Genomic DNA, 60,948 nt, shown 5'->3' on the forward strand with positions numbered 1-60,948 from the left:
CCATCGGCAATTTGATGCTTTTTTTATCTGACAAAAGTATTGATCATAGTCTGCCCTACCACACTGAAGTTCGCTGGTTGAGCAGAGGAGCCGTCCTCAAACGTTTCTTTGAAATCGGTCAGTTCATGAAAGAAAAAGGGAAACCAGTGGCTGAGCTGGATGACCCCGAGTGTGTTCGTGTCCTTGCTTTTATTGTGGATGTAACCGAGCACTTAAACATGCTCAACGCTAAGATTCAAGGCCTCAACAAAGTCATTACTGAATATTAGGAATGCATTCACGCATTTCGTATGAAACTAGATCTGTGGGTGATACAGCTGTCCCAAGTTAACCCAGCTCATTTCCCCTCTTGTGCACACGGCTCACGACAAAGACAGCATGGACAGATACAAAGAAAACATACAGGGACTGCATAGTGAATTTCAGAATGGCTTCCAGGTCTTCAATGAACTCTTTCGCCCACCGTTTACTGTGTAAACGCCATTTATCAGATGGACCACAGGAACTCCAAATGGAACTAATCGAGCTGCAGTGCAACACACCACTGAAGGAGAAATTTTCAACAGTCGGTGTAGATTTATTCTACCAACACCTAGGACTGACGTTCCCTAAAATGACAGCTTTTGCCTCCAAACTCCTTAGCATGTTCGGGACTACATATCTGTGTGAGCAGGCTTTCTCCATAATGTACGTTAACAAGTCCAACCTGCTCTCTCGAATCACACACAGACATCTAAACGACATTATGAAAATAGCAACTGTCCAAAAAAACTGGTCACCGATGTTGATAGACTGGTTGAAGAAAAGAGATGTCAGGGAGCAGAAATGCAAAATGCCTATGTTTCATGACATCAAACTCCATTATGCGTATTAGTTAATACATTACAAATGCTTTTTTTTTTCTTTTCCTTAGCTAACTGACTGTATTCATTACTAGTGTTGAAAATATTTGATGTTCATATGCAAAGGAAAGGCCATTATTTGGACATCATTTCTTCATAAGGTATAACTGTGTTAATGTTCAGAGGACTTATTAAAGTAGTTAAATGCAGTTTTAAACTTAAGAGCAGGGTAGTTTTCTAGATCTCTTGTAAATTGTATTGTACAGTTCATATCAATGTAATTGTCAATATACACTAAGGTTTAACAAAAGGGAATTCGGCCCTCACAAGGGGACATTTCTTCCTATCCGGCCCTCGTCCCAAAATGAGTTTGACACCCCTGGTCTTACTCACTGTTACGCATGACTAAGGGAATTTGGCCTATGTGTTACCTCATACTTATACATGGAAGTCATGGTTGAACAATCTCATGTTCCTAGTCACCCAGGTGTACTTAAAAAAATACTTCAAATATATTTTTCTCATATGGATTCACAGGGGTGCCAAGAATTGTTGCACACCTAAATTTAACAAAGATATATATTTTTTTGCTAAACCTGTGTTGTGATTGCAATTGTTTGATATCCATGAGAGCAGAGTATTTTTGTGAATCCTTTGAACAAAAGATCAAAAGGTTAAACAATAAAGACAATTTCTCACAGCCTTCTTTGCTCATATTTACCAAGGGTGCCAATATTAGCGGAGTGCACTGTACACGCATATACAATAGGGTGAATTATTGTGCCTCCAGGACTATGGTACGATGTATAATAAAAGGCCAATGAACACTGGACTATGTAAAGTGCAACAAGTATAAAACAACAGTTGACACTGAAACAACTAAACACAGAACACAGCGCAGGTTATTGGGTTTTGAGTCACACCAGTATGATTAAACGATTTGGTAGAAATTCCCTTTGAAGAACCGTGTCCCTTCCGTATAGGGAAAGACTCTGTTTTCAGTGTAGTGTTGCATGTAGTTCAAGGTTCATATGTACAAAGTAACTAAGAATATCGATTAGTGATTTGCGCATCGATAAAGACCGCACGTTGTATTGATTAGGACTCGAAAGATAACACTTTGTCCTAGATAGGAAGGTCTTAGTTTTATACATACACAAAATGTTTTTAAAAACCTATTTTTTTTCAACCTTTTAACCACCATTTGATGAGGAAAACAATTAAAACACACGTTCGATCAAATACCTAAACCTTTGCATTTAAGGACTTCTTCCAAATCCACTCCACTACAAAAAACAAGTAAAAATATCTTAAATATGGGCAAATGTATCGAATATTTCGTATTATGAGATTATCATAAAACAAATATAATGTTATTTAACTTGTTGCTAGATACTCAGTCATTTCAAGCTTGAAATTCTAGAACGTCGTTCAATAATCTTGTATTTGGGTTATTTTCGTCGTATAATAGGAGGACACTGGATATAAAAAGTCTACACACCCCTGTTTAAAATGGCAGGTTCTTGTGATGTAAAATAAATAAATAAATAAATAAATAAAAAATAACTAAGGTAAAATCATGTCAGAACTTTTTCCAGCCTCAGTGTGAAATTACAGCTGATATAAATTAAGTGAAAAACAATCCGAAACATTTTAGGCAAAAGTAGTGGGGGGACTTCCAGTAACCTAGTTGCAAAAATGTTCTTGCAAAAACATTATAGATCTGTCAGATTGTGAGCCCACTTCAGGTCACCGCACAGATCTTTAGTTGGATTCAGGCCGGGTTCTGGCCGGGCCATTCAAAAACATTGATCTTCTTTTGATTAAGCCGTTCCTTTGTTGATTTGGATGTGTGCTTCGGGTCAATGTTATGCTGAAAGTTGAAATTCCTTTTCATCATCAGCTTACTAGCAGATACCTAAAGGTTTTGCACAATAATCGACTGGTATTCGTAGTTCTGGATGAAGAAAAGCAGCCGTAAAGCATGATGCCGCCACCACCATGCTTCAGCATGGGTATGTTGTTCTTTTGGTGATTATGGAATTATTATAACTTTTGGAATTGATCTCATCAGACCATAACACATTTTGCCACATGGTTTGCGGTGATTTAGTTGAGCTTGGATGTTTTTTTATGAGAAAGGGCTTCTGTCTAGCCACCCCACCGCCTAGCTCAGACATATGAAGAATACGAGAGATTGTTGTGACATGCAGGGAGTAAACAGTTCTTGTCAGATATTCCTGCAGCTCCTTTAATGTTTTCGTAGGTCTCTTGGCAGCCTCCCTGGTAAGTTTTTATCTTGTCCATTTTGTAAATTTTGGAAGGACGTCCTGTTTTTGGTGATGTCACCGTGGTGCTCCATTTTCTCTCTTTGTTGATGATGGCTTTCACGTTGTTCCGTGGTACATCTAATGAATTGTAAATTCTTTAATACCCCTCTGACCGATATCTTTCAACAAGTGAGATACCGTACATTCTTTGTAAGCTCTTTGCAGACCAGGGTTTCAGCAATGAGATGAAATCAAGCATATCTGAAGAATCAGAAACAGCTGGTCTTTATTTGGGGTTTCTCGGAATAATTTCATTCATGACAGCTGTATGATAATGACTTACGAACATGAGATTGAATGTGATTGGTTCATTCTGAACACAGTCACATCCCCAATTATAAAAGGATGTGCACACTTATACAGCCTGGTTATTGTACGTTTTTTTATTTCTCCTATTTTCCCTAAAATGTTTGATTGTTCTTCACTTAATTTAAATAAGCTGTAATGTCACATTGAGACTGGAAAAAGTTCTGACATGATTTATCTTGAGTTTTGTTTTGTTTGTTACATCAGAAAAGACTTTTTAAAGCCACTGTAGACTCTATTTAAGATATTTTCACTTGCTAAGATGTCTTTTTTTCCTGTAGTGCTCAGATTCCAATGGGACTCTAAATGACGGCTTAATTCAATGCAAGTATCACATTTTGGTGAACCAGTTACTAAAAGACCGAAAGCCAGTAAGTCTGTATTTGTTGATATTATAGAGTATTTGTATCAACTGTAAATGCAAAAGTTGCTCTGTGTTACGAGTGCACAATTCGCGTTATCCAGACCACCTTTTTCCAGTTAGATCTAGATTAAATTTTTCCAATAAATGAAAAACAAACATTTCTCAGTTCCCTCAGTACACCCTTGTTACTTAGATCGTCTAATTCGAGAGTATTTAATTTATACCCATTTTTTGAAGATTAACCAAAAATATTAACACAGACTACTCAAAAACATTTGACTGGCAGTGTACATCCTCGTCAATCACTTCAAAATGGCCGCAGTGCTTTCCTTAGCTCCATAAAGCAAATCTTTAGAATGTATTTAGCTGAGGATAAGATTTGAGACTTCACAATACATGTAAACTGGCTTGGGTTGCTCCGGGTTCTCCAGTTTCCATGCCGGTTGCTGGATTAGCTTCTCTAAATTGCCTCTATGAGAGAATGAGCGTGTGAATGTGTGTATGGTGCCCTGTGATCCTCCTATTCAGGGAATATTCCTGCCTTACCCCTGGGGTTCCCAGGATAAGTCACTGTAATGTAAAGCAGACCAGTGTATTTGATTGAGTATAAACAAGCGTGTACAATGAGCACAGTCGGGTGTACCGCGGTACAAAGTAACGCATTACTGTATTCGAATGAGTTTTCCGGATAACGCAGTAATGTATCGCATTACATTTAAAATTGATGTAATTTGATTACAGTTACTGATGTCAATAAAATTACGTTACTTGCGTTACAAATTTACTGTTAAGAAAACAATATTAAGTAAAATGTATTTTGAAATAAATCACGTTTTGCCCTGAAGATTTTTTCTTCAGCCCTGAATAATTCTCCACTCGGAGCGGTTTGTCACTACGTAACCGAACATCAGTAGAAGACGACGGCGGTGCTGTAGTTTTATATCTTCAGTGAAAGGAGGCGAGAACAATCAGACGGGGTTTACAGGAAAATATGTGGAAACACTCGTGTCTTATTGGCGGATAGCTCTCAATTCTGTCAAACGCTAGCTCACAGTCCTCACATGTGAGGAAAAATGGATATACGCCGATTTTTTTTTTTAACCAGTAAAGGTGTTGAAGCAGAAACAGTAACATCCTCTGACACTGAGCAGGAAAACAAGGTGTGTAAATATCTACATGAGTTCCAGTTTACGTGAACATGATATGAGCAGAGCATAAGGAAAGATGATGTACTCTGCATGGCACTGTAGCAGCTAAACCCATAGCTTAACTGTTCCTCCCATTGGCTAGCGACACCAAACTAGCCTAGTTAGAACAGTTTATATTTCATCAGTCTGGTAGTCCTACAAACAGTAACAACCCCCGAGGCAAGTTTTATGATAAATCCAACTTCTTCTGATCAGGTCACACATTGCGCGCTAACATTACTGAAAGAACTACGAGTTTCACTTTGTAGTGTATTTTTGTAGGTTTGATAGGTTTTGAAAGGAATTAGTGATCTGATTGTTTTTTACATGTTATCCGATTACAATTTTAACGTAGTCATTAGTAATCTGTAGTGGATTCCTTTTTTTTTTTTTTTTTTTGAATAACTTACCCAACACTGACAATGAGACCTTGCTACTGTTTAGCACCTCAGTGCAATCCCAGTCTATATTTAGATCTGTTTGTCATGTTAATCATACATATAAATGCACAAAGGATGCAAATTATATGAAACTTCTAATCAGAGGATTTTGCAGCTCGACACCTCTTTAAAAAAAAAACAAACAAAAAAAACCCCCCTAAACCGAACAAGTTAACTTCAAATACAAATTAAAAATGGAAGGTTTTACAGGGGGCATGGAGGCTTAGTGATTAGCATGTTTGCATCGCACCTTCAGGGCTGGGGGTTGGAATCCTGTCTCTCCCCGTGCATCGGCGGTTTCCTCCGGGTACTCTAGTTTCCTTCCCCAGTCCAAAGGCATGCGTTGTAGGCTGATGGGCATTCGTGTCATTGTACCCTGTGATGGATTGGCACCCCATCCAGGGTGTCCCCCAGCTTGTACCCTAAATTCCCTGTGATACGCTCCAGGCTCCCTACATCCCTGTGTAGGATAAACAGTATGGAAAGATTGGAGATTTTACAACCTATCCACGCCCTTTTCCGAGTTACGACACATCCGAGTTCCAAAAATTTTAACCCGGGTGAGAACCGAAGCTCAAACTGTCAGCTCTTACGCTCCCTCCCTCACCAACAGCTCGCGTCCACTCTGGTGTCTTTTCCTGACACAACTAACACGCCTCTACAACTAAATACAAATTCTTCCACAAAATTCACTACATTTATTTTTTTCTGCCTATCTTCAAATGAATAACTTACAACATCTGCTGGGATTGTATTCTGCATTGCACCTTATATAACAGAGCGGTTAAATAAACATGGCAGTGCATGGCAGTTTATATGGGATGTGATGAAAAATAGACTTCTTAAGCAGGTCCTATAGAATGATGAAGACCACTGGATGGCAGCAGAGGGCCAAACATACTGTAATCATGGCCATGTTGTCTTTTAGGTGTTTAGTGATGAGTGATTCTACCTGGCTAGTTAGTATAGAATGAGGTAGAGACGATAAATAACTCATTAAACGATGATCGTTTTCTAAAGTGCGTCCATGTCTCTAACTAGACCGGTATAGAGAAGCAAATGGGAAGCAGAATATTCCATGCAGAATGATGGAACTCTGAAAAGTAGCTAAAGCCTTTCAGATTAGCAGGGCAAGCTGATGCTACTTGACGTTACAGATGATCTTAAATTTTTTATGGTCAGTCATAGTGCAGAAATACTACAGCGCTCTCTGTCTTACTCTCTGAGTGACTGTGCATGTACATGTCTATAAGGGTGAGTTCTATTTTGCTAAGGTTCCTTATTCCCCATATACATCTCCATCCATCCATCTTCTATACCGCTTTATCCTTTTCAGGGTCACGGGGAAACCTGGAGCCTATCCCAGGGAGCATCGGGCACAAGGCGGGGTACACCCTGGACAGGATCCCTATATATAAAAAATATATATATTAAAAAAAAAAAAAAAAAAATGTGTGGCTCAATGTGTCTGAGTGTTTGAATGCGAGTGTGTATTAGCATTACAGCTCTCGGTGTTGTTCTGATTATTGCAACCGTTAGTTCCTTTAACAACTCTATACATCAGTTATGTGTACCAGCACAATTCCACAACTCTCATACAACTATATTTGACATTTCTTCAGTCCTCTTAACAAAACTGAATCTTAAGTAACGTAAAGTAATTAGTCTTAGGTGCACCGTAACCAGACCGTAGGTGGATTACACTCTAAGACACTCCACGGCTTTTCAGAAGGATTAAGGTCACAGCTTTGAGGGCTGGCTACTCAAGGACATTTACTTGTGTTGACATGCTGCTTGGGCTTTAGCGAGGTTCTTAAGGTCACTGCTGTGATAATCAAGTTTCGGAGAGGTGGGAAGTACTTTAGTACTGCACTTAAGTCTGCTTTTTAAGGATCTTGAGCTTTACTTCACCGAATACATTTGACACTACATTTTCAGAGCATTTCTCTATATAGTGTGTCTATCATGTACATTCATGGAATTTAACTCCAAATTAATCTTCAGTTCAACTGAAGTGACAGCAAGAAAGGGATCCAATACGTCTCCCTGTAATCTACCTCATACTGCGTACTCGTTGTAGCTTGTATCTTGACCGTTAGCTTCGGCATCGAACTACTCGATCGTTATCCTGCTTATTTAGTTAGCCCTCGCTGATGTTTTCTCATGTTCCTTGGTGAAAGACGCAGCAATTTACAGTCATTAACTAAAATCAGCGTTTCATTTAAGGCAGATGTTTTCTTTTTGTTTTTTTGTTTTTTTACTCAAGTAAAGAATTTTGGAATTTTTACAATGGCAGTTACTCGTGTGTGAACCAAGGTGTCCATGTACTGTATTATTCAGTGCCTTCTAATCTCCAGTCCTTCTGCAAGTGTCTCAAACAAACATCTGCATAGAGAGAGACGCAGCTGTGACAACTTGACTGGTTTTCAACCAGTGGATCATGACCCATAAAATGCAGGAGTGGGGGGGGGGGGGAATTTTATAAACTGCTAAATATTATTTTTGGGGGAGGGGGACAACAACAGATAGATCATCTATAAGCTGTTTGGGTTCAAAATTGGATTAGTCTGCTAGCTATGGTTGAATGATGGAATGGATCAAATCTTGGAATTAAAGACAGGTACAGCTGATTTGGTAGTATCTTATGATGATATACAAGTGTAAATCTTTCACCACATGGCTCTAGAATACTGCCTCACATCCCTCATGACTCACATGATTTCTTTTTTCATACATCATCTTTAGATCGTATCCACAAGCAGAACGCCATGCCAACAAGTCTGGTCCTTCCAGACATTTGACCTTGCTGTTCGTTGACCCCGTTTACATCAATTCCCAAATATAACCAGTTCATCTGCTGGTTACAATGAAAATTCCATATAAATCTTACAAACAAACATTCAACCACACGTCCTTGAGAGATCATGCTAATGGATGGACGGACAATCCAAAAATATAATGGCTCCAAGACCTTGATGCATAATAAAACATTTTTTCGTAAAGGATCTCAGGCAATACCATGAAGACACTGTTTTCTCCCGATATTAACAGTTGTTCTCAAGTCACACCACCACCTACATGAGTGGTCGCCAACCACTCTTCCCGGACGTCTACCTTCCTGCGGGTTTCATCTCCATCCAAGATCTAACATAACTATTTTAGTTGATCAAGAACTTAAGGCAATGATTAGATGGTCAGTTGGGCACGATTATGGTTGGAACTGAAGACTTCAGGAACATTGGTCACCAACCTTGTTCCTGGAGATCTCCGACCTGCATATTTAGGCGGGGGTGTCCAATCTTATCCGGATAGGGCCGGTATGAGTGCAGGATTTTAATCCAACCAAGCAGAAGCCATACCTGGCAGTCGATTGAAAGTCAAGATCAAATGATTAAACAAGTGGAATCAGGTGTGGCTCGTGGAAAACCTACAGCCACAGTGGCCCTTTGCAGATAAGATTGGACATCCATGTGTTAAGGGGGCAAAAGCACCTGCTGTATTGAGCCTGTGAAAAAAAAAAGTGTGTCCTAATAGATTTCTGCACTACAAACGGTCACTCACTTGCTCACACATAGAACAACGACAAGTATAAACGATTGCATTCGCTCTCTGCGTGAAAATATAAAACTCACCAATTTTCTTTATTTTCTATAGGATGTACACCAGTTGAGAATGGTTAAGAGCACACACGAAGGCTAACGTATGACAGATCGCATCACAGATGACAGAGTTCTGAAATAAAAAGTTCTGAATTACAAATCGATAAAAATAGCATTTAAACTCTAAACATTTGTAATGCAAATAGCAACATGTACAGATGCTTGTGCCACTTTATCAACTGTATGTGGTTGCTAATAACGTTTTCATCTGTACATGAGAATTTGTACAAAGTAAGAGCTCGATCATTTAATAATAGATAGAAGATAAAATAATAGTACATAATATGTACAATATTAAATGAAGCCATCGAGCAGGGGTGCGGACTAAAGGACACTTTGCAATGGTTCTGTTTCATCAAGAGACAAAGCCTCCAGAGATGTTCATTTAAAGCCGTTTAATGCTGAAAACAAGCTCCGGTTTGCAGAGGAAAGGATGACACACACTGTAGCAGTGCTCTAATGCACTACTTACTCCTTGTAGAGCACTAGTATATGGATAGTGGAAAAGAAAAAGAAAAAAAGAAAAGAAAAGAAATGCATTGGCCTTTAGAAACAGCTGAAGTTTGGAACAAATTATTGGTGACTGCTATTCTTTGACAATTAAAAAGACTGATCACTGTAGTCCTATATACAAACTTGCACATTCAAATCGAACAAGCTAATGCAAGCAAAAAGAACAAACAAACAAAAAAAAATACTTTCAATCATTTTGAACAATTCCCAAAGATATACAAGACCCCCAGAATGTTATGAGCCTCTCTTCAGCACATAATGGAAGTTCAAACAATGGCCCAGGTCTTTAACCTAACAAAAGAGATGAAATTACAAAAAAACAAAAAAATAAACCACACCAAAGCCTTTTGTCCTCTTTGGACACAATATGGACCATACTAGGTAAATGTGGCCTAATCTCTATTGTTCATTAGGTTACTCCACCATCCCGAGTCACACGGTGACTCCTTCAGCCGTTTGATAAGCCGTCTAATTAAACCCACAGTGCATGTTTTTAATCAAAGGTCACTGGATATGACCATCATCTTCTCCATCATCTAATCTGGAGGTATTTCTGTAACAGCGTATTGGTTGTAAATTAGAACACTTTGTGGCTTTTAGATCTTACATAAGCTTACAGCACTGTCAAACTTTCAGCATTTCGCCAACGTTGTCTACCAACTAAAAGGCACTCGATTTAAAGGCTTTGTTTTACTTTTTGTTGTGACAAACTGGTGCGTCTACATATCCATAAACGACCAGTCAGCGGATACGAACTAAACAAGAAACGCGCACAGCTTGTTCAAAGTCCGTTAGAGTAAACTCTAAAAGGACGTCACGAGACCCCTTTAATCTCGGCCTAAGGAAACGGATAATGCTAAAAACCATCCAAAATAGACTGCTGTTTGGAATGAAGTCCTAGGTGCATTCTCACCATGAGGGCAGCTCCAGGCAGTTCTTCCACCAAAAGTAACTCCTTGAAACAGCCATCACGGTCGATGAAACATGGACGCAAAAGCATCAAATCATTTACCATTGTTTGAACATCCACACAGTCTGGGTGAACTTATAGCCAGGTGTACTGAATAGCATCTAAAAAATATATTACAACAAAATAAATTGGCACAAGACCTAATTTCTACAGAGGAATATTTTCCTTTAGATATTCATAAAGGTTAGGAGCTTCCAAAAGTCTGGCAAGCTTATTTTAAAATTAAAATATATACCATAAATCTGCTCCTTTTGCCAAACAAACAGTGACACTTGGCTGACAGTCCCCATTGCTGGACCAGAGAACACATAAAACAAACAAATCACACATAAACGGACATGAACTACCAGTCTGAGGCACAAAGCTGGAGGCAATAGCAGCTATGTCCTAGCATTGAGGAAAAACAAAAGGTTAGAGATGTATACACATTTTCACCCAAAATCCGCACTCTCCCGTCTTCATGTGGGGCGAGAGGCTTTTGCTCAATTAAAACACAATGGTCAGCAGTCGCACCGCAAGTGCTCCTGTGCTGAAAATGACCCTAGCACCTACTATTTTAATGACAATGGTAAGTGATGAGGAGGGGGAAGTCAGTGCAGATGCATGTGACAAGAAAGGGAGAGATTTGTGGGGGGAAGGGGGGGGGACCACACAAAAACAAAACAGTACACCTGAGAAGGTCTAAAAATAAAAACTCCAGCGTAGGGGCACTGGCCGAGAGAGGGTCACTGTGGCTCTATATAGGAGCAGAGCTAAAAGTGTGTCCAGGTTTCCGGGTCACACCAGGCCATCCTGTGCTGCTGCCTCTGCTGCTGTGCACTGGGCGTGCTGTTCTCGGCCTCTGAGCTGCTCTGCTCCTTTAGTGGCCATCACGGGTGGTTATCATGTCCTCTGCACGTCGGTGAGTTTCCAGAGCCTTTACTGTGGACATGTCATGAGGAAGCTCCGATTTGCGACGCATTAACGGTCGCTCTTTCCGCTGCTCCCTCTGAATCTACAACACAAACATAAGCAGGCTGGTTTTAGTAACAAAAGAAGTGGGTTATCGGTCTGTAATGGTTAAGTGTGACATCACTACTTAATGGTATAATACGTCAAGTGTATTAACTACTAACTCCAGAGAACACTGAATGATGTCGCGAAAGCTGTGCTGAAAAACTTGACTAATGTTTGAACATGCGGGTTTACATTTCAAATTAAAAAGTCAAGCTTTTTTTTTAAACTATGCCCAAGATTTCTTTGTTTGCGATTGCCATCTTGTTAAACAGCAGCAAACATTAGGCTGGGCAATTTAATGTTACTAGGAAATAAGTAAAAACAAACATTAAAAATATTAAAATACTTCCAGACTACTGACTGACAAAGCAGTTAAAAACTGCTAATAACAATAATAAATCCACATCAGAGAGGAATGATCTCTAGGATTTATGATGTTATTCTGGCACTAGGTAGTGTAACAAAATTAGGAATGCGTGGGAAACGGAGTTAGGAGTACAGATAAGTGAGGAGTGTTGGGAACGTGCTATAGGGAGGATACAGTCTACCACTTCTTGTGCTCGTCTTGGACTTATACAGTTTAAAGTTTTAAACAGAGTCCATCTGTCCAAGTCGAGACTTTCTGTGATGTCTTCTACGTCAGGATACAAGTGTGATAAATGCCATGGCTCTCCCTGCCATCTTGGCCATATATTTTTCTTTTGCCCTGATCTCCATGGTTTTTGGTCTGGTTTTTTTACCATCATGTCCACTATTCTTAGGGTAGATTTAAAGCCTTGTCCATTGATTGCTGTATTTGGGATTCCTGATGACTCAGTTCCATTGAGCTCAATACAAAAGGATGTTATTGCTTTCACATCCCTTATAGCAAGACGTTCCCTACTGTTGCACTGGAGGTCTGCTAAATACCCATCTATCTCCCAGTGGCTAAAGGACGTGATGTTTTTTTTTAAAACTCGAGAAAATAAGGTATACGATGAAGGGTTGTACGGACAAGTTTTTTTTAATAAATGGCATCCTTTTATCGTATACTTTATGGAGTTACAGACAGTTCCCACTTAAATTTTTGTGCCTGTTGTTGGGTCTTATAATATCTATATAACCAGCAATAGTTATTGGGTAGCCATGATGAGCCGGGGGGGCGGGGGCGGGTTTACTTTTAATTTTGTTTTCCTTTGTTAGTATAAAATGAAAAAAAAACCTGTGACTGTTTACTGCTGTGTGTTGATCAATTTGTTTTTGTTTTTTTCTTCTCAATGGAATATCTGGGAAAGGGAGGGGAGGAGAGAAGAAAAAAGGTATGTTCAGCAGACATGTTTGGTAGACGTGCTCAGCAGAAATGTTCAGCAGAAATGTTTAGTTCAGCGGAAATGTCCAGCAGAAATGTTCAGCAGAAATGTTCAGCAGAAATGTTCAGCAGAAATGTTCAGCAGAAATGTTTAGTTCAGCAGAAATGTTCAGAAGAAATGTTCAGTTCAGCAGAAATGTACAGCAGAAATGTTCAATAAAAATGAAACTGGAAAAAACAATAATAAAAAACGTTATATATTTACAGTGCATCCGGAAAGTATTCACAGCGCTTCAATTTTCCCACCTTCTGTTATGTTCCAAAATGAATTAAATTCATTATTTTCCTCAAAATTCTACAAACAATACCCATAATGACAACGTGAAAGAAGTTTGTTTGAAATCTTTGCAAATTTATTAAAAATAAAAAAAAACAAAGGTACATGTACATAAGTATTCACAGCCTTTGCTCAATACTTTGTTAAGCACCTTTGGATGGGGAGCATCAGTGCACAGCCATTTTCAAATCTCTCCAGAGATGCTCAAGTCTGGGCTCTGGCTGGGCCACTCAAGGACATTCACAGAGTTGTCCTGTAGCCACTCCTTTGTTATCTTGGCTGTGTGCTTATGGTCGTTGTCCTGTTGGAAGATGAACCGTCGCCCCAGTCTGAGGTCCAGAGCGCTCTGGAGCAGGTTTTCATCAAGGATGTCTCTGTACATTGCTGCATTCATCTTTCCCTCGATCCTGACTAGTCTCCCAGTTCCTGCCGCTGAAAAACATCCCCACAGTATGATGCTGCCACCACCATGCTTCACTGTAGGGATGGTTTTGACCAGGTGATGACTGGTGCCTGGTTTCCTCCAGACATGACGCTTGCCATTCAGGCCAAAGAGTTCAATCTGTGGTCTGAGAGTCCTTCAGGTGCCTTTTGGCAATTTCCAGGTGGGCTGTCATGTGCCTTTTACTGAGGAGTGGCTTCCGTCTGGCCACTCTACCATTCAGGCCTGATTGATGGGAGTTCTGAAGAGATGGTTGTTCTTCTGGAAGGTTCTCCTCTCTCCACAAAGACATGCTGGAGCTCTGTCAGAGTGACCATCAGGTTTTTGGTCACCTCCCTGATTAAGGCCCTTCTCCCCCGATCGCTCAGTTTGGCCTGGTGGCCAGCGCTAGGAAGAGTCCTGGTGGTTCCAGACTTCTTCCATTTACAATTGATGGAGGCCACTGTGCTCATTGGGACCTTCAATGCTGCAGAAATGTTTCCGTACCCTTCCCCAGATCTGTGCGTCGATACAATCCTGTCTCGGAGGTCTACAGACAGTTCCTTGGACTTCATGGCTTGGTTTGTGCTCTGATATGCATTGTTAACTGTGGGACCTTATATAGACAGGTGTGTGCCTTTCCAAATCATGTCCAATCAACTGAATTTACCACAGGTGGATTCCAATCAAATTGTAGAAACATCTCAAGGATGATCAGTGGAAACAGGATGCACCTGAGCTCAATTTTGAGTGTCATGGCAAAGGCTGTGAATACTTATGTACATGTGCGTTTTTTTATTTTTAATAAATTTGCAAAGATTTCAAACAAACGTCTTTCACGTGGTCATTATGGGGTATTGTTTGTAGAATTTTGAGAAAAATAATGAATTTAATCCATTTTGGAATAAGACCGTAACGTAACAAAATGTGGGAAAAGTGAAGCGCTGTGAATACTTTCCGGGTGCAATATATATCTATTCTCAATGAGTGGTGGTATTTACCTGCGTAGCTTCTTCTTCTACTGTCTTTTTGAGCAGTGCGACATCATCCATTCCTATGCCGTCTGTTTCGATCTCCATTGGGCTACTCAAGCTGGTCGAGTCAATATACAAGAGGAACTGCAAAACAGGAATAAACCAACAATACACCTGAACATGATGTCGATGTGGGAGTAAAACAGCAGCTGAATCCTTTCAGTGATCTCTCACTAGTGCGGGATTGGCAAACGTGTTTGTGTCAGACAAACACGATAAAATAAGCCCCATACCACAAGTACTAGCTGAGGTCATGGTGTGGCCCTTGTGGGTAACCACCCCATTGTATTTTAAAAACTATGCTAGTAATGGTACATAACTTTTACTGAAGGTTTGACATAACGTTACTTAAATGAGCAAAACACCACAGTTTAAGATCATGTTTTTGTTACATTTTAAAAGTAAACCGCTGGAGATGCAAGATAAGAGCTTTGATTAAGGTTAGGGCAATACATAAGAGGTTAAAATTCCAATATGTTTAAGCCCATTCAGATGTAAATTAAAGCTACAAGGCTATAATGTAATTTCTAGGGGGCTTTTATTTATTTATTTAAATTAAGCAATACCTTTTAAGTCTTCCAAAGCATCAGAAAGAGTGTCACTGTACAAATTTTGTACAAAAAGACTGCACTGTATCTCACAGGTTTTAAAAAAGCCTTTCTACTCTTAGGAGGAACAATGACCTCTTAAGTACCTCTGTGAGAAACTGCATCAGGTTGCGATCAATCATTGCTGTGCATTTTGTCTTTACAAGTGAGGAACATAAGGAGAAGCCACTCACCTGGGGGTTTGACTTGGCAAGGTTTTCTATCTTTATCCAGGCTTCCTCGCGCTCTTTCCACTTTAGCTTCTCTCTAAAAGGCAAAAGAACGAGGTTTTGAGTGCATATGAGCAAAAAAGACAGAAGGAGAAAAAGTTGGGCATGTTCATACTTGTTTTTCTCTGCTCTGAACTGCTGTGTGCAGTCATCGAAGAGTTTCTGATTCATCTCCATAAAGAGCTTTAAAGCGTTGTAGATCAAACCATGGATTGTCCTGGAGGAATGGAAGACAAAATGATTTAATGTCTGTCCAAGCGTAAGAAAACTGCACAGAACAGAACAACAAACATCCTTTTAAACATATCAGTATAAACACGGGGGGGGGGGGATTAGCAGACCTTAATGATTAGAAAAAGCATTGTGTATTTAGCATTTATATCTATAAAGGGTTTAAAGCAGACATGTTTTTTCGACCTCATGACTTCGAATCTACTTACACAACTCAAAAGGGAATTCCATTTAAAGATGCCAGAAGAGGTCTACTGTAACAGAAATGTGACTCACTTGTTCCAGTGGGTTTTGGAGTTGCGGTAAAGAGATGGAAACATGATGGGCAGGATTCTGGCTGCATTGTCACTGATCAGACTCATGATGTACTCGTTGTTCCAGTAATACAGGGCCCGCTCTGCAACCTGTTGTAACAGAGCAAGTTGGAGCATGGCAAAAACAAATACACAACTACAAAAATGTATATTTCTAATGCCAATTTATATTCTATGGGCTAGGGCTGCACAATTAATCGAATATCGATCGCGATTACGATTTTGACGGCCCACGATTAAATGAACATGATCGACTGCGATATTAACGTTTAAAGTTCGTCCTCCGCTCATGGAAAACTCAGCTGCAGATCAAAATCAAGCGCTTCCTACACTTACAGCCAGTCACACTGAGCGACGCAGGGATGACGTCATTTTGTAGTGCCAAAACCCGGAAACGGGATTAGCATTTTAGCGCTCTAGCTGCCAGCTTCGCTTCGAGTTCCAGCGCTTTGCGTGTGGGGAAATCATGACACTAACATGATCCTAAATGGTACTACAGAGGTTGCCGGGGACATTAAACGTCATCACGCCGAACGGGGAAAAAACTTTGCAGATAAACTCAGGGCTCTACAGTGCAACAATTTCACTCGCATTTGTGATTGAAAAGTATTTTGTGTGAATGTGAATAAATGTTTATTCGCACCGGTGCGAGTGACCTGTTTGGCGTTGTATAATCCAATCGGGATAAAAACTACAGAAAGTCCAAAATGCATCTACACCGAGCAACAGTTACTTTCACAAGGCTTTTCATCTCCTCAGTCAACCGAACAAGTGTGGAAATACTGCAGAGAAGTCATTATGATGACGAGAGTAACTCTGTACATCATCTGCTTCAACTTCCCGATCTCACAACCGCCATCTTTTTTTGATCCCGCAAAATGACCTGAACCTGCGACCTGCTCGTGTTGACACAGCGGCTTCGGGCAGAGTAAATTAATAATAATGCTAACTCTACAATGGTTGTTTAATTCAAACTTCTTTATTACATAATTCCTCACCAATCATAATCGAGAGTAGCAACCGTTCAGTCTGTAAACATACAGTACACTGCCGCTCTCCTTCACTAACTCTAATTCACTTCATTTAAACTCATGGTTGCCAGATATCACTAGAAAAGTCAACTCCAGTTTCCATGTTTTGATTTAATCCTCCAAAACACAATATTATCAGCAGACATGGCAACACTGTACTGGGGGAACCGATCTAAAATAAACAAACAAAAATAAAACTACTAAAATGTAAAGACAGAAGATGTGCTTATTTATAAATACATCATTTAATATAAAAAATATATATTTTTAAAAATGAGAAATTAAATAATGTTTAATTACTATGGGTTGTATTTAATATCAATTTGACATTAAGCTTAGTAAGCTATTTCCTTAGAAGGCTATTAGCCTTTTTCCTAATATGGATCATTTTTGTGTTAGTCTACTTTTAATTAAGACTCTTAAATATTTTATATGCTTGTTTATTTATCAATTAACCAACAGTATTTCTCATTGCTATTATTTTAACTCAATTAACAGTGACCATGAGCAGAGAGCTTAAATTTAACTGTTTATGACAGACCTCCTGATTAAAGCTTAAATAAAAAAGATTGGTATCTGGATCGGTTTTGGTCATAAAAATCCTGATCGGTGGGTCCCTAATGAACACCATTAAACTAAAGCGCTTTGCATGTGACGGGTAAATGAACTCACCCAATCACATCCTATATGAGATTATTCAGATATCTACACAATATACACAGAGCGGTTCGAGAACTGACTCCAGCCCAGAACCATGACAACGGAAAATGTCTAATAGTGTAGCTTTAAATATATTTAAGAGGAGCAGACTTCAAACACTGAACATTGATGTTTATTGTATTTGTTTACAAGGTGGAACAGGTTAACGGTTGCTTTTTTTTTATTTTATTTATTTTTTTTTTATACATACAGTCTGTAAAACGAACTGAAAATATTAAATTTAGTTTATCAGAAGGTAAATTAATGTCATGGCTCACACTATGTTCCGAAATTCTGTCATAATTGACCAGCTCAAGTTTTCTCATGCCTACTTGTGTGTTATACTGTGGCATGAGAAAACTTAAATGTGAAAGTGTAATAAAAATATGTTGTCACTAAAAATCAATTAATAATCGTGTTAAATAATCGGGATTATCATTTTGGCCATAATCGTGCAGCCCTACTATGGGCAATTACTATTACGCACGACCACCAATTATCATATTAAAAACCGTGTCAGTGTAATGTATTCAATAACGAGCGGCTGTGGATCAGGTGGTAGAGCTGGTTGTCCACTAATCGTAGGTTTGGCGGTTCGATTCCCGGCCCACGTGACTCCACATACCGAAGTGTCCTTGGGCGAGACACTGAACCCCAGGTTGCTCCCGATGGCAAGTTAGCGCCTTGCATGGCAGCTCTGCTACCATTGGTGTGTGAGTATGTGAATGGATGAATGAGACACAGTGTAAAGTGCTTTGTAGAACTGCCAAGGTTAAAAAAGCGCTATATAAGTGCAGACCATTTTTTACCATTAAACCACATTAGAAAAACAAATCTACCTGCGAGGCCTCCAAATAAATCTGCTGAAACCTGATGAATTACTGTCAGTACAAACGTCAATAAAATGCTGGTCACGGCAGATACATTAGACGCCTCTACAACTTCAGCACTGAACAATCTGTTTCAAGTCTTCATTGAGCGAAACTTTTTTGTAACTTGGACTACTTAAAAAAAAATATCTCCTGGATGGATCAATAATGAAATTAATTAAATATATTAAATCAATTACATTTTTCTACACTAATTTACCTTTACTCAACGGTTCTGAAAATAGTGCAGACTGACCTGAAAGTGTGGACTGGAGACACATTTCGCCAGCTGCCTGAAGAGAGGCTCCATAACTTTGACAAACTCGGAGGGCTCGATTACATCCAGGATCTCCTCAAGCTCATTGAGGAACATCACCTCCTTTGGGCTGTGGGTCTTCGGCCAGTACTTCAGAAGAGCCATGACCACCTGTTGAAATTTCAGTCCAAAGATGCCAGTTTAAAAATATGCAGTGCAATAAAAACAACACCTAGAAGGAAGCTGATATACAGAAACAGAAAAGTGATCAAAATGGTAGCAATGAGGTGCTGACCATTTGTACAAAGTAATAATGTCTGCCGCATATAACGGAAAGAATCTTGAGGCATATATGAAAGTCATATTACCTAAAGAAAGGTAAGATAATCTTTCCGATAAAGCAACTTGACCAGCGTGCTAACAAACGAAGCAGCACAAAAGCTAGCATGAATTCATAAGTGTCACGTCATGAAGTCCGAGCATTCCATAAATATGCCCGTGTCTGTAGGAGTGTCTGTCTACAGGCAAGTCATGTTTTACTGCTTATTTAAAATAAGCGTCAGAAAGGAGGCTGAACGTACCGGCTCAGTGAGAGTGCTGTCCTTCTCTAAGAACTGTACCACACAGTACGCCAGCTAGAAACAACAACAAAAAAAAAAAAAAGCACACATTTTGCGATATTAAATGCATCGTTAGAGTGGTAGGATATTATCCTATCCTAATGCAAAACCCTGCAAGTTTACAGTCACTTCCCTGTGCAAATAGACATGCGTCAGCACAAAATGAACAGTATTACTGGCTTGGAGGCAGCAAAAATTCACTCATTAAGACACTGAAGTTTCTTGAGGCGATCAAAGTATGAACACGTAAAACATGTAATTTTATTGCCTGCCTCATAGGCATCATCTTGTTTAATGCTTTCATCCTAATGAGCCAGATTCATGCGGGATAATATAATAAACAACTCTTAGAAAACATAAAAAAGGCTATTCCTATCAAGCACTACCTCTCATCAGTGCATACTTCATAAACACATTTATTTAACATTCCACCACACTAAAAAATGTCAAATAAGAAGAAAAAAATTTTTTAAAAAATCAATAAAAGCAGAGGCAAAAAGATGAGCGTTCATACCTGCGGGTGGTAAACACTGAGAGACTTGACTTTATGCAAAGGCAACAAAACTTTCAACAAGAATATCTTGTGCTCTTCTTTCAGTGGTAAGGCAAACCCATTGATTATGCTGAAAAAAGACAGACATTAACTGAGCCGGTATAATAGACCTTCGTTGTAGCCGTTTCGCAATTCACACAGAAATAAAAAAGCAAAAACAAAAAAGAAAAAGAAGCATGAAAGAAGGCTGGACTGACAGGCAGAATCTCTCATTGAATACTTCCTGAAAAAACTTAAACGTATACACATACCTTCCTAATATTTCAAGTAACTCTGCTATTCCATTATGGTGCTCTGTTTCATAGATGAACCTGAAATGACATCCAGTAGCATTACTAAGACATACTAAATACAAAACACAAAGAGTGCTTAAATATACGCGTATTCACATGTACAAAACCCACCTATAGAATATGTTATTAATCTGCTTCCTGATGTAGGCCCGGAGGCCTAGGAATTTGCCATAAATGCGATGCAGAGTGGTTTTCAAGAAGTCTCTTTCTCTGGGGTCTTCACTGTCAAAGAGTTCTAAGAGCTGAAAATACACCCATAATTATAGGACTTGCATTTTAGCCGATAACAACGCTCACTGAAAACATTTGCTGTAGGGACATACCTGCATGACAAATCTCTGGTCGATGTACTTTTTGGCTATGTTTGGTTGGAAGTCTGGAGACTCTAAAAACCGAAGGAAGAATTCATAGACGAGCTGAGGAAAAAAGATAAAAAGGAAAGGGAAAAAAAAAAAGAATAAAAGGAGTCATGTAGTGTGGACAGGTGTGGAATGTATGTAATGCCACATGCATGGCCAGGTGTGTATTTGTGTAGGTGTGTGTACCTGCAGGTGTGGCCAGGCAGCCTCTAACGTGGGCTCATCCTCCTCTGGGTCAAATTCTGCCCCTGTCGGGTTGGATGAGGGCGGTAATGTCCTGAACATGTTGATTGCAAACTGAAGAGAAAACATTAACAGTTTATTTAGAACATCGTTAAATTATAATGGTTTCTCAACACGTCTAATGATCATATAATCAATACAAGTCCCAAATTTGATATTTAATTTTTACTTGAGTATTCCCTTGTAATGCAGGGTATCTGCAGGTATCAGCACTTCAAATTTAATACTTTTTAATACCATATTCAAGACGTTTCCAAAACATTTTAAGACCTGCACGTCACTTCAATCATGGTACACGATACATCAGCTATAAGGGATTTTGTTCATGCATATACAGCCATTTCTGGGTTTAAGTAAACTATAGCAAGGTAAACCTTTATAGAGGGATATGGGAGACTACTATGTTTAATATTTTTAATTTCATATTTTAAAAAACCTTTGCCATTTTGTAACACTACTATTGCTCTTAATAATAATAATAATAATAATAATAATAATAATAATTCATAAATATATAAATTGGGGTACAAACAGTAATAACATATTTCTGACTTAATTCACTTTCATGTGTTAGATCTCGTGGCTTTTATTTTGGCGAAAAACCGCAGGGTGACCTCCTTTTAGTTGGCAACAGTTTTTTAAATTCACTTCTCATCACCAATCAGGTGAAATACTGTAAACCTCTGCCCACAAAAATGTTTGAGATTACGCTAACGTAAAACCAAAATGAATCTGGTGCATGTCGTGTCTAAATGCAGGTTAAAAGCGACTCAGACTCACAGCACAGACAGAGATGAAGTCGGTGTGGCGCGAACCGCTCTAAAACACTGATGAGCCACACACACACTCCGAGTGCAACAGTCACACGGGTTTACCGTCTCTAACAGCAATGAAATAAAATCTAAATCTGCTTTACAGTGTTGGTTCGGTTGCATTTTTAAGACCTTTGAAATGTGAATTTATGGCATTTTAATGCCAATTTAGGCCTTATTTTCACACTTCTTAATTATTGCCCTGATGGTGGAAATGGGCATTTTCAATGCTTGTGCTGTTTTCTTATAGACACTTCCCATTTTGTGAAGTGCAACAACCTTTTCCCCACACATCACAGCTATATTCCTTGGTCTTACCCATTGTTCTGAATGACTAAGGGAATTTGTCCTATACCCCTGTGAAACAGGAAGTCATGGTTGAACAACTTCCTGTTCCTAATCACCCAGGTGTACTGAAAAAAAAAAAATCTAAAATATAAATGGGAATACACTTCAAATACATATTTTTCCTCATATGAATTCATAGGGGTGCCAATAATTCCTGCACACCTATATTTAACAGATTTTTATATATGTATATATATATATATATATATATATATATATATATATATATATATATATATATATATATATATATATATATATATAAATCCTTCTTGTGTTTGCAATTGTTTGATATCCATGAGAGCACAGTATGTTTGTGAATTATTTGAACAAAAAGATCAAAAGATTAAACAATAAAGACAATTTGTCACAGCTTTCTTTGCTCATATTTACCAAGGGTGCCAATATTAGTGGAGGGCTAATATAAATAAATTAAAAAAAAAAAAAAATTTCAATCAATCCTGATGATTTTGCAATGACAATACATAGACGTGATCAATGAAAACAAAATTAGGAAAATTAAAAATGGTCCAGCAACCAACTGCGCAAGTATTGGACCACTTGAGATGGAATGATCCCTCCCTCATTCTTCTTTATCTTGGGGAAAGGTACCTGTATGCACCCTAAAACAGACCCAACATCTGTACTGTAGCATCAAATGATCTTATAGGTGCATACATTATTCTCATTGTCCCATCTGTGCTTAATCAGAAGCAGGCCTATGTGTCAATATATGAAGGATATACAATTATAAAAGGACTAAACTCGTCATACACAATGCATCAGAAAACAAGTATGCACGTTCGCCATCTTCCCCACTGAAAATTTAGCCCGGAAACTACGGCCTGGAACTGGAACAGAGGGCCTACAGTTCCTTGTGCGCTTTGTAGCGCTTGTGTCATCAACGTCAAACCCACAACCACAGAAACAATACATGACCTTTAAAACTGAGCATTCTGAGCTCTGAAAACCAAAATATTGCACAGGTTCCCGCAGCAGTGTGTGCACTGCCACTCATTACTTCATGAGAATTGCTGAAGTGTGCATTTTGTAGTGCTAGTTTTTAAGTTTTGTAGCCTGTTTGATCTCCTTCTATATGCCGGCTTTTTCTCTCTCTTTTAACTGTCAAATGCTTGGAGAAACAGTACGCTAGAGTCCAGAATCGTGTGTTCAGAATTGTCTAGAATGAACATATGACATTTTTGATGATCATCATTATTAACCAACATACGGTAAAAATCTGTTGTGCTGCGTATACACAAGAGCAAGTGAACAGACTAAAGAACCATATTTTTGAACTATATTCAAAAATCTTTATTTAAAAAAAATAAACAACACATTTATTTTTTTTAAACAGCGCATTTGGGTCATTTCATGCAGCTGAGTCAATTCAGAGTTGAAACGCTTTCTCACTGCTATCGAACTGTGCTAGCGCTCATTTGGAAAAGCACCGAGATCGACCGGGAGATTGACCCGGTCTCGGACCAGGTGGTCTTGGACAGCGTGTCACCGTCGTGTCCTCGACAGCTCAAGTGGACTGGAGGCAAATGTTACGAATGTGAATGCACCCTAACGTTTTAGCACATTACTACTCTAAAACGTGAGAACAGTTCGATCAAAAGGCCATGAATTTCTCTATGTGGGGATTAATAAAGCATTAGTTTATGAAATAATCAAATACTTAAAGCCAAACTGTGTTCCTGATTTTATAATACAAAAAGCTGTACAGAATTAACTATGGAATAACTGTAAGTGTACAGTTTCAATCAGGGCTGGGCAATATAACTTTATAATGAAGCATCATGGAAACTGTGATATCTTTTAATTTTTTTTTTTACGGTTTGTTAAAAATAATAAAAGATGCTGGAAGCAGTTAATGTGTTAAAACTTTGTGCTTAATCTTTAAAATGGAAACATTTAAATTCTATTAAATATTTATTTTTATGTGTTATTCTTTAAATACAAACAATGGGATATATAGTCTAAATTTTCTTAATAGTAAACAAATTATTTACAATTTTATTATATATGCAACACTACTGTATTTGGTTTGTGAGCAAGCATATAGATTTACATTTATGGCATTTGGCAGACGCCCTTATCCAGAGTGACTTGCACTTATCATTTGTGCATCTGAGCAGTTGAGGGTAAAGGGCCTTGCTCAAGGGCCCAGCAGTGGTGGCTTGGCAGTGCTGGGGTTTGACCTTCCGATCAATAGCCCAATGTCTTAACCACTGAGCTACCACTGCCATGTATAGTATGGCATATAGTACACTACACCCTGTGTATCAGAGGAATGCCTTGTGAATTGATATTTCTGTCATTTTGTCCGATCCTAGCTTAGAGCCTGCACTAAATGTGTTTTTGTGAAGAGAAACAGTATATTTTTGTACAATGGTGCTTGAAAGTTTGTGAATTCCTATATCTGCATAAATATGACCTCAAACATCATCAGATTTTTCACGCACGTCCTACAAGTAGATAAAGAGAACCCAATTAAACAAATGAGACAAGTATAATACTTGGTTATTGATTTGTTGAAGAAAACGATGTGAACCTCTAGGATTAGCAGTTTAATTTGAAGGTGAAATTAGAGTTAGGTGTTTTCAATCAATGGGATCACAATCAGGTGTGAGTGCTCGGTTTTATTTACAGAACAGGGATCTATAAGAGTCTGATCTTCACAACACACGTTTGTTGAAGTGTATCACGGCATGAACAAAGGAGATTTCTGAGGACCTCAGGAAAAAGAAAAAAAAAAGAGTTGATGTTCAGAAAACCATCTCTAAAGAGTTTGGACTCCACCAATCCACAGTCAGACAGATCGTGTACATACGGAGGAAATTTAAGACCATTGTTAAGCTCCCCAGGAATGGTTGACCAACAAAGATCACTCCAAGAGCAAGACATGTTATAGGCTGCAAGGTCACAAAATAACCCAGGGTAACTTCTAAGCGACTAAAGGCCTCTCTCTCATTGGCTAATGTTAATGTTCATGAGTCCACCAGCAGGAGAACACTGAACAATGGTGTGCATAGCAGTGTTGCAAGGGGGGAAAAAAAACCCCAAAAAAACCCAACAACACTGCTACCCCTCTGCACATTGCTAACGATCACATGTACAAGCCTGAAGGCAAATGGAAAAATGTTTTGTTTATAGATGAGACCAAAATAGAATTTGTGGTTTAAATGAGAAGCGTTATGTTTAGAGAAATGAAAACAGTGCATTCCAGCATAAGAACCTTGACTCATCTGTAACACATGGTGATGGTAGTATCGAGGTTTGGGCCTGTTTTGCTGCATCTGGCCCAGGACGACTTGCCATCATTGATGGAACAAATTAATTCTGAATTATACCAATAAATTCAAAAGGAAAATATCAGGACATCTGTCCATGAACTGAATCTGAAGAGAAAGTGGGTCATGCAGCAAGACAACCTAAGCACACACAAGTCGTTCTACCAAAGAATAGTCAAAGAAGAATAAAACTAATGTTTTGGAATGGAAAGTCAAAGTCAGTCAAAGCAGGTCAGTGAGGAAACCCACCAACATCTCAGAGTTGAAGCGGTTCTGTACTAGGAAATGGATTAAAGTTCCTCCAAGCCGATGTGCAGGACTGATCAACAGTTACCGGAAATGTTTAGCTGCAGTTATTGCTGCACAAGGCGGGGGTCACACCTGATACTATATATAATATTCCTGTCATTTGTTTACGTGGGTCCTCTTTATCTACTTTTAGGACTTGTGTGAAAACCTGATGTTGTTTTAGGTCACATTTATGCAGAGATATAGAAAATTCTAAAGGGTTCACAAACTTTCAAGCACCAGCGTATGTTATACTGAAAGGTATTTCATACTAAAGACATTAGCATTTATATTATCTAGCTTTCTGTCAGCAGAAAAGTGGTGTTCTGTGAAGCCAAAGCACCTGACGTGTCTTTCCATTACAGACCCTAGCCTACAGCATCATTTTACTAAGCACTATGCACCATGTTGTGGACGAACAAGCCACATGACCTTGTGCTTAATAAATAGCTTCTTCTCCAATAAACCGAGCCCTAATTGCTATCTGGTGAGACAAAGGCAACACAGTCTACCCACAAAGACGATAAACATAAGATTTGCACTCTTCAGGGTTCAGACTCATCTTTACACTTTGATGATAAAAGCAAAAGAACTTCAAAGTGTTCATGTTCTAAAGGGGATGGGATAAGGGAACTCTAGAGTACGAGTATATTATCATGCTGATATTGGGAGCTTTACAATGTTTTTATGCTACAGGGATTAAATAGGAGCAGAATAAGGAGAAGGATTCAATTTGCACTTCGATTAAAAGTGGTTTCCTGCTTAACATGTAGGCCAGTGTTTGATAAATATCAAAGGGATGTTATTCAGCACAGAAATTGCTAATGCTGGCACCAGAGAGCTGTGGCTAGGTCAACCGAAGCACTCCAGCTGAACTAACAGTCCCTGACCAAAATATACCTCAAATACGATCTTATTACTTTAAGACCCACTGATGTACTATTATCATCGTCAAAGTTTTTAAGCAAGCCCTGGAACAAGAGAGTAAATAAGGAAGAAGGATATTAAAACAAGCAAGCAGGCATACTTTTACACAAGTTCTAACCTTTTGCTCTTCTTAAAAGGACAAAAGAAAGAATGCAGATGAAGATTTAAATATAATGCATCACTACAGACAGGTTGGCTATGCCAAACTGTCCCTAGCTGTGGATTCTTGTGAAAGTGTGTGTGCATTGTGTTCCAGGGATAGTCTCTGGATCCACCGCTACTCAGACCAGGAGTAAGTAGTTACTGAGGATGAATGAATAATAAATTGTGCTTTAAGTGGTGATTGTAACTGGGCGTAATCTCCCACTAAGTGGATCCGTGCCGAGAGGAAGTAATTATCTGAAAAACGGCTTTATTGTCTGAGTGAGATGTAATTTGAACAAACACACAGGTACTTGTAAGCATAACGTGTCCGTGTTCTTCGATCTAATGATCAGTGAGATCAAAACGAGACAGCCATACAACCTTACTCTACTAGCGCAACTATAAAACGACGTCTAACGCATAAGTAAGGGATAATCCAGGGCTAGGTGCACGTTACACGATTTTCACGCATGACGTGGAGACTTGGTTACCATGGTTACTTGCCAGCGTTGACAAGTTCAAGCTGTCTTTGATGTTCGCAGTGCAAAATTTGACTTAAAGGATAAATATATCGGTTCATTTTCATTAGTTGTTTTATATACGGGTCGTTAGATCTAGGATTCTACCCGCTCTAAATCATACACAGAGATAAAGTAGTGCGATAAGATTACATTTATTTGAATGAATTATAATAAATAGTTATTAGAGAGCGCGTGAGAGCGAAAGATCGTGTGTGTTACCCGCAGCTGTGCCGCATCTCAGTAAAGAAGCTGTGAGCTTAACTACTGTATGCAAGTGTAACTGTAGTTTACTATGGTTACACTACCATTTTTACACAGTATAACTAATGATAATCCTGCTCTAAATCCGCAGCAGTTTTAATGTCAGCTTTTTGATGGCTTAAATAAGACAAAACAAACAGTTCTGTACTTCTTTGCTGGCTGATTTTCTGCTTTTCTGCCAAGGTTGAGTATTTCCACCAATATCATCCCATGAGAAAGAAACATGGTCCATAATTTGACCTTTAAAATTATGTTTTATATAATAATATAATATCATTTTTTGTTGAACTAAAATCACTTGTATTAACAGAATACTGAGAGTGTAATGATGCACTGTGACACGATGCATCGTGATGCAAACGTCTGAAGCCGTGCAACGTGAGATTCACATGGTGTATGTCAGCATCGTAATAATTATGCAACTAACGCAACTGCACTGTTTGAACACCAGAGGTCCCAAATCTGCACAACCCGTTAAAAAATAGAGAGAGCGCGCCGACGTACCACAGAGACGGACACGCATTATAGGTTATAAAGTTACACAACCACGTTGTAACAGTTAAAAAGAGATCTTCATTAGCTTTCAAATGACACCAGCCCTGCGCCGCTACAATCCACAGTGCCTGAGAACGAGGCCGCGGAGCTCGGGTATTCGAGCCTCAGACACTCCTACATTTATTTATTTATTTATTTATTTATTTATTTATTTATAAATGCCAAGCCTTTAGTACAATTTTTTAAAACAATATTATACCTCTGTTTTTAGCTAAGACAGCTGGAGACTAGGCATCTTTGAAGCCCAGCAAGCTGCTGGAACCTATTATACGTTACTGATTTACCAAAAGCTTGTCCTACTGCTTTCTGTGTGAAAGAATTCATACCTGTGGCAGGTGATGCGGGGGGAGGGGGGGGGGGGGGGAAGCCATTTCTGCATTCCAACAGTGCTTGTTTAGTTAACAAAATTAATATTAAAAAGTATGTTAATTATCAAAATGAATGTTTTATTTCAATATTAAAATAATTTTCTTTCTAACTGTCCTTTTAAATCGGGTTCAATCCTGGTATTGAACAATGACGATGGTTATACGCTCACCATGTGCACCACCTCCGGGTAGATGGGTTCAGTGATGACATTCCTGTTGTGCGTGATGTATTCCACCATCTCACTGAGCGCCGCCCGCTTCACCTCCTTCCATTTCAGGTCACTCAGTGGGTCGGATACAAAGTCGAAGAGCACACAGCACTGGCGAAGCTTCTGCACAAACAGGTTCTCCTGCTCCGCTGGGGGCACATCTACACCAACAATACAGAGAGGTAAAGGGGAGGTGTTTAAAAATAAATAAATAAATAAATAAATAACCTTAAAAAAACAGTAACATGCTGCACTGCTTGTCTGAAATTAGACAGTTATTTAATTTAGCCTGCCATGTTCTTCTGTGCCTTTGATAACAGTCATGTATGACAAAGTTACAAATGTTCTAGCATTACAAACATCCTAGTGGTAACAGAGGTAGCAATGTAAAATGTTTACAACAGTAGTGGATAGTTAGAGGGAAAAGGCTGCATTACGGGTATTGTAGTAAAAATGTTCGTTTTGTATGTAGTTGCAATGTACAGTAGAGTGCTTACCCTCCTCTTCCAGTTATCTTCACTTTTGCTCCATTAACCCACTTTTTTACAATTATTATTATTATTATTATTTGTTGGAAGCAAACGGCTGTTAATACAAATTCACATACTTCACCATCCCCTCCTGACTTATCTTTGTACAGTACCCCGGAGCAGCAGTAAGCTTAACCACCCTCCAGCCCCGGAGCTAACTCTGACAAAAGCGCCTGTGAGGCAGAACTCGGGAAATGTAACATGTATTACACAGCCAAAGGATTTGCATACAGTCTGAATTTCCTGCGTGGTAGAGGGTGCTGCAATATGATTTAGGGGGAGTCATGTGGGAGGGGGTAGTGAAGTTTTTTGGGGAGTCAAAGGTGATGAGAACCACTTTTATGGAGATCAAGTTTAACCATGTAAAAAGAAAACCAATCAATTAAACAAAAAATATAATAAACCAGTAGACAGTGATAAGTGAAAATGTATTTAAATGGGTATTTTGAAGTCATTGGTGAGGTAACAGCCCAATCATACACAATGACACCATAAAAAAAATAAATAAATAAAACCTGCTAGCTGCATTAATTGACTGAAAGAAACCAGGCTTAAAATTTGTGCTAACTTCAACTAGTGTCAAATGAAATTACTGGCTCGATCTTTTCTGTTTCTATCCTCCCAATTCCCAACGGACCCAACGGAAAATTTAATGGTCTTCCAGACTGATGAATTCACAAACTGACCCACTCAATCATGTGGATGAGCTAGCAAGGTGAAGCAGACTTTTAAAGGCTTTACACCACCATAAATACACCATAGTCACTTGAAGTAGTGTCTGGCTTTAAATCAAAATTAATAAGCAGTGGCCTTCCTTTCTGCTGAATTACTGCAGTCCAGGATCTCCTGAACTGGAACCTGAAAGCAAAGTACTAGATTTAGATTTCCCGACACAGTTCAACTGGAATTAGGCCCTGATTCCTGCCAGGGTCATCCAAAGTGCCTTAAGTGCTTGAATTTATTTATTGTTTTTCATCCAAGTACTGGGAAGACCTGGAAAATGTTTTCGAGTGTTTAAAAATGGTGCAACCTTAGCTCAATTAAGAAATTTATCGTGAAATTGTTTGCAATCGTTTCGCAACTTCATCAGTTGGTGCAAATTTGACACTGTAATCCTCTGAATAGGAACAGTGGTTAGGAGTTAAGAGATTGAGCTGTTAAGATTCTGGAATTATTTTCATGGTGTTTGCCCAACCGACAGAATGAAGCAAATAGCCTCCGTGGTAGATGTCCTTTTGCATAGCAGTTAATGCTCATTGTTCACAATGCTCCATTCAACTTTGTGAACTGACAAGCCAAAACGTAACACTATGCAAAAATCAATCAATCAATTTTAAAAACAAAACAAACAAACAAAAAAAAACTGGAGTTATATATATATATATATATATATATATATATATATATATATATATATATATATATATATCTCTGACCTAATATTTTGAGTATGAGTGTAGTCCTCTCTTAAGGATTACAGGCTTAATTGAAATAACACTTCTACCTGGTTAACATGCCTGACTGCTCACCTCACCTCACCTCTGTACAGCAGCCGGGCTTGTTTTTGCACGTTTTTTCTGCTAATGTATGTGCAGGATTTATGAAGGGGTCTAGTTACAAACTACTGCAGGGTGTGGGCTGCATACCAAACTACCAGAAGAACTGAAGACCTCAAATGAACGTGACAGAGTTCAATGTTCTGCCGGGGTTGTTTATTTTATGATGAAAAAGAAAGAACAACAGCATACTGAACAAGTGACTGGCGTTCATGATCAGGTAGGAACACCCTTCAAAATGAGAGAGAGGACTCAGAGCATCAACACAACTTGTATCGTATCAATCCATAAAGCAATCCTGAACCGCAGTATTCGAGGCTTGAGCATGTCAAACAAGAACGGAAAAGCAAAAAAATAAATAAATAAATAAAAAAATACATGAGACTTCAAAATAAGCCCTAGATGATATAAGAACAGGAAATTTCAAGATGAACGCTTGGTGATTTGGAGAAGGTGTTGACACAGGAAAGAAGCACTTTCCTCTTTCCTCCATCATAACAAATCGGCAGAGTCGACACAAAATCCTATAGCTTTACAGCTCCAGCCCCACACACTTCCCCAAGCTGTGACCTCACTTCCTTTGACATCAACAGTCTCTGTGGGGGATGGGAGAGGCAAAAGACAGTAAAACCGCTCCAACCCCCTCCTCTTCTTACTACCTCTCCTTGCTCACACTTTTAACTACATTACAACCGAGCTTTCCTCATCTATTTATTTGCAACACACAGCAGACTCTTAGTCCCTTCTTACAGAAACAAAAACAGCATGAAAATCAGACAAGGCCCTTAGTCCCTTACACCTTAATCAAATCTTTTTTTGAGATGTCTCTCTTTTTAATTTAAATTTTTTAAAAAAAAAATTTTAAATCTCCTTTTTACTACAGCAAACACAAAAACGCTGCATTCTTAAGAGGCAGAGTCTCATCCCTACCCCCATCCACAGACAATGAAGCGGAACGGCTCACCTCTGAAATACGTGAGGGCCAAAGGCTGAAAAGGCCCGTTTGAGCTTGGTGTGTCCAAAACCATCTTGCTGCCCTCCTTAGAGCATGTCAACACCTATATGTCCGTCCAAGAGGGAGGGAGTTGTGGTGGGTAGGAGGGAGAAGGCGGATCACCTACAGCGATTTGAGCTAGCCTCCATTTCAGCACCAGCACTCTCAGCAGAAAATGAAGCTTCGCTGCAAGCTGGAGGGAAACAGCTCGCTAGTGACGTCATCTACAAAGAGTCACTCGCCATTGGCTGGCCAGAATCACATGACCGGACTTCATGACTGCAAGCTGAGAAGGCTTGCGATTGGCTGCCAAGTTTAAAGGAGGGCGGGATACTGCCTATACCGTGAAGACATTCAGATTTCAAAGGAAAGTACAGATGACGATCAGCGGCCATCGAAATATTTGTGCCTAATGTACTAAAATATTTAACAGCTACAATAAAGCCACGCATCTGAGGGAAATGTAAAATACACACGCAAACCATGCAGGACAAAAACCAGCAGATATTTCTATTGATCACTGCTGCTATTAAAGCTACATCACATGTCCATTACTCAGCTCATTCATGACATTGCTCAAAAACATGACGACTCCAGAAACACTGCTTATTACAGTACACGTAAGCCTGTCACAGTCCAGGTTTAGCTCTGTAATATGTAGTCTTATAAGCTAGAGTCAGCCGTGACTAGAGCGAGGACACTTACATTTGTGTGAGCTATTCAGCCAAAATTAGCCCCAACACTTTTACTGTTGACTGTGAAAGGCAAAGAATGACTTAAGATTTCGGCCAAGGTGCAGAAGCACGTAGGATAAACAAGCAACCACACAGAAGCAGTAAAGCGCTGACAGGAAACCGCATCATCAGCAGCTCAGTTGCTGCAGCGAGTCTTCAGCTGAAAAGATACAGATGATCCGGTACGAAAAGAGTACGCCCAATTCTCATCACTGAGGAAAAGGAGAGCGTAGTTTAGAGCTCAAGAACAAAGGTTTAACTGTGAGGTGACGGACTATATTACCAGAAGTGAAATATTAGAAATATGAGCAAAACTAAAAATAATAAATTAAGTCATTTAATTTCTGGGTTGTTGTTTTTTTTTTTTTTAAACAAACTCTACAGTATATATCTTTAGTGCACTTCAGAGTAACAGAGGATCGGCCTTCTGACAAAATATATAATATACAGTACCAGTAAGCGCCAAAGTGTGCAATGATGTGAAGGCAGACTGTCATCATTACACATACATCATCATTACAAAGACGTAAGGGTATGCTTCGTTTGAGTAACAGATTTCATCGTTAGATTTTTTTTTTTTTCTTCTTAAATATGTGCTAGTTCAATCTGCTTTTACATGAACACTACGAAGAGGAATGAATTTAATTTGTTTTTTATTTATTTTAAGGACACAGATCTGCATCAAAGCACATGACCTGATGATAACGCAGCAGAAAGAGGAAGATGCAAGCTGGGTAAATATAATCAGAGATTGTGTACCAGTAAAAAGCCCTCTGATAAAAGGCTGGTCTATGCTCTGGTTCAGTCAAAAAGGGGCTTTTGTTATTTGAGGCACCTCAATACAGTTATGAACTGCTCTTAGTGGCCTGTGACTTGAAGCCTTAGATGTTTTGCCCTTCAGGTCAAATTCTCAGAAATAAAGTGAGAATCTGTATTTCTTTATTCAAATCAGGCAGTAATCGATGTTCACTAATTTCATGCTGGAATTCTCCTCTTTATGCCACTTTCCTTAGTAAAGATTAGCATTTTGGCCTCGGGGTTTTGTTTATTTATTTATATTTTTAAATAACGATTTTGTATTGTGCGTGTAATCATCATCGCTGAGGCACAGGAGAATTTAGCTTGTTGCTCAGTAACACAGGTTTATAGCGGCTCTATCTGTGAGAACAAGTGAAATATCAGAAAGATTAGCAAAATTTAAAATAAACTTGGTCAAAAAGAGTTTGCATAGAGTGTCGCTAGGGTGTAGAAAAATGTCCCTCTGGTGATCTTCAGTTTGGGGATCCTACTAGTTGAGCATTGTTGAAATCGGAGGCACTCGAGAAAGTAGTGATTTTAGAAAGCCTTTAATATCTCTTGGCTATTTGGTCAGTGTTACAGTTTAAATAAATAATTTTTAAAAACCACGCATTTCAGCCATTAAGGCCTTCATCAGGAAAAGTCAAAATGGGTGCTTTTGGGCTGTTTCTTCCAGATGTTACCAAGTAATCACATGATCAGTACGGACAGGTGAGTAGTCACATGTTTAATGTGGACAGACAATGTTTTTAAACCATATTAGGTAGAACAAACCACACATTAGATTATACACCTACAACCCCAATTCCAAAAAAGTTGGGACGCTGTGTGAACTGTAAATAAAAACAGAATGCAATGATTTGCAAAATCCCATAAACCCATATGTTATTCACAACAGAACATAGAAAACATATCAACTGTGTAAACTGAGGAAATGTACCATTTTAAGGAAAAAAAATAAGGTAATTTTGAATTTGATGGCTGCAACACATCTTTAAAAAAAAAAAAAAAAAAAAATTGGGACAGGACAACAAAAGGCTGGAAAAGTAAGTGTTACTAAAAAGAAACAGCTGGAGGTTGACTGGCAGCAGGTCTGTAACATGATTGGGTATAAAAAGAGTATCTTAGAGAGGCAGAGTCTTTCAGAAGTAAAGACAGGCAGAGGTTCACCAATCTGCAAAAAACTACAATGTGGAACAATTTCAGAATAATGTTCAATGTAAAACTGCAAATTTATTATAAATCTCTCAATCTACAGGACATATCATCATCAAAATATTCTGAGAATCTGGAGAAATCTCTGTGCGCAAGGGACAAGGGTGAAAATCAATACTGCATGCCCGTGATCTCCGGGCCCTCAGGCGGCACTGCATTAAAAACAGACATGATTCTGTAATGGAAATCACTGCACGGGCTCAGAAACACCTCCAGAACTCATTGTCTGTGAACACAGTTCACCGAGCCACCCACAAACGCTGTTTAAATCTCTATCATGCAAAGAAGAAGCCATATGTGAACATGATCCAGAAACGCCACCGTCTTCTCCGGGCCAAAGCTCATTTAAAATGGACCGAGGCAGTCCACTGGAAGTCCACAGTCCAAGTGGAAAAACTGGTCTGTGGTCAGACGAATCTAAATTTGAAATTCTTTTTGGAAACCTCTAAACTAAAGAGGACTAAAGAGGAGAGGAACCATATGTCTTTTTATCAACGCTCAGTTCAAAAGCCTGCATCTCTGATGGTATGGGGGTGCATTAATGCCTATGGAATGGGAATCTGGAAAGGCACCATCAATGCTGAAAGATAATTACAGGTTTTAGAGCAACATCTGCTTCCATCCAGATTCCATCCCCTCTTTACTTCTGAAAGATTCTGGGTATAAAAAGAAGCAATCATGTTACGGACCTGTTCCCAATTAACCTCCAGCTGTTTCTTTTTAGTAACACTTACTTTTCCATCATTTTGTTGCCCCCGTCCCAACTTTCTTGAGACGTGTTGCGGCCATCGAATTCAAAATGACCTTATTTTTTTCTTAAAACGGTACATTTCCTCAGTTTAAACATCTGATGTGTTTTCTACGTTCTATTGTGAATAACATACGGGTTTATGAGATTTGCAAATCGTTGCATTCTGTTTTTATTTACATTTCACACAGCGTCACAACTTTTTAGGAATTGGAGTTGTACCATCAGGGTAAAACAATAACAAACTAACAAAGCAATATAAATATACATTTAAAAAAATATATCACCTTAATATTTTAGTTTTGAATACATATAGGGAAAACTGCACAGGATGTTAGGAAAAGTACCCAGACGACTAAATCAGAGACAATTACAGAAAAGGGAAGAAGTCCAGCTTGTTAAAAATTTATTCACATGCTGGTTGAACATCAGTGTGTTCGCTCAAACAATACCCAGCTTTCATCACGCAAATACATCATACAATCTTAAGAAATACTGACCATGAGCACCCAATTCTGTACCTCTAGCTTTATCCTTTCCGCAATCATACTAGTTGCGGGTGTGCGCCATACCTTACAGAGGTAATTACACAAAGGTAAAAGGTGCTGTTTTCCACAAATTCCAAGGAAAACATGTAAATGGCTGGTTGTGTCGTGGCTAACAGCTTTAGGGAAGGAGAAACGTATGTAGTGTGCAGGAAGCAGACCAAGACCATGAGAAGACTCTGAAACCAGAACCATTTGAGAAACCAACCCAAAGACAATGTAAAAGAAACTCATTTTATCTTTATTCCAAACAACACAAACACCAAAATCAACAAGGCAACCTGCTTACGTTAATGTATTTCACCGTGTTTGTTGACACCTACACAAGTCTTTGCACACATGTATTAATAAATGTGTCCCATTACAAACATGTATTGCATACTTAAATCAACAAAACATTTATTATACAAAACCGCACCTGTAGCACTTTCTAAATACACTTCCCATTATACGTTTGAGGACTTTTAAGCCTGTGCAAGTGACAACTGTGGAGAAATAAAGAAGTGTTACCGGTAACGTCCAACCACGCTTTAACCAAATGAGTTGCTCTGAGAGGAGTTGGATCAAAAGATTTAAGGTGTGCAAACACCTCCACAGTACTGTTTCCCTCAAAATATATATTTTTTTTAATTATTATTTAATTAAGTTAATGCAAAGAGACAAAAAAAAAAACAAAACATTAACAACATCTTTGACATCATTCAAACCTGGAAATCTCTGTATTGAGACCACTTCATCACTGTGTATACAGGCAAGTATGCATGCTTACAGCTCTACCAGTGGATAAAAATTAAATTAAGGTCATTTTTAGACAAAAACCTCCATGGTACTTGTGGTTAACCACCACAGAAACTCGCTTCAAATGAACAGGCTACTTTAAGGTGGTGTTCCAGAGCGACGTACGTTCATCTCTCTCTCGCAATTTTTTTTTTTAATATATATACACACACATCTGAGCAGTTGAGGGTTAAGGGCCTTGCTCAAGGACCCAGCAGTGACAGCTTGGTGGTGCTGGGATTGGAACCTTTCAATCAGTAGTCCAACGTCTTAACCACTGAGCTACCACCGCCACTGTGCTTTATCTTCCAGAGGACCTCTAAAATAAAGAGCAATTATAAAGCATGCAAAATTTAAATTAAATATGAAATCAGGGCAGGGTTCACTCTTTTCCCCGCCAGAGAAAAAAAGTCATGGTCAAGTGGCTCTGTCAAAACAAACTGCCAAACATGCCATTACAAGAACAGCTGCAACAAGGAATCGATAAAATCGATAATAATGTATTGAACGAATCTCATAATCGATTAGTCGGTCTGCGTGCGGCACGGGGTACATTTACTCACTGCGTTACTCCTGTTCCGAAAACACACATCGGAGAGTAAATACTAAAGCTGTGTCCCAAATGACGTACTGTACACTTACACTATGCACTGTGTACTCTACCATCTAGTGTATGAAGTTTAGAAGGATAGTATTGTCTCAAAATGGAACACTAACTTTTTTTTACTAACCGGAAGTATAAGCCGTTTCCCAGTCGATGGCGCATGACGTCAAAATAATGCGACACCGCTAGCTTTAGCGGATACCCAGAGTCAACGACAATAAATCTCTTCTTTACTGTTTATGTCACCGTTACCTTTTATACCCAAAATGACCTCAGTCACCATCAGACGGAGGCGTAATCAGCGGAAATAAGTATGCGACCTCCAACTCCTCCAAGGCATGGGGGCATTTTATATTAAACACCATGAAGAGGACTGCAACCTGTAAACTTTATAAAGCGGAGTTTGTGTAGTACGGGAGCATGACAGTGATGCACGAGCACAAACTGATGTTTATATCGAAAACGCTCCACTATGTGCACAGGGTTGGGGAAACTGGTGTGAATACTTAAAAGGTTTAGTTTAATTCAAGTTTATTGTCATTATATGCTGTATTTGCACACTTGCAGTGTAAATTATGTTGTTCATTATAACAGAAGTGATCTATTAGTAATGAGGTTGGTTGCTCCTCATTCGTGATGTAGACGACCCCCCCCACACCATTCCGATTCATCAAAAAAAAAAATAATAATAATAATAATAATCATCATCATCGTCCGATTGATTGATTATGAAAATAATCATCAGTTGCAGTCCTAATTACAAGTTGGTAGAGTAGCTTGGTGTTTATAAATCGATTAAATACTGCACAGACAAGATGCATTTTTATAATGGTCTTAAAAAAAAAAAAAAAAAACCCACAAGATTAGTTAAAGTTTTCGGAACTTCACCACTGATAAACAGGCAAATCATTTATCGAGATAAAGCAGTGTGGGCCACAGCATTTTACTAACTCCATAACCGTGACACCAGTACATCCCCAATTATCAGCATATCTTCCAAATTATCACTTGCATGATCACAAACTAGAGGCTTGCTTTATGTATACGTGTAAAACTGTATAATTAGTCAGAGATATAACGTTTTAGGTTGCCAGGTAACAATGGACAGAAACAGTCAAACTGGAGGAAATGTCTCTTGATCTAATCTACAGCATTTCCCTTTTTTTTTTTTTTTTAAACAAAAAACAAAAAAAAAAAGGTTAGCCCTTGATTTCCTGAAGGCATTGTGCTCAATAATTCAATATGCTTTCCTTACTGAGTGTCACGTATACATTGCATTAAACAAAAACTTATTGTCACTACAGCTTGGTTATCTATTAACGGCTATTACTGTTACTCTTTGACTCGGTGTCCTATAACCAGTGAATTTTACAAAAGGTGTGCGACAACAGGAGCAGGAGTGGACAAATCAGTAAACCGTGCGCCTGAGACAAGCAAATGTTATGTCCTGCTAAAAGTTTTTTTACTCTTTTCTTTTTTTTAAGCTGCCTGGTGGATGAGCAGGTTCAACAACAAGAAAAAGAAAAAAACTCTATTGCGCTTCACGATGGCGTTATGTGACCCGGTGCCCTAAGTGTAGCACGTGCTACTAATCCCATCGTCTGCGGCGCTACACACATTGGCTGAGGTGTGATCTGGCTGATGGTAGAATTAAATTCAGAATCGGCCACATGCAGGTATGTGGAAACAGTGACGAAACTGAGCAAAGTACAATGCCGCGCAAAGCTGTCGTATATCGCTCAGCAAGTACATCCTGTCACCTTTCAGTTAAATATATCAAGAGACTATAAGATTTGCCTGCAAAGGCACAACATCACATCTCCTAACCCTAACATTTTTTTCTTCGGGTCGCAAACATCGTGTACTGCATAATCTACTAGCTCTTCATGCATTATTACAGTAGATTAGCTGTCACATTTTGGCCTAATCAATTAGTTTCCCAGGCAACCAAACCATGTGACCGAGTAGCACACTGGAGCTTTTAACTGCCTGGTGGGCTAGCTATTGAATTTATGACTTTTCCAACCCTGAAGAACACTGAACATTAGTTTCCCCTGTTAGGAGCATCAATGCAACTAAATGTGGTTAAACAATTAGTGCAAATAAGATAACAGTCATAAAAAAAAAGTTATGTCCCTGATCTGGACTGGAAACTTATTACGATCCTATCGTTTATTTTCATTTTACATATGAAATAAACACAACACAGAAATGAATGCAAGCAAATGAAAGTGTGCCATCAGTCTTTCACAATAAAGAAGTTTATTTACACTGCGGTTAGCGTGCTGGTAGAAAGCATTTCGATGAACGTTGACGTGGTCGATTTTAAATGTGTTTAACTGAACCTGTTTGAAAGAGCTTAAATCTGTGCTGAGGGACTGAAATCACATCCTTCTACGGCTGAATAACTTGCAATTATTTAAATCGTCGAAATGGAACACCTTAACATGGACAAGTTAATTCTTTAATAATAATTATAATAAATACTCAAGAGGGCATTTGAGAAAATATTTTCTAAAAGCATTTCTGGATACAGTCAAGGTGAACTTGTATGGACTGATGTAGACACAAACATACCTTTGAAGGCAGGAAGTTTCTGGAGCTCCCGGTTATTGCTGAGGCTAAAGCGAGAGGAGCTTTGCCTCTTCTCCTTTTTGACAGGGGCCTGAGATCCAGACTGTTTCCCCTTCAGCAGCTGTGTGGTGGGCGGCACACTATTGCTGCCCTTCCTGTTGGATCCCTGAAGGGAGGAGAGAAGCTCACATGTATTCATTCTTATTTAGCATTTACGTGTCTAACTCACCGTCTGGAATTTCAAGAAACAGTTACTGAGTTCAGAGGGTAAACTTCTTTTAATATTCAAAAGGAGTTGTATGTCAAACTGATTTGACGACTAAAAACACTCGACCTGAGAGAAGAAAGGTCATTCCACACTCACATCTAGTTAACCTACTTTCGACATCTCACAGATCATAAGAGAAATACCCGAGTTCAGCGTTGCTTCATAATACACCTACATCCATGTGTGTGTGTGGGGGGTATCTCCAGGAAACCATGGTCACGTGTGTAAAAAATAATAAACATGCTCATTCAATTCATCAATTCCATTATACAACCTTCCAAAATGATTAATTTCAGTAAACAGCCTTGTGATTGCATTCCAGATGTACAAGAACTCAACGAATGTCGATAGTAATAATAAAAAATAAAAACTAATCAAGCATATCTGTGATTAAAAAGACTAAAAGAAATGAGTAAGCTCACACCCCTCTACACATCAGCGGTGTGACATCAGATACAGTAAGCAACTTCCTCACTGGGATTCTTCTGTGAGTTCACGTCACTGAAAACGTCACATGGTCAATCAAAACCTCATCGTCGATAAGTGAATAAGCACAACAGCGCCTTTACTTCCTAAGAAGCCAGAAGAGAGCCAGCAGGTGCACACCAATCCTCAACTGTTTCTACAGGTGCTTCATAGACAGCATTCTGACCTGTTGAATCACTGTCTGCTACAGAAACGTATCCTTCTCAGACAGGAAAGCATTACAGCAGGTAGTGAAGACTGACCAGTCCATCACTGGGTCACACATTCCTGCTGCTGAGGACATCTAGTCTGAGCGGTGTTAAAAAAAAAAGAACATCAGGAAGGATCCCACTCACCCCTCCCATAGACTGTTCACATTCCTCACAGTTTCACGAACAGCTACTCCACACAGGACTCCTAACCAGATCTGCTTGATGGACACCTTGTTTCATTTCAAATCGTCCACCTTACCTACTCTACGCACTTTACACAAGATACATTATACTTATGAATTCGATTCATTTCATTTGAATTGGACATTGTCGCAAAGCAGCTTTACAGAAATATAGAAAAGGTTACATTTATAAATGTATCCCTAATGAGCAAGCCAGAGGTGATGGCGGCAAGGAAAACTCCCAGTGATGATATGGGGGAAGAAACCTTGAGAAGAACCAGACTCGAAACGGAACCCACCGTCATCTGGGTGACGCCAGACGTCTGATTCGAAACAAGTCCCTTCTAGAACTGTGAACTACACGGTCAAAATGTGCACCTGTGTAACCAGGAGATTCATTATAGTTTTCACATGAAGTCTATTTGGTTATCAAATGTTCACTGACGGAGACTTGAGTGCAAAAACGTTCGCAGCAATTGCAGTCCAAAGCCGTCTTCATGGTTTCTAAGTGGCACCATCCACAGTGGTCTCATTTATATTTACGCTGTCCATGTGGGGCCATCTTCAGCAACAGCACGTGATGAGAACTCCAACCAGAAGTAGGCCATCAAGATTCTCTCACACACACAACTTCTGTTCCACATGTTCAAACTGCTTCTCACGACTATTAACAGAGTTCACAGGATCATATATCACTACTGAGCAAGAGAGTTTGTTGTACAGCTTAGTGTTTGCTCAACAGTTTCTAGCATAGTTTATTATATAGTCTACGTTTATTGTGTTTGTTCTCTCGGGCACCGAGTTTTACTCCTCCTCTTGTCTGTCTGGCAGGATCCGATTCCGTATGTTGACGAGGTTACGTTTGAAAACATAAGTCAAGAGTCAAGTTGAAAAGTGCTTGCTACACAACCACTTGCTCAAATTACAACCACTTCGAAATGAATAAACTTTTTTTTCTCTTGACCAAGAAATAGCTGGAAAAGGGAACAGCGTGCAGGAAGACGCACAGCCAAATACGCACCGGTGATATTCATTAGTAAATGAGTCCTTTCCGCTGTACTCATGTTCGATGCACGTGAATTGAAGAGGGCTCTGGCTGAACGTGCGTTCTGATGATGCCACATGACGTGTCTCGACCCAAATCTGCAGTATTTTTCCCCCGACTACAGCAGAGTTTGCTTGATTTCTGCGATCGCAAAATCCTGGAGGGACTGACTAGCACAGGATGAGTCATCAATCACAAGTCTGAATCCTTTTCCTGGAAGTAACGACGACTTATAAAAACATGACTTTCCACAAAACTATTTTTTCCTAGCCATACTACCATACCGATGTCTAGAACACCAAGCGCCAGGTTTGAGCTCGGTGCCGCTTTACGAGCAGTTCCCTGATACACGAGGAGCTATAAATCGTTCCTAACGTTACGTCTGTCTGCGATGAGAGCAATAACAAACCCTACATGACGTCGTCGAACCGACCAAACCTATTCTGGAAATTGCATCCATTTTAAAACCGGGTTATACGCGCTGAGGTGTCAGGATCGGTTCTGATGTGACTTAGAGAAGCAGATTCAAGCAGGAACAGGAACAGTTCCGGAGCACTGCTGCACACTGAAACATAGCCGTGAATCAGGACTAGAAATCAGGAAAATAAACCAAAACACAAGGCATTTCATGGAACAATATTTAGGGTATGAAAATATCGCCTGCAGTTAGTGAGCTGTTTATCAGTGGGTACACTTTGGGGGTTCCCCTGTTATGAGTGTGCGGTTTGTTTGTTTTTTTCTTTTCTTCTCTTCCTCGGTCATAGTCACATGTTTCTAAAATTTAACAACTGACGTTTCTAAGCAACGTTGGATATTAACTAGACATTGTGTTACCTCATGATCTGAATTTTCTTGTCCTGCAGTTTTACTGACTTTTCCAGACTTCGGCGATTCCTAAAAAAAACAACAGAAATGAGAAATTAAGTGTCGTGTCGTTGTCATTTCATTTCACAACGTGGACAAAATACACGTCTATACATTCAGTGCAAAGTGAACACCAAAGGAACATTTTTATTTATTTATTTATTTGACTAGCTGTCGTTAATGACTGCCAGGCGGGTAGCTAACTACTTAGCTTGCTAGTCAGGAACTTACAACTAACGCTTATGCTTGCTACAAGGCTCGGTCTTTCACGATAGTGTGAGTACTTAGAGGAGTACTTGAAGTAAATATAAGAGTTATCTTGCAGAAACACGACAGGTTATCTAACCAACCAGCGCTAGATAACTATTTAGCACCAGCCGGTTGAAACAAATGCAACCCGTCTTAGCGCATGCTAACTAGCAACAGGACTAGCTTCCCACCCGAACTGGCTTCACAAATATCATGGCCAAATTCTAATTGTTGTGAATTTTAACATTCGGAACAAACTCAAACAAGTTCACTCGCACGTAAAAAAGAAAAAAAAGAAAAAAAGAAATTGGTGTATTTTTCCTAAGTATGTAAACAGGAGGCTAATTTGAAATCACCTCGCTAGCGTTGCCTAGCTAGCCAGCATTAGCATACTCCATCGAATTAAAGAAGAGGAAGCTTAGCTGTTAGTTACTCGTGCGCGAGCCTTTGGGTTTATTATTATTATTATTATTATTATTATTATTATTATTATTATTATTATTTCCCCCCCTGACACATTTAAGATATGCTTGCGAAAGAACATGCAGCTGTGTCGGAAATGCACGTTACCTTGTCTTTTTTTGTTTTGTTCGGCATCGCACTCATATGACCGACCCAAGCCTCAGTCTCAGAGCCCACTCCCCGACTGGAGCTACACACACACTTTCCCCCTCATATCTCCTCTGAGAGGCAGCTCGGTGTTCTCCTCAGACTATCAGTGCGCCGCTCTGTCAAACATCTCCACAGTCATTTGCAAACAACACCCAAATTACTTCATATTCATGAGACAGGGATTTGGTTCCCTGTGGCTGAAACACGTTTTAAACACCTCGATGATGTTGTGTCCACGTTTGAAACTTTTGCTTAAAGAGGAACTGTACATGTCTCTTTTTTTTGTTTGTTTTGTTTTTTTCTTCCTTTTTTTTCCATTTTCTCTACTGAGATTAAAATGTACTTTTAGTGAATCTGCAACTTCACCCTTTCATATTTATATTACACAGCAGTAGGAGCAGATTCACAGCACCAGGGTCACAGGTTCAGAGCTCAGGTTACAGTTTCTCTGCATGGGTTTGTGCCAGGTTCTCCAGTTTCCTCCCATCTCCCAAAAAAAAAAAAAAAAAAAACATGCCAGTAGGTGAATTGGTGACCTGTCCCTAGGTGTGTGTGTGTGGTGTCCTGTGATGGTCTGGAGCCCCATTCAGGGTGCGTTCCTGTCAAATAAGCTCCGGATTCACCATGACGCTCACCAGAATAAAAGGTTTACTGGAGACAAAAAGGTTACGTTTGGGATAGGACTGAAAACCAATTGCAAAAAGTGTTGAAAAAAAAAAAATCAAGTGCTGTTTACAAAATTAAAGAGCTCAATTCACTTTGTCACATTACCCCCCAAGTCTTATTTACACTCATACCTGATTATACACACCTGCTGGTAGGAGCATCCCCACGCATGAGAAGTGATTTTGTGTGCCTTTACTATAACCGAGAAACATAAACATATTCAAGCTTGGCCATTTCAAATATTGTTTTGCGTCTCAGCTGCCCAAAGCCCACATGGCCTGTCAACCAAACATCCATTGCTAAGTAGGCAATTGTTTTTAGCCTTAGAAAAATGTAACTTCCACAAGTCATTTTTATTTCATTTTAGACTATTTACGACAGACCTAATGCAGCAGGGGTTCTCATACTTTTTATAGCCAGGAACATCGAATTATAACCTCCAGCCACTCATTTTCTGTACCGCTTATCTTACACAGGGATCCTACGCAGGGATCCTGGAGTCTATCCCTGGATGGGGTGCCAACCCATTGCAGGGTACGATCCCACACACGCTCACACTCCCATTCACACTCTACAGACAATTAAGAGATGCCAATCAGCCTACAACGCATATATTTGCTGGAAGAAACCCCCAAAGCACAGTGAGAACATGCAAACTCCACACACACCGAGTGGAGGAAGGAATCGAACACCCAACCCTGGAGATGTGAAGCAAATGTGCTAACACTAAGCCACTGTGCCCCCCTAACTATAACTATAACTATATCCCCTCCAACTATTCAAAGATTCAGTTTATTTATATATTATATTCTTCCGCCCTGACCATGACCACGATAAAGTAGTCCCAGTCTTTAGGTCTTGGTGGATCCCAGGAATACTGAGTGTAAGGTGAGAACATAGCATGTTTGTTATGCTAGCGATTTCATCATTTTAATCATTTTCATTCAAATATTAAACTGTTCCTCACAACACTCATTTCTCAATGATTGAAAATGATGAAGCTATAGGATATATGGTATGTTCTTGAACACACTTTAGTTACAGTGGTGGAAATCACAACCATTGTTATTGTTTTTTATTTATTTATTTATTTATTTATTTATGTTATTTAGTTCTTAGCCTTTTATCTCGTCATTTGTAATGAATGGATTTAAACCAAAATTCAAAAACAAGAAGGCCATCTGATTGGGCCTGATGTATTCTCTCATTGGAAAATTCTGGAATTTAAAAAAATTAAAGGTACAGCTCCAAAGGTTACACAATATTACTGTACATTACCTTTTTTTTTTTTAAAACAGATTAATAACTAATTTCGTTCATGAAGTAAAAAAAACAAAAACGGGGGGGGGGGGGGGGGGGGGGTGCTGAGAGGGTCCATGAAATTAATTCTACAGTCAAAGGGGTCCCTGTCTGCAAACAGTCTTATGAACCCCTACTCTAGAAAAGCCATGATCTGAGAATGCATTAGATTATTTTATGGAGGCAAAAAAAGAAGGGAAAAAAAAAATGAAAGAAAAGAAAGACAGATTGTGTTCTGGTGCCATCTGCTGCTTAAAATAAGAACTGAAGAAGTGTACATAGACCTGGCATTGTTGTACTCATCTGATTTTTAGTTCGACATGGCATATACACTCAGTTGCAAGTTTATTAGGTTCATCTGTGTAGTTTATATCTACGTCATTCAGTCTGTTTAATCAGGTCCACCATCAAGGGTACCATATCAGCTGACTTTGTCATATACAATGAACTGAATGTAGCCCATCTGTTAGGCAGCATGTGTCAGCCCCCTCCCGATTTAGCCTCAGATGCTCTGCCCACAGCGCATCTCTAGCATGGTTCACGAGACTAAGTCACACTCTGCCCGGTCAATTAATGGAAACGACCAATCACCACATTGTCAGTTATTGTCACAGCAATAAAACAATGTATTGCCATGATAATGAGCTGCACTTACAGTGCATCTGGAAAGTATTCACAGCGCTTCACTTTTCCCACATTTTATGTTAGAGTCTTATTCCAAAATGGATTAAATTCATTATTTTTCTCAAAATTCTACAAACAATACCACATAATGACCACATGAAAGAAGTTTGTTTGAAATCTTTGCAAATTTATTAAAAATAAAAAACACACATGTACATAAGTATTCACAGCCTTTGCCATGACACTCAAAATTGAGCTCAGGTGCATCCTGTTTCCACTGATCATCCTTGAGATGTTTCTACAACTTGATTGGAGTCCACCTGTGGTAAATTCAGTTGATTGGACATGATTTGGAAAGGCACACACCTGTCTATATAAGGTCCCACAGTTAACAATGCATATCAGAGCACAAACCAAGCCATGAAGTCCAAGGAATTGTCTGTAGACCTCTGAGACAGGATTGTATTGAGGCACAGATCTGGGGAAGGGTACAGAAACATGTCTGCAGCATTGAAGGTCCCAATGAGCACAGTGGCCTCCATCATCCGTAAATGGTAGAAGTTTGGAACCACCAGGACTCTTCCTAGAGCTGGCCGCCCGGCCAAACTGAGCAATAGGGGGAGAAAGGCCTTAATCAGGGAGGTGACCAAAAACCTGATGGTTACTCTGACAGAGCTCCAGCGTGTCTCTGTGGAGAGAGGAGAACCTTCCAGAAGAACAACCATCTCTGCAGCACTCCACCAATCAGGCCTGAATGGTAGAGTGGCCAGACAGAAGCCACTCCTCAGTAAAAGGCACATGACAGCCCACCTGGAGTTTGCCAAAAGGCACCCGAAGAACTCTCAGACCAAGACAAAGATTGAACTCTTTGGCCTGAATGGCAAACGTCATGTCTGGAGGAAACCAGGCACCAGTCATCACCTGGCCAATACCATCCCTACAGTGAAGCATGGTGGTGGCAACATCATACTGTGGGGATGTTTTTCAGCGGCAGGAACTGGGAGACTAGTCAGGATCGAGGGAAAGATGAATGCAGCAATGTACAGAGACATCCTTGATGAAAACCTGCTCCAGAGCGCTCTGGACCTCAGACTGGGGCGACGGTTTATCTTCCAACAGGACAACGACCATAAGCACACAGCCAAGATAACAAAGGAGTGGCTACAGGACAACTCTGTGAATGTCCTTGAGTGGCCCAGCCAGAGCCCAGACTTGAACATCTCTGGAGAGATCTGAAAATGGCTGTGCACTGATGCTCCCCATCCAAACTGATGGAGCTTGAGAGGTCCCACAAAGAAGAATGGGAGAAACTGCCCAAAAATAGGTGGGCCAAGCTTGTAGCATCATACTCAAAAAGACTTGAGGTTGTAATTGGTACCAAAGGTGCTTAACAAAGTATTGAGCAAAGGCTGTGAATACTTATGTACATGTGTTTTTTTTTTTTTTTTTTTAAATAAATTTGCAAAGATTTCAAACAAACCTTTCATGTTATTATGGGGTATTGTTTGTAGAATTTTGAGGAAAATAATTAATTTTACCCATTTTGGAATAAGGCTGTAACATAAAATGTGGAAAAAGTGAAGCGTGTGAATCTTTCTGGATGCACTGCATGTCATTGTAATGTCATTTATTCAATCAGTTAAGCAACGGTTGATATAATGTACAGGATTTTACATGACGAGTAAAAAAAAAAAAAGTCACTAATGATTGAATGAAATTTATTTTGGAATCTCAGAATCAGCATTACACTTGGCCCAAAAAAAAAAAAAAAAAAAATTTGTGGAATGTAAATAAATACAAAAATGCAGACAACTCAAAATACAAAAAAGCAAAACTGTAAGAAAAAGAAAAATAGGAACAGGTGCACTTAATCCGGATTTGAAAAGTCATACCAAGTGGGCTCAATTAGCACCCAGGCACCTAGCCAGGTACAGCTACACAACTAAGTAGCAGTCTCCCAAACACACTTGGTGTTCCAAGTATTAGAGTGCTGCATGTAACAATCACGAGCTCATTCTTTATATTCTGAACTAGGTTTCCAGGAACAGTTTAGGTCTAGCGCAGTTCTAAATATTCACGTTTAGAACAGAGACAGAACAACAATATCTGGAAAACTTTGCCTTTATGTTTAGATACAGTCTTACTGATAAATACATGCATCTTTTTACACATGGGAACATATGCAGTTAGTTGTATTCCTGGTGGCCGTCACTACTACAAAACTGCAGCCACCCAGGTGCATCTCAAGCCCACACATTTAAACCCGTACAATTTTTACAGAACTGTGAACTGAAAGCAGTTTTAATCAACCTCCTCCATGCGAGATGTGTCGTCATCCCCTTCCAAGGGGGGCATGTCCTCAATGGGAGCAGAGCTGGGCTCTTCAGTTGACAGGTCATCCTCCTCAATGCCTAAAACAGATGGAAAACAGAAACTTGAGGATGCTAAAAACTACATCTACATTGTGTACCCACATGGTCTTTTCTGAAAATCTCGGTTTGGTTGGTTCATGCTCACGAGAACAAAAATTGGTGTAGTTGACATGAGCTGTACTCTTACCCAAGCCCAGCTTGATCATCCTATAGATGCGGTTTGAATGTGTCTGAGGATCGTCAAGGGTGAAGCCTGACGAGAGCAGCGCAGTCTCGAATAGCAAGATGACCAGATCTTTTACAGACTTGTCGTTCTTGTCGGCCTCTGCTTTTTGCCGCAGGGTTTCGATAATAGGGTGATCAGGGTTGATCTCTAGGTGCTTCTTGGCAGCCATGTAGCCCATGGTGGAGTTGTCCCTCAGAGCCTGGGCCTTCATGATCCTCTCCATGTTGGCTGTCCAACCATATGTACTGGTCACAATGCAGCAGGGGGAAGCAACCAGGCGGTTGGAGACAGTAACCTGGAACAGTAGAAATGAGAGAATGAGTCCAGAGAGATCTGACTTCAGTTCTAAAAAAAATTTTTTACACTTTTTTGAAACTTTTTTCCCCTTACCTTCTCAACCTTCTTTTCAAGGATGTCCTTCATGATCTTACACAGGTTCTCAAACTGTGCCTTCTTCTCCTCCTGCTTCTTCTTTTCCTCCTCATCCTCAGGCAGCTCCAGACCCTCCTTGGTCACTGATACCAGGTTCTTGCCCTCAAATTCCTTCAGTTGCTGAACACAGTACTCATCAATGGGCTCAATCATGTAGATCACCTCCAGGCCAGCTTTGCGCAGCCGTTCCACAAAGGCAGAGTTGGCCACCTGTTCCTTGGTCTCACCTGCAACAGATTTTATACCAATCTCTTAAATGACACTCGAAAACAAACAGTCCACCAAAAGGTCCTGATCTAAGCACTAAACTTAACATATAGTGTTATTGGTATAGTCCTTACCAGTAATATAGTAGATCTGCTTCTGGGTGTCCTTCATGCGGGTGACGTAATCTTTAAGGGACACCATCTCATCTCCAGAGGCAGAGGTGTAGTAGCGCAGCAGCTCAGAGAGTTTTTTCCTATTCTGAGAGTCCTCATGGATACCGAGCTGTTGGGTAGAAGGTATACAAAATAAAGCTTTTAAATGCCTAAAAATGTAAAAATAAAATAGAATAAAAAAATGCCCAGTTTGCACAGTGTATTAGAAGACTGCATGAACACAATCAGCTTTGGGTAGGTTTACAGGATCAAACCAGGCAACAGATGGCAATCAGATGACATGCAATGAGTGGGGCATATGGTAGCCTTCTCCAGTTAGTAAAGAATATCAGAACCATTCAGTTCCCAGTCTATTTCTATCACAACTAATGAAAAATTTCTTGTGTTAATGCTTAGAAACTGGTATGTTGTAATCAAGTAAGCAAGACAGAATACTGTAGTGCTTCAAAACAAGAGTGAAAAAAACAGCCATAAGGTTTCATGCTCGATTTTTACTATGGGTCCCAGTGACTTCAAAAGGAGCAACTGTTGTGTTGCAGTGTTTCATTATTCAGTGTTTCACATTTTAGCACTCATACACAGTATAAAAGGTTTAATGTTTAACCCGGCAACATACCTTGATATTCTTTGAGAACTGTTCATAATATTTCTTGTAGTTGTCCTTGTCCTCGGCAAGTTCAGTGAAGAGCTCAAGGCACTTCTTGACCAGGTTCTTTCGGATGACTTTGAGGATCTTACTCTGTTGCAGCATCTCTCTGGAGATGTTCAGGGGCAAGTCCTCAGAGTCCACCACACCCTTGATGAAGTCTAATAAAGAGCAAGATTTTTTTTTAATAATACAAATAAAAACCATTAAGCAACAAGTGCATTACGGCCATCTGTTCCTAATTTTGTCGGGTGCCTTAATAGTACATTCGTACATTTCGTTACACATTACTGATTCACTTACTGAGATACTCTGGAATGAGTTCATCACAGTTGTCCATGATGAAGACTCTGCGCACATAGAGTTTAATGTTGTTCTTCTTTTTCTTGTTCTCAAAAAGATCGAAAGGAGCTCTGCGAGGAACAAAGAGCAAGGCACGGAACTCAAGCTGCCCTTCAACTGAGAAATGCTGCAAGAAAAGCAAGCAGAAGTTAGTGCTGTTATGTGATAAACATCGTAATTACTAATTTAAGGAAACACACTTACGATCACCATAATCCTCTCATGATTTAAAAAAACCCAACAACTGTTTCACAAACTCACTTTAACAGCAAGGTGGTCCTCCCAATCGTTTGTCAGGCTCTTGTAGAACTCTCCATACTCCTCATTAGTGATGTCATCAGGGTTGCGGGTCCACAAAGGCTTGGTCTTATTGAGCTCTTCCTGGTCAATATACTTCTCCTTGATTTTTTTCTTCTTCTTCTTATCAGTGCTCTTGTCATGGTCCTCATCATCTGATCCAACATCCTCAATCTCTGGCTTATCGTCATCTTTCTCTCCTTCCTCCTCACTTTTGTCCTTCTCCTTCTCTTCCTCTGCTTCATCATCACTCACCTCCTTGTCACGTTCTTTCTCCACCTTCACGTTAAGAAAATAGGCAAGGATAAGCATGAAACTACTAGATACAAGCGTGAGGACACGAGGAGAGCCAGTAAATTAAATTTAATTTCAAATTTTAATTCAATCATAATAGTTTCTTACATATAATGTGATGGGATAGCCAATGAACTGCGAGTGCTTCTTGACAATCTCCTTAATACGCTTCTCCTCAATGTATTCTGTCTGATCCTCCTTCAAATGCAGGATCACCTTTGTGCCACGCTTAATTGGTTCAGCTATAAGAACATGAATATTCATTTAATAATATAACATTAATAAACTAAGCTGACAATCATACAACCATTTATAATCTTAACATTTTTATTACAACAAAATGCTAAATGAATTAATTTCCCCTTGACTCCTCAGGTTTCTAATGCATTGTTATTGTTTTTCAAGTCAACTATAGGACAAACATTTAATAATTGAATTAACAACAGTACAATGTTAAATACTTACAGTTATCCACCTTCACTGTGAATGAACCCCCAGCGGATGACTCCCAGGCATACTGCTCATCATCGTTGTGTTTGGTGATGACCGTGACGTTCTCAGCTACCAGGTAGGCTGAGTAGAAACCCACACCAAACTGGCCAATCATAGAGATGTCGGCTCCAGCCTGCAGAGCCTCCATGAACGCCTTGGTTCCAGACTTGGCGATGGTTCCCAAGTTGTTGATGAGATCGGCCTTGGTCATGCCAATGCCAGTGTCTATGATGGTCAGTGTGCGATCTTCTTTGTTGGGAATGATTTCAATTTTCAGGTCTTTTCCAGAATCTAGCTTACTTGGGTCGGTCAGACTTTCATATCGGATTTTGTCCAATGCCTAAATTAATAAAAGAAAGAAAGAGGCAATGACAAAATTGCTTCATACATAACTCAAATACATTACATCTGGTCTCAACATTACCATTAATTAAGTGTAAACATATAACGATTCTCCTACTTCTGAAGACTTCTCAGCTTTTATGTACATCTTATTATATGGTGACATTTGGATGACTGCTTACATCTGAGGAGTTGGAGATTAGCTCCCTGAGAAAGATTTCTTTGTTTGAGTAGAAGGTGTTGATGATCAGAGACATCAGCTGGGCAATTTCTGCCTGGAAGGCAAAGGTCTCTGCTTCCTCCTCCATTGGCTGGTCATGTGCTTCTGGCATCTGTATGAGACAGGAGGGCAGTTGAGATGTAATACACCACTGAACCCAAATCTCAGTTGCAAAATACACATTTCAGCAACTGTCCATTCTTCCTGATTACACCATTAAAACCTGTTAGCTTGGGTAACGCTATTTTCTAAATGATCTAGCTGTAAAGCTATCTTAACTGCTTGTGCACGAACGTATGGTACAGATTAAAATGAGCTTGTGTCTGCACTTCAGTAGAAGCTATACATCTTATTACATAACTAAACAGCTTAATCATATGGTTCGGGTTGCGCGTGTGTGTGGGGGTCCTATTGGTTGCTTTTTATTCGGAGTTGGACAACGTGAAACAGTTTCAAGACAAGGTGAAACCCATTTTAAGTTTTTCCATGTATTAAGTTTCCCTATGTATTTTCCGGAACAATCCACGACCTCATGTCTGCCTGACGCACCAGTGCGCCACCTACCGGCTGCCGTGATTAACTACAGCCTTCTAGAAAGCTCCACTGTCTCGCGTCATCTGCGAACATCGCCATGAGCCGCACCGAACACATGGAGAACAAGCAGGATCTCAGCACATCTCTCAACAAGAACCACACTCCTTCAGCTCAAGGACAGTCAACTCAAGTAATTCTACTTGATAACAGCACGGCTCTCTCACAACTACCGACTATATTCACAGTGAAACACCTTCCTCAACACAATCAGGATAAGACATTCTCCATGTGTATATTCTGTTAAGAATTAAACTTAAGCACTCGAGTTTGTTGTCTTTCCATAAATCGCATATTATAAAAAAAGCCATCAAAACCACTTCTGAAGTGTAATATATGATTTAAAAAAAAACACACACACTGTACAGTTTATTTCTCCATTTATTTCCCTCCATTAGAATGCACTAGCTTAACTTTAGCACAGAAACACTGCTAAGGATCTGGTTCACATTCATCCTGTTCTCCATCCTAGATTAAGTCAGCTATGTTCATTCCTAGTCCTGTGGTAAAGCGTATTCAATCATGCTAGCAAACCATCTGTCAGACCGGCTAGCTAACTAGCAAGCTAGCTCTAAATTTACCTGGAAAACTCCCCGACTTCGCCTCAGCAAACAGTTTTAACGTTCTACGGTTAATAATTTTAATAAAACAGGTCACATGTCTTACTGAGCTCATTAGCATTATTATAAGTCACAACATACGACTGTACGGTTAAAACAGCAAGGTACAAACGTTAAAGCGATGAATAAAAATGTCTTTGAAGACTTTCCCCGAAGCTCAGCAGCTTACCTTGACTGTTAGGAGTCTCTTAATATGAAACAACCGAGAAGTTTATCGCGACGCTACCTGACTTTCAGCCTGCCTCTACGGACGAGTGTGTGTACTGTGATGGCGGAACAGCGCGCGCGGCGGCTTTATATATATATAGCGCTTCCACAGAGTGTTCGAGAAACGGCTCTGTTTCGGGAAACATCTCGAATCTTCGCGGCGCACTCTGTTGTGTGCGCGAGGCGGGTCTTAACGGTCTGTCAATCAACAGGGGTTTTGGGGGGGGGAAATGGTTTGGAAAACTAAATGTTTTCGTTTTCCATGAGGAATAATTTCACTTTGGACAGCCAGTTTATTGGTTTATAAATGATATTTTATTAGAAATATTGAGTTCCATAAACGATTTTTAAAAAAAGTGGTTAAAAAACAGCAGAAACTTCAAATTTCCAATGAACAAGTCAAACAAGAAGCATAAAATATTAACATAACGAAATTAAATAATAATAATAATAAGAAGAAGAAGAATAAATAGACTAGTTACAAACTGATTATCCCTGTTACAAAGTCTAATTGACATAAGAATGTGTTTCCTGTTAAATACATTGATTTATTTTATTAATTTTTTTTGTGCTACATGTAGACGAAACCTTAGTCAACTTCCTCCATTCGGGACGTATCATCATCACCCTCCAGAACTGGCATGTCCTCCTCGCTAGGCTGGACAATATCCTCCACAGCCGAATCGTCATCATCAATGCCTTCGAAAACGCAGGAAGAGCATGTTAGAAAATGTACTTTTTATCCGAACATTTCTGAGCTACAGTTCATTTAAAAAAAAGGATATTGACGAGCAAGTATTATAACTCACCGAGACCAAGTTTGATCATCCTGTAGATACGGTTAGCGTGTGTCTGTGGGTCCTCCAGAGTGAATCCCGAAGACAGCAAGGCAGTCTCGAATAGCAGAATCACAAGGTCTTTCACAGCTTTGTCGTTCTTGTCAGCCTCTGCCTTCTCTCTAAGGGTCTCAATAATCGGGTGCAGAGGGTTGATCTCCAGGTGTTTCTTGGCTGTCATGTAGCCCATGGTGGAGTTGTCCCTCAGCGCTTGAGACTTCATGATCCTCTCCATGTTGGCTGTCCAGCCATATGTACTGGTCACAATACAGCAGGGGGAGGCAACCAGGCGGTTGGATACAACAACCTTGTTAGGAGGACAAAGATGCATCATGAAAAATGTTTCATAATGAGCAGAATATTTGAAAATGTTATGTAATCAGAATGTTTTGTTTTTACCTTTTCAATCTTTTTATCTAATATGTCTTTCATGATCTTGCAAAGGTTCTCAAATTTGTTTTTAAGATCTTCCTGCTTCTTCTTTTCCTCTTCATCCTCAGGCAGCTCCAGACCCTCCTTGGTCACTGACACCAGGGTTTTGCCATCATATTCTTTTAGCTGCTGAACACAATACTCATCAATGGGCTCAATCATGTAGATCACCTCCAGGCCAGCTTTGCGCAGCCGTTCCACAAAGGCAGAGTTGGCCACCTGTTCCTTTGTCTCACCTTAGGGAAGTAGGAAAAGATGCATTAAATAAGTTATATTTAAGATACAGTGTTTGTATTATATGTGTGAATCATAGTCTGGTACGAACCAGTGATGTAATAGATGTGCTTCTGGTTGTCCTTCATGCGAGAGACATAGTCCTTCAGAGACACCATCTCATCTGCAGTGTTGGAAGTATAGTAGCGCAAAAGCTCTGAAAGCTTCTTCCGGTTCTGAGAATCTTCATGGATACCGAGCTGAAATAGAACAGAAAATGTAAGCTACTTCTGGTATGTAATTTAAGTCTTCATTTTGTAAATGTACTCTAATGTATGTTAATGTATGTTAATAAAATACTTTAACTTAGAAGCAATGTAAATCTACCTTGATATTTTTGGAGAATTGCTCGTAGAACTTCTTGTAGTTGTCCTTTTCCTCAGAGAGTTCAGTGAAGAGCTCAAGGCACTTCTTGACGAGGTTCTTTCGGATGACTTTGAGAATCTTGCTCTGTTGTAGCGTCTCTCTGGAAATGTTTAGTGGCAGATCCTCAGAGTCCACCACACCCTTCATAAAATCTAATTTTAAAAAAGATACATCATTAAATGGGCCATGCTACCATCTTATTGTACTTTTCTAGTCAGTGATAATGACAAGTGATATTTTTGCACACTTACTAAGATATTCGGGCATTAGATCTTCGCAGTTATCCATAATGAAGACTCTGCGCACATAGAGCTTGATGTTGTTTCTCCTCTTCTTGCTCTCAAAGAGGTCAAAAGCTGCTCTTCGTGGGACAAATAGCAAAGCGCGGAACTCCAGTTGGCCCTCTACTGAGAAGTGCTATATGAAAAAAACAACAACTGGTAAACAGTCACTGACGATATAAAGAATACATCCAATTAAATTTATTTTTATTTATTTATATTAACTCACCTTGACTGCAAGGTGATCTTCCCAGTCATTAGTAAGGCTTTTGTAGAATTCTCCATATTCCTCATTGGTGATGTCGTCAGGGTTACGGGTCCAGATAGGCTTGGTCTTGTTCAGCTCCTGGGCATCAATATACTTTTCCTTGACCTTCTTCTTCCTTTTGTTTTTGCCATCTTTGCTGTCCTCATCCTCATCAGATCCTACATCCTCAATCTTGGGCTTATCCTTGTCATCACCAGCTGGAACCTCCTCCTCCTTCTCTCCTTCTTCTAGATCAACTTCCTTTTCTCTCTGCTTCTCAATCTACCAGCAGATGGTTAGAACGATCAACATTAAATCCATGCAAAATGTGAAGAGAGGGACATAACAGAAGTAACTAGAGTTTTCTAAAACAGCATTATAGTATGTAGAATCACTTACAAAGAGAGTGATTGGGTAGCCGATGAACTGAGAGTGCTTCTTAACAACCTCCTTGATACGTTTCTCCTCAGTATATTCTGACTGGTCCTCCTTCAGATGAAGAATCACTTTTGTGCCACGACCGAGTAGCTCACCTATAAGTTCGAAAAAAGCCACATATAAATTAATGGAATTAATGTTTTTACAATACATTGCAGAGTATATAAATGTGTATATATGTTTATAATTTTTAAAAGTCCTACCGCAATCAGGCTTCACTGTAAAGGAACCCCCTGCTGCTGACTCCCAGATATACTGCTCATCATCATTGTGTTTGGTGATGACTGTGACTTTCTCAGCTACCAGGTAGGCTGAGTAGAAACCCACACCAAACTGGCCAATCATAGAGATGTCGGCTCCAGCCTGCAGAGCCTCCATGAATGCCTTGGTTCCAGACTTGGCGATGGTTCCCAAGTTGTTGATGAGATCGGCTTTGGTCATGCCAATGCCAGTGTCAATTATGGTCAGGGTACGCTCCTTCAGGTCAGGAATGATGTCAATCTTCAGATCCTTGCAGGAATCAAGTTTGCTTGGATCTGTCAAGCTCTCATATCTGATCTTGTCCAAAGCCTGTAAATATGACACACACACACCAATTGTGATCAATTCAGACAACCAAGTGTCCCCAATAAATCTGGTGTGTTTCATCTACCATCTCTTCAGACCGCCGTAAATTTGGTATAATATGCGTGTTAAACTTACGTCAGAGGAGTTAGAGATAAGTTCCCTGAGGAAGATTTCCTTGTTAGAATAGAAGGTGTTGATGATCAGAGACATCAGCTGAGCAATTTCTGCCTGAAAGGCAAAAGTCTCCACATCTTCCTCCATCATGGGCTGGGCAGCTTTCTCAGGCATCTATGTTAATACAGAGGGGGTGGGGGTGGGGGATGGGGGGGGGGTGTAATAAGAAGAATATTAACCAGTGTTAAAAATCTACAAATCATTCAAGTAATCCAGTTATTGTTTTACAGTATTTGTATGTTTGGCATCTTTTATTATAAAGTTATGTTTGAAATATAGATTTGACTTATTTTAATTAGTCTTATTTACCACTAGAAAACTTTTTAATATTTATAATATTTGTTAACACATTTATAATATTTTAATAATATAAAAGTTAAAGACACTGTAATAATGTCTTCTTTGCAAAATCTGTTACTATTATAAATAATATAAATCAATAAATAACTATCCTTTGATTGTTCTTTTTAAGATGGAATAATTCAAAAACATTATTTAAAGAAAGACTGTTGTTTCAGTAAAAAATCTTTTTCTGATTTAAATTTCTATATAAAGGAGCTGAAAGAACAGGCTAATGAGACATAAAGCGGCAGCTGTCATAATTCCTCTAGAAATCTGACACCAACTGGCACCTTACACCTGTGAATAGGGGTAAAGTATCCAGAGTTACTCGTATAATGATAATGTTATAGATTATGTGAATTACCACTTGTGTTGCAATTCAACCCATCTATTCTGGTTTATTCACATTTCATAGGTTGTACACTTGTTGACTCATATACTGGCTGCAGTTGCCAGGCAGCCATATTGCCATATGGTCTGTGCCATGTGCTCTCTGACTGACCTTTCTCATTTAATTACTAAAGTTAGAAACATTGCAACACCGTTGCATTCAAAACATAGAAAGCATTGTATAAATACCAAATAGTCTATAGTTTTTTTTTTTTGTTTTTTTTAAGTACGAATAATGTGAAAATCCCTGAAATCGATGAAATATCAAGTATAATCGTAAAAACTACAAAGGGTAGTTCAATTCAAAGTATTGAAAAAACATAATTTACATGATTAACTGAACAACTTCATATTTATGATAAATCTATAGATGGTTAAATTATTAATTTTCCTAAATAATTAGAGGCTTAACTGTAGTGTAACTTCAAAGTTCAGTTTAGCTTGCTTACCTTTTCAAATGGCTTCTTTATGAATTGATATATGAATCTTCTTGAGTATGAGGGTACACTCGGCTCGTGGTGAATCTTCTAGTGTCTTGTCTGTTGTGCGCTCTCTTTTGAGTGCTATCTACAGATCTGTAGGCCTGCTTCAGTCTTTTTATACTTGGAGGACACGTTTCTCGAAACTCCCATCCAGAATGTTCCAGAAGGAATACCCCTGTGGTAGATAGGGAAGGCACAGAGGCTTTTAGGTTTGGGGGAGGTCTCTGCCCATACACCATGTGTCCATTTAGGGTCAACCAGTTACAGGAGGCGTCTGTCAGTCACAGCAAGCACCTTCCTGACAGTCGGTGGCACATGGGCCTGTCAGTGTCACAGCTGTGGGCAGGGATTTCTTCACAACTGTAGAGTAACAACATTATTGGGTAAATTGCTGTAATCTTGAGTCAGTTGTCACTGGTACTTAAATTCAAGGTGTTGATATTCACAGAACAAACAAACCAACCACAGGCCACTGGAAATGACAGGTTGTCTTGAAATGTATAAAACATTTTAGTAATGGAACACTTGCCAATCATGATTATTGCTGAGGTGAAGGTAGACTTGAGGATGACTTGAATCTGCTCAGGATGACTTGATGAAGATGAGTTATTATCAGTGACAAGAACAAAGTTTTAAACATATTCATTGGGACAACAATGAGAAAACATTTTAGAAGGATGAATTTATATGCTTTTTCCTCAACACTAGCTTTGTATTATGTTTTTAAGAATACATCTCTAGACAAGATAGATAAATCTGAAAATTACTTTCACATTTGTTGGTAACCCATTTGAATATATGCATATGTTTATCATAAACAAAGAAATTATCTGATTCTGGTTATCAAAAAAAAATCTGGCAAGTTTTACCTTATATCAGTTATTTTGAAAATGTCATATCTATCTACAAAACATAATATAATAAACAAGCAAATATTTGTTTGTTTTACTTTTCAGACAGCTGTCACCAACATCATTCCTGTATTTTAAATATATATATATATATATATATATATATATATATATATATATATGTATGTATATATGTATATATGTATGTATGTATGTATATATATATATATTTAAAATACAGGAATGATGTTGGTGTTTATATATATATATATTTCACACACACACACACACACACACCAGGGGGCAGTGGTGGCTTAGTGGTTAAGGCTCTGGGTTACTGATCAGAAGGTTGGGGGTTCATGCCCCAGCACTGCCAAGCTGCCACTGTTGGGCCCTTGAGCAAGGCCCTTAACCCTCTCTGCTCCAGAGGCACCGCATCATGGCTGACCCTGCGCTCTGGTATGTGAAGAAAACAGTTTCACTGGGCTCTACTGTATATGTGACCAATAAAAACTCATATACCACTAGCACTGTTGAATGCTTTAGATGACTGTTTTATAACAGCACAGCTCAGACAGAAGTTCTGGCTACGAGGTTTATATCAATGTGCTTGTTCTTGTACTTTTTTTGTCTTATTAAGTTCAAGATAGAGAGAGAGAGAGAGAAAAGAGTGCTGACTGTTTGAAAGGAATGACTGTTTATAGCTGTAATAATAATGTAAGTGTGACAGGAACTAACTTGTTCCACAACATTACAGGTGAAAATAAAGTAAGATGTTTTGTTAGTATATATTTATTTTAATCACAATTGGCAAATTGCTTCCAAAGGAATAACTGCTGTTATTAAATAATTAACTTTAAAATAATTAACGTTTATTTTCCTTTAACTGTTTATTCCTTAAGGTTCCAGAACAGTCCTGCATAATGGATAACGGTTGGATTAGTGGAGAAGCTTCCAGTTCACGCATGCGCAGCAGGACTTCTTCCTTGCTAGATTGTTCGGTCATGTTCTCTTATGCAAAATAGATACCGGCATTTCCAGAACTTCTACACTCTCTAATGTTCGAGCACTGTTTCTGGAAATCTCAGTGCAGAACGCTGGGTATCCTGAGGTGTTCCTTCTGTTATCTAATCAGCTGGCACACAGCCTAGACACCGACTTCAAGCTCAGTGACCGACAGCATGTAGTCTTCTCTTTACTTTATTATACTGGACTGTGAATGGTGACTCGGTGGGTTTTAATGACATCTAAACTATTCCAAGAAGCTCGACGACAATTCCACTCATTCAAAAACAAACAAACAACAACAAAACATAAAAGGAGCATGATTTGCAGAAACAACACAAGCGTAGGCTCACGTGAGAAAAAAAACAACACGTGACAAAAAGTAAAGTTATTATATTTACGCTGACAATACAGTCGCTATGTTTGTTATAGAAAGTTTTTGTTTCGTATGGCTTATTGCGGATAGAACTAGGAATAATATTACACACGGCCAGGAAAGTTCTCCATGTGGCCACTGCGAGAAACAGCGCATGCGCCGACC

At 39.3% G+C, this 60,948-nt stretch overlaps 3 protein-coding genes across 5 annotated transcripts; all 3 read right to left on the minus strand.

Annotated features, from left to right (window-relative positions):
- Positions 1-9,508: 9,508 nt before the first annotated feature.
- On the minus strand, positions 9,509-45,307 carry ppp2r5cb (protein phosphatase 2, regulatory subunit B', gamma b). 3 transcript variants are annotated; one of them, XR_008384685.1, is made up of 17 exons: positions 43,632-45,307; positions 42,783-42,842; positions 39,780-39,942; positions 28,663-28,862; positions 20,916-21,026; positions 20,694-20,786; positions 20,482-20,612; positions 20,329-20,388; positions 20,039-20,147; positions 19,486-19,539; positions 18,905-19,075; positions 16,012-16,139; positions 15,620-15,721; positions 15,469-15,541; positions 14,655-14,771; positions 12,809-12,872; positions 11,484-11,605 (listed from the first exon to the last, which is right to left on the minus strand). XR_008384685.1 is itself a non-coding variant. In XM_053614398.1 (16 exons), exons 1-16 carry the CDS (start codon positions 43,665-43,667, stop codon positions 11,471-11,473), a joined length of 1,743 nt encoding a protein of 580 aa, XP_053470373.1. In that variant the 5' UTR covers positions 43,668-45,219; the 3' UTR covers positions 9,509-11,470. The 3 variants fall into 3 exon arrangements, 2 of the variants coding, with proteins under 2 accessions (XP_053470373.1, XP_053470374.1); XM_053614398.1 differs by lacking the exon at positions 12,809-12,872 and having other exon boundaries at positions 9,509-11,605; positions 43,632-45,219; XM_053614399.1 differs by lacking the exons at positions 12,809-12,872; positions 39,780-39,942; positions 42,783-42,842; positions 43,632-45,307 and adding an exon at positions 31,752-31,975 and having other exon boundaries at positions 9,509-11,605.
- Positions 45,308-48,038: 2,731 nt separating this feature from the next.
- On the minus strand, positions 48,039-53,844 carry hsp90aa1.2 (heat shock protein 90, alpha (cytosolic), class A member 1, tandem duplicate 2). Its single transcript, XM_053614396.1, has 11 exons — positions 53,686-53,844; positions 52,268-52,417; positions 51,717-52,083; positions 51,360-51,493; positions 50,922-51,236; positions 50,622-50,787; positions 50,289-50,479; positions 49,634-49,781; positions 49,251-49,519; positions 48,822-49,155; positions 48,039-48,673 (listed from the first exon to the last, which is right to left on the minus strand). Exons 2-11 carry the CDS (start codon positions 52,415-52,417, stop codon positions 48,564-48,566), a joined length of 2,184 nt encoding a protein of 727 aa, XP_053470371.1. The 5' UTR covers positions 53,686-53,844; the 3' UTR covers positions 48,039-48,563.
- A 177-nt stretch (positions 53,845-54,021) lies between these two features.
- hsp90aa1.1 (heat shock protein 90, alpha (cytosolic), class A member 1, tandem duplicate 1) lies at positions 54,022-59,095 on the minus strand. Its single transcript, XM_053614397.1, has 11 exons — positions 58,519-59,095; positions 57,299-57,451; positions 56,800-57,166; positions 56,558-56,691; positions 56,141-56,440; positions 55,882-56,047; positions 55,592-55,782; positions 55,317-55,464; positions 54,959-55,227; positions 54,533-54,866; positions 54,022-54,422 (listed from the first exon to the last, which is right to left on the minus strand). Exons 2-11 carry the CDS (start codon positions 57,449-57,451, stop codon positions 54,313-54,315), a joined length of 2,172 nt encoding a protein of 723 aa, XP_053470372.1. The 5' UTR covers positions 58,519-59,095; the 3' UTR covers positions 54,022-54,312.
- Between the last annotated feature and the right edge of the window lie 1,853 nt (positions 59,096-60,948).

Source organism: Ictalurus furcatus, chromosome 25 (assembly GCF_023375685.1).
Source record: "Ictalurus furcatus strain D&B chromosome 25, Billie_1.0, whole genome shotgun sequence".
Taxonomy (NCBI): Eukaryota; Metazoa; Chordata; class Actinopteri; order Siluriformes; family Ictaluridae; genus Ictalurus; species Ictalurus furcatus.

Bases quoted from the DNA above. Each gene is read 5' to 3' on its own strand.
- ppp2r5cb (XM_053614398.1), bottom strand. From the start codon at position 43,667: ATGAGTGCGATGCCGAACAAAACAAAAAAAGACAAG. The intron at 21,027-28,662 runs GTGAGCGTATAA...TTTTCTCTTCAG, and splicing joins ACCCGGAGGTGGTGCACATG to TTTGCAATCAACATGTTCAG. The intron at 20,613-20,693 runs GTATGTCCCTAC...GTGTATTTTCAG, and splicing joins ACCAGAGATTTGTCATGCAG to CTCTTAGAACTCTTTGACAG.
- hsp90aa1.1 (XM_053614397.1), bottom strand. From the start codon at position 57,451: ATGCCTGAGAAAGCTGCCCAGCCCATGATGGAGGAAGATGTGGAGACT. The intron at 55,465-55,591 runs GTAGATTTACAT...GTTCTATTTCAG, and splicing joins AATTCTCCAAAAATATCAAG to CTCGGTATCCATGAAGATTC. The intron at 54,423-54,532 runs GTGAGTTATAAT...GCGTTTTCGAAG, and splicing joins GATGATCAAACTTGGTCTCG to GCATTGATGATGACGATTCG.
- hsp90aa1.2 (XM_053614396.1), bottom strand. From the start codon at position 52,417: ATGCCAGAAGCACATGACCAGCCAATGGAGGAGGAAGCAGAGACCTTT. The intron at 51,237-51,359 runs GTAAGAAACTAT...CTTAACGTGAAG, and splicing joins GCTATCCCATCACATTATAT to GTGGAGAAAGAACGTGACAA. The intron at 50,788-50,921 runs GTGAGTTTGTGA...CTTTTCTTGCAG, and splicing joins AGGACCACCTTGCTGTTAAA to CATTTCTCAGTTGAAGGGCA.